The sequence below is a fragment of the Sciurus carolinensis genome, chromosome 3 (genome assembly GCF_902686445.1).
Source record: "Sciurus carolinensis chromosome 3, mSciCar1.2, whole genome shotgun sequence".
NCBI classification, from domain to species: domain Eukaryota; kingdom Metazoa; phylum Chordata; class Mammalia; order Rodentia; family Sciuridae; genus Sciurus; species Sciurus carolinensis.
In genome coordinates, this window is record NC_062215.1 from 68,517,929 (window position 1) to 68,590,017 (window position 72,089).

Sequence of the window (72,089 nt, forward strand, 5' to 3'; positions counted from 1 at the left end):
ACCCCCACAAGACTCAGCCTAAGAGGGCAAGATATAGGAGCCATGGGAGGCAAGGGGGCTGAAGGACTGGCTCCTCCATCACTTGAGTGGAACACAAGGGAAGTTCCAGTGGTACAGATGCCAAGCACAGATTGAAGCAGCCAGGCTTTGGAGTGAGTTAAAAACTTCACTGAATGTCATTCCACAAAGCATGGAGATTGTCATGCTCAGTCAAATAAGCCAATTCCAAAAATCAAAGGTCAAATATTCTCTCTGATATGGGGATGCTGGCTCACAATAGGTGGGGGTGGGGAGAGGAGTAGAGGTTCACCAAATTGGACAGAGGGGAATGGGGGAGGAACAGGGAGGATGGGAATGGGAAAAGCAGTAGAAGAAATCAGACATCACTTTCCTATGTTTACGTACGAATACACGACCATTGTAACTCCACATTTACAACCACAAGAATGGGAGGTTATATTCCATGTATGTATATGTCAAAATACATTCAACTGTCATGTATAACTAAAAATAACAAGTAAAAAAAGTAAAAACTGTTGATGCCTGGGTGCTAAAATCCCCTACACACACACACACACACACAAAAAAAAAAAAAAAAAAAAAAAAAAAAAAAAAAAAAAAACTCAATGGAGAGATAAGATGGTGGACTAGCTGGAAGCAGCTATTCTCACAGCTCCAAGACTCCTGATTCAAACAGTGAGAAAACTATTTCTCTGGGAGATGAGTGAAGGAAAACAAAAACACCCCACTGATAATCAATATTGAACATAGAGACTTGAAGACTCAGAAATCTGGGGTACATCAGACATGTTTAAGGAACAGAATTGGAGCTGAGCTCCTGGTGGGAGAGGGGGAAAACAAGGTCAGAAAAGATTTATAAGTGCTGGGAAAAGCTTGGCATGGAGAACCCCATTATCTAGGGGCAGCTGGTCCCAAGGTTAATCCAGATGCCCAATATACTGGTAACAAAAGACACAGTCTGGCAGTCATGTATGGGGGGAACCCAAGCTTGAAATACTTTAACACCTCCATGAGATGGTGGCAGGAACTCAGATGGGGAACTTACAGCATGAGTTCCAGTCTGAAACCAATACATGAATCCAGTAGATGCCAACTGGGAGATCTAAAGTGAGCCTAGAAAAGCAGGAGAATCTCTGGCATGGTGATTTCTGGCACAGAGACCGTTTTGCCTGGGGGTAATACAGATCAGAGAGGCCAGAGAGAGCCCACACACCCCGTCTCCTCCACTCCATTGAACCAGCTGCCAGCATCAATCAGGACCAGCAGTAAGGAGAAACTGGAAGGGCAGAGTAACTAAGCTCAGTGTCCTCAGAAACAGTCCTGGAGAAGCCAAAAAAAGCACAGTATCTTCAAACAATAGAGCCAGGGAAGGATTGACGCCCCTTTCCCACAAGTGGTCCCCTGGGGAAAGTAGTGGAGTACAGTCCTACAAGTGCATTGATTCATTCACACTCAAGAACCCCCACGTAATAAAACACCTGGGGCCATACCAGACCAAATCCCCACTCCTGGGAGCTTCACTTGCTGCCACTCATCACACAGAACCCAAAAACAATAACCAGGAAGTCAAGTTGTGAGTATCTTCCACAGGTCCCACTAAGAAGGGAAGCTGAGAAACAGAAAGGTAGTTTGGCACAGACAGTAAGGTAAAAACTCTCATTGACTATTTTGGTATTTGGGAAGTTTTTGTTGTGTTTTTGAATGTGTGCTGATTGATAAATGATGAACTTTACGCATTTGTACACATACGTATTTGTCTCTGAGGCTTTATGGGTTTTTTTTTTTTGTAGTTTTAGCATTTCTTGAAGGTAGCTATTACCTCATTCTTTGTGTTTTTTTGTTTTGTTTTTTCTTTTCTTTCTTTTTTTTTTTTTAGTTAGATCTTTTGATTAGTATATTTTGGATTGTCTATTGACTTTTCAAAACTGTTTTCCCTTGTTCTATTTCTCTCTTTTTTTCTTGCCAATAGCCAAACTCTATTGCGCTCACTCTCTCTCTCTCTCTCTCTCTCTCTCTCTCACTCTTCCTTTAATTTTTTACTTCTATTTTTTCTCCCCTTTTATAAATACATCCTACATGATCTCTGCATATTCTCCCACTCACCTCTTGAATCTACAAAGCTTTCTACTTCCCCATCTCTTCTTTTCTTCTTAAAGAACTCTAACTAGTTACTTATACATATTCATAAATCTCAACATTTTCTCATTTCTACCATTTTATTTGAAGGTAGTTACTTTCCATTGATCAATATTTTGAGGACTAAAATGTTTGATTAGTATATATTGGTTTTGTTCTTGTAAACGTTTATCTCTTTCCTTTATTTTTTATTTCCTTTTTTATTTTTTAATACTTTCTAATTTTTATTTTATTTTTATTTTTATTTTATATATTTTAACTCAATTAACATTTTCCCTCAACTTTCTCTCTTGTCCTCCACTAAAAACCAATCTCAATTATCCTTTCTTTCATTTTTCCTTTAATAATTTTCCTCCTCTGCCCTCATAATCATCACATTTTACATCACTTCTTTTCTATCCCTGGTCACCACATGAAAATTTAAACCTTGTGTAAACTTAGTGGTTTTACCAAGAGTAATAACTGATCATATCATTTCTTATTATTGTAGTAATCATAGCAGATTTAATTGCTAGATCTATTTTGTTTAATGCTGTAAATTGTTTGCATCAGTTATTGTTATTATCTGTCTCCCTCTAAACTGTGAGGTGCTGGAAACCTTCAGGGATACAGGGTAGAAACTCTACTGCCTCAAAACCAACTATTAGATGGGTAGACATACAAATAACATGAAAACATAAGGGAACAAATCACCTCAAACAAGCCAAAATATGTCAAAAGCAGAATCCATCAACAGGACAGTGGAAGAAATGTCAGAGAAGGAGTTTAGAATGTTCATAGTTAAATTGACCTGTGAAGTAAAGGATGACATAAGGGAGAAAATCTTATGCTACAAAGCAACTCTCAGCAAATATAGAAAGATAGAGATAATAACCTGCATCCTATCAGATCATAATGAAATTAAATTAGAAATTAATGATAAAATAAAAATAGAAGCTGTTCTATCACTTGGAGACTAAATAATACACTTTTGAATGACCAATAGTAGCTGAAGAAATCAGGAACAAAGTTTTTAAAAAATACTTAGAAGTAAATGAGAAGAGCAACACAACATATCAAAATCTCTGGGACACAGTTTTAAGAGGAAAGTTCATTTTTGCATTGAGCTCATTTATTTAAAAGAACAGAAAATCTGAAGGATATGGAATTAATAAACCCCTAAGACAGTGTGTGACCTGGGAGGGGGTAGAGAGAAGCCAAAACTTTGGCCCTCCTAATCAATTATCTCCCAATGACAAGAACAAGCCCTGGAAGGGAGATAACCATCAATCCAAGATAGCAGTTCCTAGGAGGAGGGATCCTTTCCCAAATAAATCCCTCCCCCCAAGTGACAATGAAACTAAACTGATCTTGTCCCAGTGGCAATACAATGACTTCTCATTTCTCAGTGACATGACAATGAATCTACACATTGATCTTGTCCCTGTGGCAATACATTGACCCCTGGAGGTCAAATGAGTACTGGACTCTGAACCCTGAACCCTCCATCTTTGTTCTGTAAAATTAATTAATTTGCTCAGAAGGAACAATTTCCAGATGCTTTCAATCTTTTGTCCACATCCTATTAAAATCACAAGGATTGAGACCCCAACAATGTAACCTATATAAACCCATACTTCCCCTGAAATCAGTGCCATTGGACTCTGGACCACACTGCTGAATAAAGCCTTTGCTGAATTCATGAGATCTGCACCTTTCTCAGTCACTTTTGTGCTTACAAAAATAACCTAAATAAATAACCTAATTTTACATCCCAAAGTCTTAGGAAAAGAAAACCAAACCAACTCCAAAATCAGTAGAAGACAGAAAATAATTAAAATCAGAGTTGAAATTAATAAAATGGAAACAAAAAAAATCAAAAAAACAAAAAGTTACTTCTTTGAAAAAAATAAACAAAATTGATAAGCCTTAGCCAAGCTAATGAAGAAAAATAGAAAAAACTCAAATTATTACAATTCATGATGAAAAAGAAACTATCACCAGAGATAACACTGAAATACATACAATAATCAGAAGATACTTTGAAAATCTATACTCCAATAAAATAGAAAATCTTGAAGACATCAACAAATTTCTAGAGACACATGACCTACCCAAATTGAATCAAGAGGACATAGAAAATTTTAACAAATCAATTTCAAGCAATGAAATCTAAGATGCCATCAGAAGACCACCAACAAGCCCAGGACTAGATGGATTCTCACCCAAGTTCTACAAGACCTTCCAAGAAGAACTTACACCAATACCTCTCAAATTATTCCATGAAATAGAAAAGTAGAGAACACTTCCAAATTTATTTTATGAAGTTAGTATCACCCTGACTCCAAAACCAAAGACCCATAAAGGAAAGAAATCATCAGACCAATATCCTTGATTAACACAGATGCAAAAATTCTTAATAAAATACTGGCAAAATGCACACAAAAATGCATTTTAAAAGGTAGTGCACCATGATCAAGTTGGGTTCATTCCAGGGATGCAAGGTTGGTTCAACATACAGAAATCAATAAATGTAATTCACCATGTTGGATGCCATGTATGAATTGTAGGTTTGTTTGAGCCATTACAAGGCAGAGGGGTTGCTTTTCTAGGAACTCCCAGTGAGAATATACTGGTTCAAGACTACCAAGATGAAGTTGACATGCTGACTTAGCTTGGACAGTCCTAGGTTCAAACACAGCTGCTCGGAAGTGGGTATAACCTTCTAAGTCCCTGCAGAGACATGTTTAAGCAGCTCTAAGATGGCGGCTGGTGTCGAGCCAAGAGGTGGCACATAATTAGTGTTAATATGGCGCAATCCTTATGAACTTTTGCCTAATTAGTTAATGTCTCCTTTGTGCTAGTGGTCAACAGATGTTCCTCATTCTTTTTTGATTGGTACCGTGGGGTGTGCTTAAATTGTGCTAATCCTAAGCTGATTGGCTGCCTTAGGTATATAAGACATTCTCTTCACCTGGGCGGGGGTTGCAGGATGCAGGCTGCAGGCTACAGGCCGAAGGCTGCAGGCCACAGGCAGTACGCCATTCGCTGCACCCCGCACCTCCAAGAAGCGACCCACCTTTAAGAAGCAGTAGACCTTTGATAAGCGTAGCCTCTCTGAAAGCATAGCACCTCTAAAATTAAGCAAAGCCTCTCTTCCTCTAAGCAAAACCTCTCTTCCTCTAAGCAAAGTCTCTCTTCCTCTAAGCAAAGCCTCTCTTCCTCTAAGCAAAGCCTCTCTTCCTCTATAAACTAGCAAATAAGCAAGCAAGGAAGTAGCCGAGATAAAGATAATAAAAGAAGTTCATTCCCAGTCCACCTCTGATAAATTCCCGCGGGATTGTTGCTGCGGGCGGCAACAAATGGTGGCCTGTACGGGGAAAGGGAAATCAGCATGGTGGGGAAACTGAGGAACCTCGCAGGAATAGGGCGAGGGAAAGTAGGAGCCTTACAGAAATCTCTGGCCAGAGTGGTTTAAGGGCGAGGGATAGTAAGAAAAAATGGGGTCAGAAATCTCAAAGACCCAAATGATTGAGGTTAAAAAAGATGTATTAAAAGGTAATGACACGACAGTGAAGGAAACTGTTCAACAAAGAGAACAAAGTGAGGAAGAATTAAGTGGTAGTGACTTAGAAAGCAATTACTTAAATAATTTAGGAAAAACAAAAGAAAAAGATAAGGGAGAGCCAAATCTTATTCAACCTTCTGCACCATCATGGGAGGATCCTCTGACTAAGGCTATTCCAGGACCTTTCTAAGAGCTTAGATGCCCTTGAATACAAAGAACCTCAAAATTCAAAGAACTTGCGTATTTGAGGACCAAAATAGACAGAGATACCATCAACCATTAGACTTTAAAACCATTAAAAACTTTAAAGAGGCAGTTATGATGTATGGACCTCAGGCGCCATTTACCTTAAGTATGCTTGAGTCTTTGAGTAATTTAAATTTAACTCCTAATGATTGGAAACAGTTGTGCAGAGCAGTGTTACCTGGAGGACAATATCTGATTTGGAGAGCTCAGTGGCAAGAAATATCTGTTGAAACTGCTCGCAGAAACGCAGCAGTGGGGTTTCCTGGTAGAAATGTTGATATGCTAACAGGAGAAGGCCAATACACTCCAATAGATATACAAAATCAATATGATCCTGGAGTCTATGCCCAGATATATACAGCAGCAAGCAAGGCCTGGAAAACTTTACAGGGAACCAGTGATCTCCAAGGCAGTCTGTCCAAGGTTATACAGGGACCCAATGAACCATACGCAGAATTTGTGGCTCAACTCTTACAGATGGCGAGTAGAGTTTTTGGAGAGGTAGAGACAGTTATGCCTTTGGTTATCCAGCTAGCCTATGAAAATGCTAACAAATTTTGCCAAGAGGCTATCAGGCCTTGGAAAAATAAAAGGGACTTTTCTATCTATATAAAACTTTGTAAAGATATCAATGAGGCAGTGATTACAGGAAATGTAATTGCTGCAGCTATGAGAGGTGCTTCTCCTTTAAACACCTCTGGAGGGGCTCACCCTAAAGGCTGCTTCCTATGTGGACAGCCAGGCCATATCAAAAGGCAACACCCTAATAACAGACAAGAGATGACTACACCTCATGTCCCAGGTCTTTGTTCAAAGTGCAGAAAAGGAAGCCATTGGGTTAATAAGTGTAGATCACGCACAGATTAAGGGGAATGCACTTCCTAGTAATTCAAAAAACGGGGCACGGGGCCCTTGGCCTCGGGGCCCAAAAATGTACGGGGCTTTAGAAGGGAACAATATCAGATCACAAATTCAGATGATTCCTCGACACAATCCTTCCTACCCGTTGACTCCCTTATCAGAGGAACAAAAGGAAGTGCAGGATTGGACCTCTGCTCCATCACCCGAATAGTATTAACACCTGAGATGGGGGTTCAATTGATTCCTACTGGAATCCGAGGACCCCTCTCACCTGGCATGGTGGGGCTTCTCTTAGGGCGGAGTTCAACTACTAGAGCAGGGCTTCAAGTACTCCCTGGAGTTATAGATTCTGATTTTCAGGGAGAAATTAAAATAATGCTTAGTTCCCCTCGTGGCATTATTGCTGTTAATCCTGGTGACAGAATCACTCAATTACTCCTCCTTCCTAGTCTTCATGAATCATTTAGATGTTTACCACAAGACCGAAACAAAAGAGGCTTTGGCTCCACTGGTACAGGACCTATGGTTTGCTGGGCTCAAGACTGTTCAAAGAGACCTATGTATAAACTCAAAGTACGGGGAATTGAATTAGAAGGACTACTTGATACAGGGGCTGATACTTCCATTATCAATTCTCAACATTGGCCAAAACAGTGGCCTTTACAAAGGGCATCGTGTACTCTAAAAGGTCTTGGATATTCTAATACCCAGAACAGAGCGCAAAAATTTTAAAATGGGAAGATGATGAAGGAGAACATCAGGGAATGTTTCAGCCTTATGTTTTGTCCTGTTTGCCAGTTACCTTATGGGGAAGGGATGTATTACAGCAATTGGGAGTACGTCTTACCACTGAGCCTATAGGCTCAAGTGATGAAGGTCAGATGTTAATGAAAAGCAAGGGTATATTCCAGGCAAAGGATTAGGCAAAAATTTACAAGGAAACCTTCCTTGAACACATTAAGGCCAGAAAAAAATCAGGCTCGGGAAGGGTTAGGATATTTTCCTTAGGGGCCACTGAGATTAATATCTTGAAAATACCATGGCTTTCTAATAAACCAGTTTGGGTCCCTCAGTGGCCCCTATCTAAAGAAAAATTACAGGCGGCCCAACAATTAGTACAAGAACAATTGGAAGCAGGACATATAGAGCTTTCCACTTCCCCCTGGAATTCACCGATATTTATCATTAAAAAGAAATCAGGAGAATGGAGACTTTTACATGACCTTAGAGAGATTAATAAAACTATGCAAATTATGGGTCCTACTCAGCCTGGACTTCCTAACCCTATAGCCATTCCCAAGAATTTTCACCTGATAGCTATTGACATAAAGGATTGCTTCTTCTCTATTCCTCTACATCCTGAAGATGCTCCCAGATTTGCTTTTACAGTTCCTTCTATTAATCATGAAGGACCAGATCAAAGATATCATTGGAAAGTTTTGCCTCAAGGCATGGCTGGCAAACAGCCCAACTATATGTCAGGTTTTTGTAGATCAAGTTTTACAACCCATAAGAAAAAAGTATCCAAAACTCATCTGTCTCCATTATATGGATGACATTCTATTAGCTCATCCTGATCATCAGAATCTCCTTGAGATATTTGGGGATATGGCTATCGGCCTAAGACAATATGGGTTAATCATAGCAGAAGAAAAAGTACAAACTAGATCCCCTATCTTGTATCTAGGATTTCAAATTATGGACACATTCATCAAACCTCAAAAAAATCCAGCTCAGTAAAGATCGGTTAACCACTTTAAGTGATTTCCAAAAACTATTGGGGGATATTAATTGGCTTCAGCCAACTTTGGGCCTCTCCACAGGAGAGTTAAAGCCTTTATTTGACATACTCCAAGGGGATCCTGATCCATCTTCTCCAAGATTTCTAACTAATGAAGTTAGAGAAGCTTTCAGTAGAGTAGAAAGGGCTATTGAGTGTGCCCACTGTGATAGAATTAATTTCTTAAAACCACTTCTGTTTGTAGTAATTCCTTCTCAATATACGCCCACAGGTGTTTTCTGGCAAGAGGGACCTTTGATGTGGATACATTTGTTTGTCTCTCCAAAAAATTTAATTGAACCCTATACTTCTATGGTAGCACAACTCATTCTTCAAGGACTTAAATCTGCAATTAGAGTATTTGGAATTCATCCTACTACTATTATCACTCCTTACTCAGTCCAACAAGTTGAATATTTATGCACTAATGATAATGATTGGGCTGTAGCTAAATGTTCTATTTTTGCAAATTTTGATAATCATATTCCTAAATCTCCCTTATTATCCTTTTGTTTAAACCATCCTGTTATATTTCCTCAGGTAGTTAAAAAAAACAGCCTATTCCTAGAGCATTAAATGTTTTTACTGATGGATCCTCTAATGGTACTGCTGCAGTAGTCACTTGCCAAAATACTATCACTCATATTACTTCTCATAAGTCTGCTTAACTGGTAGAAATGGAAGCTGTGGTCATAGCCCTTACAGAATTCAAGGAACAACCCATAAATCTTTTTACAGACAGTAATTATATTGCACAAGAAATTCCTAAATTAGAATTGGCTGGACCTATAGCTCCTCATACTCCAGCCTTTAGGTTATTTCTTCAAACACAAAAGCTCTTATGGGAACGTAAAGAACCCATGTTTGTTGGACATATAAGAGCTCATACTAATTTGCCTGGTCCGCTACATGAGGGTAATCATAAAGCTGATCTTACAACTCAAACTATTTTCATATTTTCTTCAGTAGAACAGGCCGCTCAATTTCATGCTCAATTTCATGTTAACAGTACGACATTACAAGGTAGATTTAAAATAACTAAAGAACAAGCTAGAACTATTGTTAAGGGATGCCAATCTTGTGTTATTCATTCTCCAGTTCCACATGTAGGCATCAATCCCAGAGGGCTTTTACCCAATCATTTGTGGCAGATGGATGTTACTCATGATCCCAGCTTTGGTAAACTAAAATTTATTCACGTGTCTATTGACACATGTTCAGGATTGATTTTTGCTTCTCTCCATTCTGGGGAAAAAGTTAAAGATGTTATCTCTCATTGCTTACAAGCTTTTGCAGCTATGGGCATTCCTAAAATGCTTAAGACAGATAATGGCCCTGCTTATACTTCATCATTTTTTACTCAGTTTTGTCTCAAGTTTCAAATTACTCATAAAACTGGAATTCCTTATAATCCTCAAGGCCAACGCATAGTGGAACATGCTAATCAAACGCTCAAGCTCATGCTTTTAAAACAAAAAGGGGGAGATTGGGTTACCCCCAAGATAGATTGGCTATAGCTCTTTTTACTTTAAATTTTTTAACTATGGATTCAGAGGGTTATTCTGCTGGAGACAAACATTGGAATCCTCACCAACAAAACAAACTGCTAGCCTGCTGGAAAAATGTTCTTATGGGGAGGTAGAAGGGTCTGGACCCGGCGTTAATAGGGGGCGAGGATCTGTTTGTATCTTTCCACAGGATGCAATCTCTCTGGTGTGGGTGCCAACAAGATTCGTCAGACAAGTTAATGATCACTCAGCCATTGATAAACACCAAGATGATGCGCACTTGCCGCCTTAGAAGCCAGAACTGCTTGGTTGTCTCAAATGGACGGCTGGTAGTCAAAGACGGGAAAGTCTCATGTGGCTGACATATCAACCTAAGACAGGAGCCAAGACAATAATATCAAGCTTCTTGGTAATCCACTGATGGGTAAGAATGTCAGTAGGACATGTGGACGCCTAAGACAGGCACAGTCGATCCAGATGTAGTGATAGCCATCACGCATCCATTAGAGTTTTCTTCACCTTTTTAAAACTAAAAAGGGGGAGATGCAGAGACATGTTTAAGCAGCTCTAAGATGGCGGCTGGTGTCGAGCCAAGAGGTGGCACATAATTAGTGTTAATATGGCACGATCTCTTATGACCTTTTGCCTAATTAGTTAATGTCTCCTTTGTGCTAGTGGTCAACAGATGTTCCTCATTCTTTTTTGGTTGGTTCCGTGGGGCATGCTTCAATTGTGCCAATCCTAAGCTGATAGGCTGCTTTAGGTATATAAGACATTCTCTTCACCTGGGTGAGGGTCACAGGTTGCAGGACACAGGCTCCAAGAAGCGACCCACCTTTAAGAAGCAGTAGACCTTTGATAAGCGTAGCCTTTCTGAAAGTGTAGCACTTCTAAAATTAAGCAAAGCCTCTCTTCCTCTAAGCAAAACCTCTCTTCCTCTAAGCAAAGTCTCTCTTCCTCTAAGCAAAGCCTCTCTTCCTCTAAGCAAAGCCTCTCTTCCTCTATAAACTAGTGAATAAGCAAGCAAGCAAGGAAGTAGCCGAGATAAAGATAATAAAAGTAGTTCATTCCCAGTCCACCTCTGATAAATTCCCACGGGATTGTTGCTGCAGGTGGCAACAAGTCCCAAACAACTTGCTTTCCCCATTTACATCTTGTTTTCCTGAAGAAGTTCCTCAATGAATCCCTTTGGTGTGCCTACTTATATAAATGACTGCTCAGGCTCCATTTTGTTGTCAGACCCAGTTCCTATCAGGGCTGGCCACCCACCTATCCCTGCTTTAAATAATAAATTAGTCTTTGACTTATTTCTACAATTTCTGATAAAGTTTTGCAATCCAGCTTACTGACTGCATCATTTAACCATACCATCTACTGACTGGTCATGACAGACAATATCACCACACCAATAGATTTAAAGACAAGAATCACATGATTATCTCAGTATATGCATAAAAACAATTTGACAAAATTTAGCATCCATTATTGCTCAAAAATATAGAAAAACTAGGGATAGTAGGAGCATACCTCAACATTATAAAAGCTATATACACTAAATCCAAGGCCAACATCATTCTAAATGGAGAATACTTGAAAGCATTCCCTCTAAAATCTGGAACAAGACAAGATTCCTTCTTTCAACATACCTATTCAATGTAGTCCTTGAAACCCTAACCAAAGTAATTAGACAAAAAAAAAAAAAAAAAAAAAAAAAGAGATTTTAGAAGATGGCAGACTAGAGGGTGGCTGCATTTCATGTTGCTCCAGGACTCAAGATTCAAAAGAGGAGATAGTGACTTGGGACCAACTCAAAGCCGCCGGGTGAGTTTCTCCCATAGGGGAGGCATCCTGGATGGGGCAGTAGCCCCGGAACGCAGAGAACTTTGTGAAGTAGAGTGACTCGGCGGGACGCCCCTCCCCCGCCACAGCGGTAAACACGGACAGCGAAAAATGGCGGATTGAAGTTTCCAGGACCGCGGGCAGATTCTCTAACCTAAGGAGACTCGTCTGCGAAGGGGTGAGGCTCCCAAGCCCAGGAGGGAGGTCCGGGCCCCTGGGAACGTTGCCTGCAAAGGCTGCCCTGCCCAGGCGGCAAGTCACACCTCCCCCGCTGGAGCAGTGAACTCAGAAAGCGGGGAACTTTGCAAAGGAGGTTGCGCGACACACCGCTTGGTTTTGGAGCGATCTGCCAGGGCTCCAGCGGCTGCCAGAGAAAGAGTGGGGCGGCGAGTTGTTTGGATCCAGCAACCGCCTGAGCAATGGGGAGGGGACTGCCCAGAGGAGGTGGAGGTACACAGTGAGTGGCTTGGTCTCCAAGCGTCCACACAGAGCACCGGGTGACTGCCTGGAGGAAGAGACGAGCGACGGGTCACTGGGGCTTGGAACATATGTACGAGGCTCCAAGTGACTGGTCAGAGGGCGGGTCGCATAGCCAGGCGATTAGGTGCATAGCAAGGTCCGGTCCAGGGACCTAGGCACCTTTTCTTGAATGAACTACACAGAGACAAGCTGAGGGGCGAAGTGAAGGTTCCAGGACTACGGGCAGCTTCTCTAAGAAGGGACAACCTAAGGAGACTCGTCTACGAAGGGTGAGGCTCACAGGCCCAGGAGAGCTACACAGAGACCAGCTGAGGGGTGGAGTGAAGGATCCAGGACTTCGGGCAGCTTCTCTGAGGAGGGGCCACCTAAGGAGACTCGTCTGCAAAGGGCAGGGCTCCCAAGCCCAGGAGGTAGGTCCAGGCCCCTGGAAACGTTGCTTGGGAAGGCTGCCCTGCCCAGGCGGTAGTTGTGGACTGAGGGGAACCTCTAGGAGGGGAACGGACTAGCGAGACCTCCCCACCGAGTAAGGTTTTCCCACAAAGACGGTAAAACCAGAGACACAGGCCCAAACAGGCATTGCCTCAGCCTGCAGTCTAGTTCCCCTTTGGATGACCATTGGTCAACAAGTAGAGGCACCTCTGCCCTCTAGCAGGGAATATACCCCACCTGAAGACCACCACCCCTAGAGAGGCAGCTACCTAGGGGAACACCGAAGTATCAACTTCCTCTAAGACTTCAGGCTACTGAAGGATAAGAGGGGATACACTAGCAATCTTCAGGGACATTATAAGTCAATAGAGGAAATCTGCAACATCTCTGCAGTCCACTGATACCTGAACAATATGAGAAAACAAGGGAAGAAAATGCCTCAAACAAATCTGGATGTTATATCAATAAAATCCAATGACAGCATGGCAGAAGAAATGTCAGAAAGGGAGTTCAGAATGTACATAATCAACATGATAAGGGAAGCAAACGATGAAAGAGCAAATGCAGGCATTGAATGAACGCACCAATAGACAGTTAAAAGAGCAAATACAGGAAGCAAAAGACCATTTCAATAAAGAGTTAGAGATATTGAAAAAAAACCAAACAGAAATCCTTGAAATGAAGGAAACAATAAACCAAATTAAGAACTCCATAGAAAGCACAACCAATAGGATAGAACACCTGGAAGACAGAACCTCAGATATTGAAGACAAAATATTTAACCTCGAAAACAAAGTCGAACAAACAGAGAAGATGGTAAGAAATCATGAACAGAATCTCCAAGAACTATGGGATATCATGAAAAGGCCAAATTTGAGAATTATTGGGATTGAGGAAGGCTTAGAGAAACAAACCAAAGGAATGAACAACCTATTCAATGAGATAATTTCAGAAAATTTCCCAAATCTGAAGAATGAAATGGAAAATCAAGTTCAAGAGGCTTACAGGACTCCAAATACACAAAATTACAACAGACCCACACCAAGGCACATTATAATGAAAATACCTAACATACAAAATAAAGACAGAATCTTAAAGGCTGTGAGAGAAAAGAACCAAATTACATTCAGGGGGAAGCCAATACGGATATCAGCAGATTTTTCAATCCAGACCCTAAAAGCTAGAAGGGCCTGGAATAACATTTTTCAAGCCCTAAAAGAAAATGGATGCCAACCAAGAATCTTATACCCAGCAAAACTTACCTTCAGATTTGACGACGAAATAAAATCCTTCCATGATAAACAAAAGCTAAAAGAATATACAAAAAGAAAGCCAGCATTACAGAACATTCTCAGCAAAATATTCCATGAAGAAGATATGAAAAACAAAGAAGCAAATCAGCAAAGGGAGGAGATATCCTAAAGGAACTCTCAAATAAAGAGGAACCAAGTTGTGTCAAAAATAAGCAAATAAATGAATAAAATGAGTCAAATGACCAGGAATACAAATCATATCTCAATAATAACCCTGAATATTAATGGCCTGAATTCATCAATCAAAAGACATAGACTGGCAGATTGGATAAAAAAGAAAGATCCAACAATATGTTGCCTGCAAGAGACTCATCTCTTAGAAAGAGATACCCATAGACTAAAGGTGAAAGGATGGGAAAAAACTTACCATGCACATGGACCCAGCAAAAAAGCTGGGGTATCCATCCTCATTTCAGATAAAGTGGACTTCAAGCCAAAGTTAATCAGAAGGGATAAAGAAGGACATTTCATAATGCTTAAGGGAACCATAAATCAGCAAGACATAACAATCATAAATATCTATGCCCCAAACAGTGGCTCACCCATGTATGTCAAACAAATCCTTCTCAATCTCAGAAACCAAATAGACCACAATACAATAATACTAGGTGATTTTAACACGCCTCTCTCACCACTGGACAGATCTTCCAAACAAAAATTGAACAAAGAAACCATAGATCTCAATAACACAATCATAATTTAGACTTAACAGACATTTATAGAATATACCATCCAACGAAGAGTGAATACACTTTCTTCTCAGCAGCACATGGATCCTTCTCTAAAATAGACCATATATTATGCCACAAAGCTAATGTTAGCAAATACAAGAAGATAGAGACACTTCCTTGTATTTTATCAGACCATAATGGATTGAAACTAGAAATAAATGAAAGAGCAAAAAACAGAAATTACTCCAACACCTGGAGATTAAACAATATGCTATTATATGAGGAATGGATAACAGAAGATATTAGGAAGGAAATTAAAAAATTCTTAGAGGTAAACGAGAACAAAGAAACATCGTATCAAAATCTCTGGGACACTATGAAAGCGGTACTTAGAGGAAGATTTATTTCATGGAGCGCATTTAATAAAAGAAGTCAAACTCAAAAAATAAATGACCTAACACTACAGCTCAAAGCCCTAGAAAAAGAAGAACAGACCAACACCAAAAGTAGTAGAAGACAGGAAATAGTTAAACTCAGAGCTGAAATCAACGAAATTGAAATGAAAGAAACAATACAAAAAATTGACAAAATAAATAGTTGGTTCTTCGAAAAAATAAACAAAATTGATAAACCTTTAGCCACACTAACAAAGAGAAGACGAGAGAAAACCCAAATCACCAAAATTCGGAATGAACAAGGAAATATCACAACAGACACGACTGAAATACAAAACATAATTAGAAGCTATTTTGAAAATCTATATTCCAACAAAATAGAAAATTTCGAAGATATCAACAAGTTTCTAGAGACCTATGAATTGCCTAAACTAAACAAGGAGGACATACACAATTTAAATAGACCAATTTCAAGTAATGAAATAGAAGAAGTCATCAAAAGCCTACCAACAAAGAAAAGTCCAGGACCTGATGGTTTCTCAGCCGAGTTCTACAAAACCTTTAAAGAAGAGCTCATTCCAATACTTTTCAAAGTATTCCATGAAATAGAAGAGGAGGGAACCCTTCCAAACTCATTCTACGAAGCCAATATCACCCTGATACCTAAACCAGACAGAGACACATAGAGGAAAGAAAATTTCAGACCAATATCCTTAATGAATATCGACGCAAAAATTCTCAACAAAATTTTAGCAAATCGCATACAAAAATGTATTAAAAAGATAGTGCATCATGATCAAGTGGGTTTCATCCCAGGGATGCAAGGTTGGTTCAACATCCGGAAATCAATAAATGTAATTCACCATATCAACAGACTTAAAGTCAAGAATCACATGATTATTTCAATAGATGCCAAAAAAGCATTTGATAAAATATAGCACCCCTTCATGCTCAAAACACTAGAAAAAATAGGGATAGTGGGAACGTTCCTTAACATTGTAAAGGCCATCTATGCTAAGCCCATGGCTAATATTATTCTTAATGGTGAAAAACTGAAAGCATTCCCCCTAAAATCTGGAACAAGGCAGGGATGCCCTCTCTCACCACTCCTATTCAATATCGTCCTTGAAACTCTAGCCAGAGCAATTAGACAGACCAAAGAAATTAAAGGGATACGAATTGGAAAAGAAGAACTCAAACTATCCCTATTTGCTGATGATATGATTATATACTTAGAGGAACCAGGAAATTCCACCAGAAAACTCTTAGAACTCATAAGTGAATTCAGTAAAGTAGCAGGATACAAGATCAATGCTCATAAATCCAATGCATTTTTATACATAAGTGATGAATCTTCAGAAAGAGAAGTTAGGAAAACTACTCCATTCACAATAGCCTCGAAAAAAACAAAATACTTGGGAATCAATCTCACAAAAGAGGTGAAAGACCTCTACAATGAGAACTACAGAACACTAAAGAAAGAAATTAAGGAACACCTTAGAAGATGGAAAGATCTCCCATGTTCCTGGATAGGCAGAATTAATATTGTCAAAATGGCCATACTACCAAAAGTGCTATACAGATTCAATGCAATTCCAATTAAAATCCCAACGATGTACCTTACAGAAGTAGAACAAGCAATCATGAAATTCATCTGGAAGAATAAGAAACCCAGAATTGCTAAAGCAATCCTTCGTAGGAAAAATGAAGCAGGGGGTATTGCAATACCTGAACTTCAACTGTACTACAAAGCAATAGTAACAAAATGGCATGGTATTGGTACCAAAATAGACAGGTAGATCAATGGTACAGAATAGAGGACACGGACACAAACCCAAACAAATATAATTTCCTCATACTAGACAAAGGGGCCAAAAATATGCAATGGAGAAAAGATAGCCTCTTCAATAAATGGTGCTGGGAAAATTGGAAATCCATATGCAACAAAATGAAAATAAACCCATATCTCTCACCGTGCACAAAACTAAACTCAAAATGGATTAAGGACCTCGGAATCAGACCAGAGACCCTGCATCTTATAGAAGAAAAAGTAGGTCCAGAGCTTCAACATGTCGGCTTAGGACCAGACTTTCTCAACAGGACTCCCATAGCACAAGAAATAAAAGCAGGAATCAACAACTGGGATAGATTCAAACTAAAAAGCTTTCTCTCAGCAAAGGAAACTATCAGCAATGTGAAGAAAGAGCCTACAGAGTGGGAGAAAATCTTTGCCAATCATACTTCAGATAGAGCACTAATCTCCAGAATCTATAAAGAACTCAAAAAACTCAACACCAAGACTACAAATAATCCAATTGACAAATGGTCTAAGGAAATGAACAGACACTTCACAGAAGAAGATATACAAGCAATCAACAAACATATGGAAAAATGTTCACCATCTCTAGTAATAAGAGAAATGCAAATCAAAACCACCCTAAGATTCCATCTCACCCCAATCAGAATGGCGATTATCAAGAACACAAGCAACAACAGGTGTTGGCGAGGATGTGGGGAAAAAGGTACACTCATACATTGCTGGTGGGGTTGCAAATTAGTGCAACCACTCTGGAAGGCAGTATGGAGATTCCTTAAAAAACTTGGAATGGAACTACCATTTGACCCAGCTATCCCACTCCTTGGCCTATACCCAAAGGACTTAAAATCAGCATACTACAGAGATACGGCCACATCAATGTTCATTGCTTCTCAATTCACCATAGCCAGATTGTGGAACCAACCTAGATGCCCTTCAGTTGATGAATGGATAAAGAAACTGTGGCATATATATATACAATGGAATATTACTCAGCCATAAAGAATGATAAAATTATGGCATTTGCAAGCAAATGGACGAAATTGGAGAATATCATGCTAAGTGAGATAAGCCAATCTCAAAAAACCAAAGGAAGAATGATCTCGCTGATAAGTGGATGATGATACATAATGGGGTGTGGGAGGGGTTAGTTTTAGGGTTAGAGTGAGGGTTAGGGAGGGAGGCAAGAATGGGGGAAGGAAGGACTGTATAGAGGGAAAAGAGGGATGGGAGGGGTCGGGGGAAGTGGAAAAAATAACAGAATGAATCAACCAACATCACCCTATGTAAACGTATGATTACACAAATGGTATGCCTTTACTCTATGTACAAACAGAGAAAGAACATGTATCCCATTTGTTCACAATAATAAAAAAAAAAGAGTAAAAAAAAAAAAAAAAGAAATTAAAGGAATACAAATAGGAAAAGAAGAGCTCAAACTATCCCTATTTGCTAATAACATGATCATATATTTAGAAGTCCCAACAAATTTTACTAGAAAACTTCTAGAACTCACAAAGGAATTCAGCAATATAGCAGGATATAAAATCAACACCAATAAATCAATTGCATTCCTATATACCAATGATGAATCACCAACGAGAAATCAGGAAAACTATCCCATTCACAATAGTCTCAAAAAAATAAAATAAAATACTTGGGAATCAATCTAACGAAAGAGGTGAAAGACCTGTACAATGAAAACTACAGAACATTAAAGAAAGAAATTAAAGAAGATCTCAGAAAATGAAAAGATCTCACACGCTCTTGGATAGACAAAATTAATATTGTCAAAATGGCCATCCTACTGAAAGTGCTATACAGATTTAATGCAATTTGTATTAGAATTCCAGTGATCTTCTTCACAGAAATAGAAAACCAGTTGTGGAAGAACCCAATATGGCAGCAGTTGTAGCAGTGGCAATGGTAGCAGGAGGATCCGCTGTCCTGTAAACTGTCCCCCTGCCCCCCACTCCCCGCCACTTCCTCTGCTAGGTGCTCCTCCAGCCTGACTTCCCCTATCTCCCACCTTTCCTGGCACCACAGAAAAAGCAGCTCAGGGAAGAGAAGGGAGGGAGGGTGGTGGGAGCTAGGACACAGGAGCCTCCCAGTCAGATCAAGACCCAACATGAGGGAAAAGGGTCGTAGGAAGAAAGGTGGGACCTGGGTGGAGCCTGCCAAGACGGTCTTAGAAAAATACCCCAATGCACCCGAGAGTCATAAAGAAATTCTTCAAGTTATGAAGGACTAAAAGAAATCAGAAGTGGGACTTCCCCTCTTGCCTACCTGAATGCAATGCTACACACAAACTCCCGAGGTGAAGAGGGCATCTTCTATAAAATTCCAGGTAAAATGGGAGTATACACTTTAAAGACAGATGTACCAGATGGGGTGAAAGTTATCAGAAGGTTCAGAAGAAAGCAGTGGACAGTCAGATTCCCAGAGTTCTGAGAACAGCAGCATCAGCCAGCAGTGATGGTGGCAGTGACAAAGAGGGAAAAAAAGACCAGGTGGAAAAGGAAAGTATCATCTAGACTGTCACAGCCGTGCTCCCCACATTCAGGCTGCCTATCACCCAGCATTCCAGCAGGTAAAGTGATTTCTCCATCACAGAAGCACAGCAAGAAGGCACTAAAGCAGTCTTCAAAGCAGCAACAGCAAAAGAAGCAGCAACAGCAATGCAGGCCAAGCATGTCCATCTCCTCCAACCAACACCTTTCTCTCAAGTCTGTCAGAGCAACCAGTGATTCTCCCACTGCCAAACCTGCAATAAGGGAAGGAAAGCAATCTGATGGACAGTCAAGTAGCCCCCAGAACTCAAACTCCAGTTTTTCTTCCTCAGTTAAAGTGGAAAGTCCCTTACTAAACTTGGGAAAGAAGTCTTTCCAGAGGTCTGACAGACTCCACATAAGGCAAATGAAAAGGACTAAATGTGCTGATATTGATGTTGAGACACCAGGCTCCATTCTAGTTCACACAAATCTGCTAGCACCGATCAATAAACACACCTTTTCATTCCTTCCTGGAGATTGCCAACAACTTTTACTAGTTCCAGAGGTGGATCGACAGGTTGGTCCAGATGTTTTGATGAAGTTGAATGGTTCAACCCTTAATAATGAGTTCTTCACTTCAGCAGCCCAAGGCTAGAAGGAAAGACTGTCAGAAAGTGAGTTTACACCTGAGATGCAGGTGAGAATTTGACAAGAGATTGAGAAGGAGAAAAAAGTGGAGCCATGGAAGGAACAACTCTTCAAAAGCTGCTATGATCAGAATTCTGGGTTGACCCTTGAAGATTCAAAGAAATTGACAGCTTCCCCCAGTGATCCCAAAGTAAAGAAAATCCCAGGTGAGCAACCAAAATCTATGCTTCCTTCAGAGGCCTCTTCTGTCAGAAGAGTCCCGGTCATTTCCCAATCAGAGTGTAAAGAAGACGCAGTACAAAGGCCATCACCAATCAGAAAAGAAGAACACAGAAGCCAAGATGAGGCACAGCTAAGTGCCAAATTCACAGAGCCGCTTCATGTCTCGGCCACCAATACAAATGAACTTAGTGGCATTTTTCCCATCAAGTGCCTAAAGGATGAAGATCTCTTGAAGCAGAAACCAACTGCCTCTGCTGAACAGGAACCTGAGAGAGAGAATTATCTCACCACAACTTCTAATTATAATAAAAGTGAAAGCCAAGAAGCTTTAGTTACATCCCTAACCAAACCCAAGAGTTCTGGGCTAGAAAAATCAATAATGAAGCCCACAGCAGATGCAGGACCTCAGGAGACCAGTATCAAAGAACCTCCCACAACTCATGTTGATCAGAGCCCAGAAAGCCTCAAGAGAAAACCTCTCACTCAAGAAGAGGTCCCTGGAAGCAAGAAAAGGCCATGTGTCACTGAGAATTGCCAGCAACCATTTCAGGTCTCGCCACAGCCCTTTCTCAGTAGAGGAGACAGAGGTCAGGTGCGAAAAGTACCACCTCTCAAGATCCCGGTCTCCAGAATCTCCCCCATGCTGTTTTCCAATCTCCATCAGAACAGGAGCCAGAACTCTTGCAGACATCAAAGCAAAAGCCCAGCTGGTCAACACACAGAGGGCAGCTGCTGCAGCTGCCTCAGTTGCAGGGACCATTCCAAGACCTGGTCCTGGGGGTGGACAAGGTCCAGGAGAAGGTGGTGAAAGAAAAACTGCTAGAGGAGGGGGTTCAGGCTCAGACGGAGTCAGTGCAACTGGAAAGAGCCTCACACCGGAACCTACAGGAACTGGAAGCAGGGGAGGTACGAGATCGCTTTTACCCTGTGGTCCAGAGACTCAGCCCCAACCTGAGACCAAGACCCCAGGCCAGGCACAGCCTCATAGTGTCTCTGGAGCACAAGTACAGCAAACCCCCTGAGCACCTCCAGCACCTGCCATCAGTGGAGCATGCACAGGTGTCCCATCACCAGCCCACAAAGAGAAATTGAACAATGAAAAACTGAACCTGCCAGGGCATCAGTCACAGTGGCTTCCCCTAGCCACTCTCTCAGGAGCTTTGCCCATTTATTTTGTAGCTGATGGCACAGTTGAGCCCAAAGCTGGTTGTAGTAAGAATTCAACAAACCCTTCAACCTCAGCAAAGACAACTTCTAGTGCTGCAGTGGATACATCCCCCACCCCTTTAACATCTTTATTGACAACAGTCACTTTAGAAAAGCTTCCTTTACCCCAGGTCAGTGTAACTGTAGCATCTGTTGGGTCAGCTCTGTCCTCAAGCATTTTGTCAGCAGCTTCTAGCCTTAAAACTCCAGGAACTTCAAGTGTGAATGGGCCCATTTCAAGATCAAGCTCTAGTAACCCAGCTAATAATCCTTTAGTTACTCAGCTGCTCCAAGGCAAAGATGTTCTCACGGAGCAAATTCTGCCTAAACCTCTCACCAACGTTGAAATGAAAACTGTTCCATTGACTACTAAGAGGATAAAGGGATGAGAGCACTCACAGGTACCAATATAACAGAAAATAGGGCCAGAGAGGAAGTTAATGAGAGACAATCCCATCCAACTATCCAGCAGCTGGGGAAAACCTTGCTGAGTAAGCAGCTCCCCCAGGTTCCAAGGCCCCTGCAGCTCTTTTCAGCTAAGGATCTAAATAACTCTAGCATCAACACACACCAGTACTAAGAAGGACTGAGTAAAACAAAATGAGATCAGATCCTTCAACTCTCACCCAGAGGGTTGGGAGGTGGAGTGTTCTCTCACTTGTGCCGCCTTGGCAGTTTAACTGGCTCACTCAGGTTTCCAGTTAGAAGACATCTCCACAAGCCAGAGGTTCAGGCTGGGATTTGCTGGCAGAAGGACATCCAAACCTGCAATGGCAGGTCACTCTTTACTTAACACTTCCACCCATGCCAGGGGTTCAGAGAGCTTTAGGAGGACCCATTCTGTAAATCCTGAAGACCACTTTTGTCTTAGTAGCCCCACTACTAGTGTGAAAATGATTGTAAAAATACAACACGAGACAGTAGCAGCAGCAAAGAAGATGAAACTGATGAGGAGAGTACAGGCGATGAATAGCAATCTGTCTTGGTGAAGGAGGAGCCCCAGGCTTCCCAGAGTTCTGGCAAGTTCAGGACCCCACAGTAGGGAAACCCAAACCAACAACAATTGCTTAGCTAACAAGAATGTGAAGGCCAAGAAACCAGTGAATGAGCAAACCACTTTAAGCAAAGGGAATTACCTATTTGCTAGAGGTCAAACATTTGATGAGAAGACCTAGTCAGAGATTTTATTCAGGGAGTACAGAAACAAATGGCTCAGCAGTAAGAGGTAAGACAACGCGAAGCAGCCCTGAGCTGCTCAATTCTACTGCTCTTTCTCTGCCTGCAGACCGTCCCACCCATCAGCCTCTACTCCTTTCACCACTGCAAACCCCCAAATTATATGGAAGGCCCACACAGATAGGGACAAGTTACGAGGCATAATCAGTGTCTCCACTTCATCAGACATGGACCATAACTCTGCTGTACCAGTAGCCAGGTATCTAGCAATGTAGGTGATGTCATGTCCTTTTCAGTGACTGTCACTGCCATCCCTGCTAGCCAAGCTAGGAATCCCAGCAGCCATGGCCAGACAATGCCTATTCCAGCCTTTCCTGAAGAGAATACATTGAGGACTTGCCTTCAAAATGTTACTGCCAGTTCAAAGCCATGAATGAAACTGCAGAAACTGTTAAACCAAACATAAAGGACTTTGGAAAATGATTTTCACACTAGAAACAAGGTAGCCTCTTTTCCTCTTCCAGCCCTTGACCTAATGTTACATAGTCAGCTGTTGTCAGAGGTGGTAGACAGGCTCTTCCATGGCACATTGGCTCCTTCTCTGCAACCTGTTTTGCCTTTCAGGCATCTAAGGAGATTGGAGTGATTTTAATAAATCTTACCTTAAACACACATGTGCACACACAGTACAAGACATTTTTGTTGTTTTAGAGAATGTGCCTCCTGATTTGGAATTAATTGCTGTCTGTCCTCTAAGGATGCCTAATGTAAAGGGGCTTTGGTGAATACCCAAGGAATGTCTGGAAAGGAAGAACAGCTCCAAGTTTTTGTTCTTTCTTTCTTTCTTTTCTTTCTTTTTTTTTTTGGGGGGGGGGTTGTTATTGGTCTTTGAATCTTTTTCTAGTGACTGAAAAGTTTTGAGTATGTACTATTTATATCATGGTTAAAAAACATTAAAGAAAAAAACGAGTTTACCAGAATTTGGTATGGAATAGGAGATTGTCAATTTGTATTATTTGCATATCAATTTCAAGTCTCCTAATTAGAAGGGTGTAAAGTAAAAACATTAGTGCAACCTAGTACAGTTGTATTTGTACTTAATATTCAAGATGTGATACTTAATAATATTCAGAATAATTTAAACCTATTAAATAAGTTACATTCCAGATTAGGAGAAAGGAGGCAGTAACCTCTTTTGCCCATTGTGCTATCCACCCTGCCCACTCCACCCCCTGCATCATAATCTCTTAAATACGGAAATTAACTTAGGGAGTTTTTCATTTTTCTTTTCTGGTTCTTTTGTTGAGGCCCAAGACCAATATAGGATTAATATTTGTGTTCCACTCTCAGGCAAGACAATTTAATATCCTTTATCTCCCCCTTTTCTCCTTTTCCTCTAGCACACACATAACTAAACTATAAGAAAGGGTTCAAGGGATCCAGGGATAAGAAGTTCTCATGTGAAGGACCAGTAGGAAACAAAAACCAGGGTTCTGCTCCCAGACTTTGAGTAACATGATTAATCCTAGTGAATTTAGAAAGACTTGCTGGTTACAGCCTATTTACTCCCTTGCCTTACTAGTAGCACTGAGGCCTGGTCTGAGTGCTAGAGTTTTTGCAGAATTGAACTTGTGCTAAAAAATGTCAGTTACCAGTTTGAACTGATGAAGGTGATTTTCCCACTCTGTTCCTTTCTTGCCAGAAAGCTTTTCCTCCATGGGACTCTTAATCTAAGAATGGAAGGACTATAGTCAGGACAGGAGGAAGGCAGCAGGGATTTTCAGGTCCTTTCTAGAGGAAAATACATCCTGCTTCTTACCCTGGACCCAGGCTCCTGCACAGAGAAATCCAAGCATTGCTATTTACCAGATTCTCCTAAACAATAATATCCAGCTCAATGTTTGCATTTAAGAATGCTCCAAAACCAAATTGCCAACAAGGTACATTGCTTCAGACTCAACTAGATGAGAGTCTAGATTCTCTTATATTGGTAGTAAATTAAACATGAATCAGTTTATTAATTGTTTCAAACAATGGTTTTAAGGAGAAAGTCATTCATTTTATAAGCTGAGCAGAAAAAAAATACATTACAGTCTGACCCTTCCAAAAGAGTGTGGTACTCCAGTACCTTTAAATCAATGTTTATCTTAGCTTTTGATTTGTTTTGCCTTTAAATTCTTTCTGAAATGTTTTAATAAGTGTAAAGCTCCCTCCTTGGCTTATCAGGTGTCACTGCTCCCATGACTAGTCAGACAGGCCTGAGCACTTGCTTTCTTTGTGCCCTCTCTAGCCTTCAGGTAACCTCCACTGCAGGTCATCTCAGTCTGATTTTTAAATGTTCTAAGTTGTCCAATAGAATGTTCCCTGAATCTTAGAGATTTTTGATTAATCAAAATTCTTCATCCTGTTAAATGGAAAATAAAGCCAAATAACCTGGAGTTGTTTCCCCTGCTTCAGTTCCTTAGCCCCTGTGCACAGGATACTGAAGCTATCTGGGGTAATCTATGTAACATTTTAAAGAGTAAGAGCTGGCCAGCGGGACATTTTTCTTGGGTCAGGGAAAAGCGTGCTCAGATGGGTTGGGAAGGCAACTGAATATAGATGGTTCAGAACTTATCTCAGATTTAAATAGCCAAAGGAAGAACTTGTTGCCTTCCAGGTGAAGGTGTAATGTCATTCATATTAATGACCTGCCAGTCATCATCCTAACTGTTTATTATTGCCTTCCTCCACCTTAAAGATCCTTAAAGAACCCTTTGTTTAAATGATTTGTTATAATGGGAGTGGGGAGGGGGGTCCTTTGGTCATTATACTGCTATTTATTTCTGAAATTCCCTGTCAATAAACAGGGGCATTTTTTCTTTGACAAAAGATCACATCATAGCAAGGAGGGAAAGTCTCCGCACTACATTACAATAGTGTGCTAAGTGAAAAACTTGGCAAAGAACAGTTTTCAGCTCAATTTATGGAATAGTCCAAAGAGACTGAGAAACGTGATGATAGGCAGGTACCTTTCCTACATGTTTCAATACCTACATACCTATTGATAGAAAACAGTAGGTAAGACATTTCCTAAAGTTGAAGCAATAGCTTCACAGAGTCTTGGTTACTTTATTTTTTTTAATGCTTTACATTTGATACAAATATTAAAGCTTTTAAAAACATTAAATATTAAATTAAAGGTAAAACAAATCAAAAGCTAAGATAAACATTGATTTAAAGGTACTGGAGTATCAAACTCTATTGGAAGGGTCAGACTATAATTAAATATTTTTAAAATAGCTTTTCAGTAATATATTTTAAGTAATATATATTTTGATATCTATGTAAAAAGTGACAGTCGAAGACTGAATTTCTTATATATGGTATGTTTAATGTAGGCCCTCACTGTTTAAGGTACAAATTATTCTAATGGAAGTTACTCTAAAGACACTCAGATTATTTCCAAAAGAACAAAAACAGAAAACAAAAATGCAATAAGGGGAAATTTTATTTATAAGAAAATTGACTTACTTTCCACAAGCTATTTTTCCCCCCACTGGCTATAAGGTTTATACAGACTGGTTTGGTAAATGCTAAACTTTTGTGTCTTTTGCCTTTTTAAAGGAATTGTTAACATTGGAATTGAGGGTATATACAGAGAAGTTGGTGTCAACACCATTTAATAAGTCATATTTCTTCACAAACAGAGAAAAATCATTTCACTTAAGAATTTCAAGTATTTGCAATAAATATCTGTATATAGATTGTATGTATTCATATATTCTTATTTTTCATTTTATTATTAAGTAAAAGATAATTTAAAATGAAATTGAAAAAAAAAAAAGAAAGAAAAGAAAAGCGGTTGTGAAGTTCATTTGGAAAATAATAGGCCCAGAATAGCCAAAGCAATTCAAAGTGAGAAAAGTGGTGCAGGAGGCATCACACTACCAGACCTTAAATTAATTTACAGAGCTGTAGCAACCAAAATGACATGGTATTGGCACCAACACAGACGTGGAGACCAATGGTACAGAATAGAAGGCACAGAGACAAATCCACATAAATAGAGTTATCTCATGGTCGGCAAAGGCACCATAAACGTACACTGGGGGAAAGATAGCTTCTTCAACAATTTGTGCTGGGAAACTGGAAATCCATATATCCATATATATTAAATTAAACTCTATCCTCCAACCTGCACAAAACTCAACTCATTGTGGATCGAGGACCTAGGTATTGGAACAAAGATCTTGCACTTCCTGAAGAAAAAGTAGACCCAACTCTCCATCATGTTGGCTTAGCAACTGACTTACTCACTAGGAAGATTCCTAAAGCACAAGAAGTAAAATCAAGAATCAATAAATTCAATGGTATCAAACTAAAAAGCCTCTTTACAGCAAAGGAAACAGTGAAGAGTGTGAAGAGAGAACCTACAGAATGTGAGAAAACCCTTGCTACCTGTACCTCAGATACAGGGTTAACTTCTAGGATATACAAAGAACTCAAGAAACTTAACACCAAAAACAAACAAAAGAAAACCACAAATAACCCAATCAAAAAATTGGTCCAGGATCTGAACAGACCCTTCTCAAAAGAAGAAATATGAATGATCAATAAATATATGAAAAACTGTTCAACATGTCTAACAATTAGAGAAATGCAAATTAAAAAAACACAGATTTCATCACACTCCAGTCAGAATGGCCACTAACAAGAATATAAGTGACAGTGAATGTTAGTGAGGATGTAGGGAAAAATAATATGCTCATACATTGTTGGTGGGACAGAAAACGGGTACAACCACACTGAAAAGCAGTATAGAGATCTCTCAAAAAATTAGGAACCACCATTCATATCCCACTCCCTGGTACATAGCCAAAGGATTTAAAATCAGCATACTACAGTGACACAGTCACATTAATGTTTATAGCAGCCCAATTCACAATAGCCAAGCTATGGAGTCATCGTAGGTGCCCTTCAGCAGTTGAATGCATTTACAAAAATGTGGTATATATACACAATGGAGTATTACTAAGCCATTAAGAAGAATGACTTTATGACATTTGCCTATAAATGGGTGAATCTGGAGAGTAGCATGCTAAGTGAAATAAGCCAGTCCCAAAACGTCAAAGGTCAAATGTTTTCACTGATATGTGGAAGCTAACCACAATAAGGGATTGGGGGTTGGGGGAATCCAGCAGATTAGACAAAGGACAATAAAGGCAAGAAAGGGGGAATAGGAAAAGATTTTGAATACGTCACAGTTAATGCTGCCATTGTAGACATCCACATGAATGGGATTCTAATTAGAATAAGACATAATCCATGCTTTTACAATTATATCAAAATGGATTCTACTGTTATGTATAACTAGAAAGAACCAGTAAACAAAAAAAAAGGAAAGAGACTTTTTAAAATGTTACTTGAGATGTACGCTTGTGCCAGACCTACCAAAAATTAGTAAAGCTGGATAGGTTCTTATGTGGAAGTGCCTAATAATAACTGTCCCCAAAAAATCTAGAGTCACATGTTGTCCTGAGTTTTAAAGACCGGCTGAAATGCTTTTCTACTGATTGTTTCCACAATAGGCTTTTTGGGGTTTTTTGTTTGGTTGGTTGTTTTGTTTTGTTTTGTTTTTTATTTTTGTTTTGTTTTGTTTTTTTGGTACAAGGGATTGAACTCGGGTACTCAACTGCGGAGCCACATCCCCAGCCCTATTTTATATTTTATTTAGAGACAGGGTCTCACGAGTTGCTTAGTGCCCAGCTTTTGCTGAGCCTGGCTTTGAACTTGAAAACCTCCTGCCTTAGCCTCCCAAACCACTGAAATTACAGCCATGCCTCACCCGCACCTGGCAATAGTAATGCTTTGCTCTCTTGTTGTTGCCCGAGCATGATTCCTGCCCTCTATATGCCTTCCTCCCCAACTGCCACCATTGACCTGTGGACTGCCCTTAACTGTCCATGTCCCACTTGATTTTAAAAAAGGACTTCAGGTCACTTCTGCACCAACTTTTTCCTCTCTCAGCAGGAAGTAGCTTAGAGTTGTCTTCACCCATTTTTCCATAGAAATGGAACATAGACATTGACAGGAAATGTAAGAGTTTTTCACTTTATGCTTTTAATATTGCCCTTGCTACTCTGCCACTGAGACTTATCTTAAAACAAACTCTTTTCCCTTCTTCTCTTTCTCCCAAATTAACAAGTACATCACAATTACCTTACAGGAAACATCTGGAATGTAGCATTTAAATATCTTTAAAAAAAAAAAAAAAAAAAAAAAACCAACTCTGTTCTCCCTAGTGGGATGTGAAAAGTAGAAAGTTTGGAGGTTCATTTTCAGAATTTAGTATTTAGCCTTAATTGGGATGTAAATCCAATTGTGGTCATTTTAATTATAGCCCTTCCCTTTATCCACCCCAATTTTAAAATTAGCTAATCACTTAAATTGTAATACTGATCTCCTCCTATCAGAGCAGGGGGCAGGGGTGCATTAGACATAAAAGCAGATGCACTCCCTACCCAGGTATGCTTGCTTGCCAGATTTTCTTTCGTAGCACATCATTTTGCAAAAATAAAGTTTGCCTTGTTGAGTTACTTTCAAGCACATATTTGAGTCCTTGTGGCATCCTGGTATTTCAAAAAGAGAGAATCATAGCCTCTGGGACAGGAGTCCCCTGTGCTTCTCCTTTGCTAGAAAATCGTTAAAACTTCTTTTTCTCCAAAGCATGTCCTCCTTATTGTATTGGCATTGGAGCAAGGACCAAGCTTTCAGGAGAACAATTGCCTGGCATGTGAGAACCTGGGTTCAATCCCCAACACACACACAAACACAGAGAGAGAGAGAGAGAGAGAGGAGAGAGAGAGAGAGAGAGAGAGAGAGGGGGGAGAGAGAGAGAGAGAAATCTTGTATGATTTTATTCACATGAACTATCTAGCAAAGGAAAATTTAGAGAGACAGAAAATCCAGTTAAAGCACCCAGGAGGATGGAGAAAAGACATTTTACTCCCCCACCCAGTGAGCAGCCCATGAAGACAGCCTCACCTTTAAAGTCATTCTCACAGAGTTCTTCACACCTGATTTGTTACAGAGCACTTTCCTCTGTGAATGTTCGATGTACTAGATCATGACAAGGGACAGTGCCCAATCTTGGCATGGGAGTCCCAGTTCCCACACAACTAATAGTAGAGCATCCACTGGAGATTGGATTGGTGGCTCCCATCTTATCTATTTACAGCTGATAACAAGAAAGAGGACCTCCCCAGGGCAGAGGACCTGCCTTCCCCCACTCCAGTCCTTCCCAGGCAACCCCTACCAGCTGGGCTTTGTTAATCACAAACATGGCTGCTCCTCTGCACTGAAATGCAAAACTCTTTTTATAAAACCTTTGAGCAAATGAGACAAGAGGGGACCACAAAGCTCTGAGTGCAGAGTGACAGTGTGGTGAAAAATAGTTTATCAGCAGCTTTATCATCCCAGGTTCGTACCCCTGCCCCTCCTCAGAGATGACTAGATGTTAAGTAAACAGAGATGGGACCTTCTGTTGCCCTGCTTTCTATATGTTTATTTTTTGCCAGGTCCTTTTGATACCAGTGTTGAGAATCATGTTCAGGGCCTGTTTCCCTGTTGAAGATTGAACACCCAAGAAATGCTGAGGCAAGAGCAAAAAGTTTTATTTAAAAGATCTAATAGAGGGAGAGGGACATAGTCTCCTCTGTAGAGAAGGGGCTCCAAGTTATGCCTGAGGAAGCAGAGTGTCCTGCCCCTTTTATAGATTTTATATTTCCTTTGTTCTTATGCTCCTTCTGCCTCTTATTTTGCCTTTGTGACCAAAAGGTGGGCCAAACAGTGAAAAAGGAAACTTCCTGGGGTAAAGGCAGGAAGGGAGTGGCCCAGGGGTCATTTGTTAACAACTCCTTGTGGGGAGGAACAATTTCCTGGAGGCAGGTAGCCTTGGCAACAGTTTGGGGAAGGAGGCAGTGCTCTGGAGGTATTAGCATTTATTTCCTCTTGAATCAGCCCCCATCTTCCTGACACAATCATTCATTATCTACAGGAACTGTCTGTCCCCCCACACTTTCACAAACTAAGTAAGACTAGACAAGTACTCTACCACTGAGCTACACCCAGCCTTTATTTCTTACCTCTTAAACCTGTCTTGCAAGCAAAATATTCCTTTCCTTTTTGTCAAGGCTAGCACAACATTTGTTCAGTTTCCTGAATGGGATAGTGAGAGGATTGGAAAAAAGACAAACAGAAACAAATATGGAAAAGGCGGAACCCAGTCAAACTAGTGATAGGAGCAAACTGACAATGAGCAGGTTCTACAAGTTTATTATATAGATTTAAAAATCAGAAGGATTTACTGTGAGGAAACTTCTTCAAGATAAATAAAACAAAGTTGTGAGCAAAACAGCCCAATTAAAGCTTATCAGCTTGCACCTGTATCTCTTCTACTTGTGGGAAGCTGGCATTTAAACTCAAGGCTATTGAGCTGATAAATTCTGTGGCAAGCACAGAATCCTCCCTCTTAACCATCAAATGAGCAGTTTTCAATTGACACCTTTCCACTGAGAAATTCCCAGGAAAGGTGTCACCTCCATCCAGGGCGGTTTAAAGCAATGACTCATTCACTGCTCCCAACATCTCCCCCTTTTTTGTTTTTTAAGCACAAGTGATGGGCTGTTATTTGAAGTTCTTGGATGACTTGTCTAAGGATTCGGCAATGCATTATTACAACACAAAAGAGAATGAGTAGCAAACATATTAATTACAAAAATGCACTATACAAAATGTTTTAATGTATTTCCATGATTAAAACCATTTAAATCATTAAGTATTTGTTCAGCAAAAGATGTAGGATCCACGAGATTATTCCTGCTTTCCTGAATATCCTAAATGTGATGATATAACTTCATAAGGTCTAGACTTTCATTATTTCTGTGCCAAATGGCCATAATTTTTAACCTTTTCCCAATCGCATTTGGAAGCATTATACTTAGCAGCTGAAACACAAATAAATCTGTAGCCAGCACAGCATCAGTCTCTTTTTAAATTTGGGTGTGGCAACCTCATTTTCTATATTTATGACAGTAGCTTCCAAAGTATTTAATTTAGTCTCAATCAATATTTACCTCATTGTCTAGGGCTCTGGAAGTATTTTGAGCTGAATTATTAGGAAAATGAGCATTTTGAATATCTTGGGACAAAGCTACAACAGACATCACTGTAGAAACCAAAATAGATATCAAGTACAATAAGACCAATAGCATGCTAGGGTCTATTTAGCTGGGCATTGCATATGTTGCAGGACTTGAACTCCAGCATGGGAATATCAGGGCTCTGAAATGTTAGCTGGGATTAAAACAAAGACAGTACTCCCTTTCTTCTATTATACCTAGTGATGCATTTGGACAGATTACATCTTTGGCAAGTTACATGATATCTTTCTTCAATTTTTTTTTTTTTTTACTCTTACCTTTCCAGAAATTAAAACATAAGGAGTTTGGACACAGGTCTGTACACGATAGCAGGAAGTTGCTTTACATTACTTGTGTGCAAAATCAAGTAGGAGGCTGTCTGCATCACTGATGAAATCTGAAGCAACTATCAAACACCATAGAACTTTTTGCATGCCACCACTACTATAAGTCAGGATATGACTAACAGATCCTCCAGGAGTCATGTAATCCTGATGTGAGTGTTTCTTATCAATTATAGGAGACCAATCCAAAATATATTTTCTTCTGCCAGGGGCTTTATGTCATACTGGCAGAATACTAGCACTTTCCATCCATTTAGGAAAAGGACCCAATCCTGATGTAATATGATTAGAGCAATAAGGTATTGGTGGATGCTCCATGTTAAACTGTGTTGTCATGGGGGAGTCCCATTTTAGAAACTTTCCAGACGTAAAATTTTGAATCTAAGGTGCCAGTGAAATTGACTACCCTGGCTCTCCCAGATGCTGACTTTTCCTCTAAGTCTTTTCTTAAACAGCCAGCATGTTGATCATGGGACAAACATATAAGTAAATTCCCACTATATGCAGTATAATTAAATCCAATTGAATGAACAGGTGTAATATGTTTATCTGAAAAACCTCCCATCATATGAGTATCATTAGTAAGTACTGGAATGAATTCTCTAATCCACATAGCTGGGTGTACTAAAGGTGGATCTGGGAAATAGGTCCAATAAGTTTCTCCATGAACTCCACTTACCTGACAGTTCAATAAAGCCAGCATAGCCACAAACACAGTGGTGGAAACTCAGTATCTCTCTGTTGTTTGACTGTCTGATCAGTCTGATGCATCAGATTCTTCAGTTGCCTGTACCGTGACTCAAAGTCTTCCATAGTGATGGTGAACAGCACATCAGATACCCAGATAGTATGAGCTGTGCCTTCTGGAAAAACACAAGAATGGCCTCTGCCCCATATTATTACAGAATCTGGTCCATTCCTTTGACCCATTTTTAAGTTTCTCTACCAGACTAGACCTGACAGGCCTACTGTAGTAGGAGCCATGTGTCACTCAGCAGTAGTGGGACCTTTAACATCATAATTTTAAAAATTTAAAACAAAGAGAGCATGATTTCAAAAAGTTTTGTGGGTTTCTATCTCCCCCTTTTTGTTTTTGTAATTTAATTTAAGTGACAAGTAAGCCCACTCCACAATAGCATGGCCTTGGGGATTATAAGGGCTACCTATTCAGTGATTAATATGATATTGGTCAAAGAACAGCTGAAAAAGGAACAAGTATAAGATGGGGAATTATCAGTTTTATTTTGTAGAGGGCAGCCCAGCACTGCAAAATCAGCTAAGCAATGAGAAATGACTTGATGGGTATTTTCTCCTGCCAAGAAGTAGCAAAAATGAAATGAAAACAAGTGTCAATAATAACATGAACATAACACTCTTAACCAAACTGAGGGATGTGAGTTACATCCATCTATCACAATTGGTTTGGCGAAAAAAAAAAAACATGGAGATTAACCCCAGTTGGTGAAGCTGGAGTGTAAACTACAAAATAAGGACATTGACAAAAAATTTGGAGAGCATGTTCTTGAGTAGTATTAATTTTTTGTGCAAAATGGAAGCATTCTGATGACGTCAAGTATCAGAGACTTGAGCAGTCATTTGGAGACAACTGTTGACAGGCTGCAACAAGATGATCAGCCATAGTGTCACCCGATGTTAAAGAACCTGGAAGTTTCAAATGAGTTCTAATGTGACCAATAAAACAAGGATACTAATGCCCTTTAATTGTTTTTTGATGCACTCAAATAAATGAAATAACTCTTTTGACTGTGTATGTCTAATGGTAACTGTTTCAATGTGCATAGTGACTCCTATTGTATAGGCACTATCACTATAAATATTAACTGATTCATTAGCAAAATGAAGTAAGGCATAAATGAGAGCTTGAAGCTCTGCTTGCTATGTAAAGGTGTAGGGAGTCTGCACCACCTTAGTATGAGCATGGCTACAGAAACCAGCTTTTCCTAAACTGGAGTCATCGGTAAACATTGTGACTGCCCCAGCTATTGACTGAGAATGTACAGTCTTTGGGAAAAAATGAGATTATTGTAGAAAATTAATTAAGCTTATCATGAGGATAATAATTTTCTACTTGGCCAGAAAAATTATCAAACCTACTTGCCAAACATTTGAAGATTGCCAAATCCAATTCTGTTGTGGAACTGAAAGTGATACTACAATAAAAGGAAGGCTCAGCTCCCACTTAACTGTTGTATTTAATAATAATCTGAGCTACCATATTATGAAATGGAGCCAGTATAAATAAAAGTCAGTCTTATATCTTGTTTGTCATATAGGTAATGGTCTTATTATCTTAAACTAACTTAGGTTGTTTTATTAGAAATTGTACTTACGTAAGGCATTAACCGGCAGCAATTATAAACTTCATAAGAAAAATACAAAATGAAATTAACAAGAGTAAAAACATATTTAATTTGTACAATAACTATGAAAAAAAACATAATTTTTTTGGTAATTTCAAATTTTACTTAGTTATATATAGTATTTTTGTTTACTTTAAGATTACAATAATACTTATAACAAAAATTAATCTTTTGAACTTAACTTTAAATGATTTAAATGGTTCTCTTAACATGGAATAAGGTGAGAGTCTAAACTTAGGTGAGATGTTTTATTTTTGAAACTAATCTTTTAACTTTCTTGAGTATTACTTTATAGTTTCTATATATCATTTTTTGAATCAATATGAATTAGTTAACATAATTTAACATTATATCAGAAACATGAATCAAACAAGTTAAGAAAGGTTTTAACCTCTTTTTTTGTGGGAAAGTAGCAACATATCTTTATATCCTATATTGTAAAACTTTAAATAAACCAGGTTTTCTATTGTCTTTTAAAATTGTGTTTAAGTTTACCTCTCAGCATAGAGTAACACAAAATTTTATAACTTATGACATTATTTTTATCTAATTTAAAGTATTAAGTGACATTAATAGATTTTTAACTATATTTGTTATTTATTTTATTTAAGTCTGTACCACCATTACATAGAACTTCAGTTTGGAGAGCACCAACTTGGGAAAATGTTCCTTTAAATCTTATACTTTAGGACTTGTATACTTGGGAGATAAGTATACATTTAGAATATAAGGAAGGCAGGTCAGCATCACAATTACACTGATGTTCTTATATTAACAAAATTTAGATTTCAAAAAAAATTTAGAATCTGGAATGTAGTGTAATACTTTAAAATAACCGTTGTCGTTTAACCTGAATTGTACAAACCTTAGTATCTTTAAGACTAGTTTCTCTAAGTAATAAAACTTAACAGACACAAGAAATTATTTTCTTGAAATAAGAGTAGATTGATGTTTTAAGAAATCCTTATTATTTTGGGGGGTTCATCCCTGGAATGCAAGGATGGTTTAACATCCGTAAATCAATAAATGTAATCCATCATGTCAATAGATTTAAGCATAAGAATCACACGGTTATTTCAGTTGATGCAGAAAAAGCATTTGACAAAATACAACACCCCTTCATGCTCAAAACACTAGAAAAAATAGTGCTAGTAGGAACATACCTGAACATCGTAAAGGCTATTTATGCTAAGCCCATGGCCAACATCATTCTTAATGGAGAAAAACTGAAACCATTCCCTTTAAAAATGGGAACAAGACAGGGATGTCCTCTTTCACCACTTCTATTCAACATTGTCCTTGAAACTCTAGCAGAGCAATTAGGCAGACCAAAGAAATTAAAGGGATACGAATAGGAAAAGAGGAACTTAAGCTGTCACTATTTGCTGATGACATGATTGTATATTTAGAGGATCCAAAAATCTCCTCCAGAAAACTTCTAGACCTCATCAATGAATTCAGCAAAATAGCAGGCTATAAAAATCAACACGCATAAATCTAAAGCATTTTTATATGCAAGCGATGAAACAGTTGAAAGGGAAATGAGAAAAACAACTCCATTTGCAATAGCCTCAAAAAAAATAAAATATTTGGGAATCAATCTAACCAAAGAGGTAAAAGATCTCTACAATGAAAACTACAAACCATTGAAGAAAGAAATTGAGGAAGACCTTAGAAGATGGAAAGATCTCCCATGTTCTTGGATAGGCAGAATTAATATTGTCAAAATGGCCATACTACCAAAAGTGCTATACAGATTCAATGCAATTCCAATTAAAATCCCAATGACATACTTCACAGAAATAGAGCAAGCAATCATGAAATTCATCTGGAAGAATAAGAAACCCAGAATAGCTAAAGCAATCCTTCGCAGGAAAAATGAAGCTAGGGGTATCACAATACCAGAACTTCAACTATACTACAAAGCAATAGTAACAAAAACGGCATGGTATTGGCACCCACATAGACAGGTAAATCAATGGTACAGAATAGAGGACATGGACACAAACTCAAATAAATACAATTTTCTCATACTAGACAAAGGTGCCAAAAATATGCAATGGAGAAAAGATAGCCTCTTCAACAAATGGTGCAGGGAAAACTGGAAATCCACATGCAAAAGAATGAAACTAAACCCCTATCTCTCACCCTGCACAAAAATCAACTCAAAATGGATCAAGGACCTTGAAATCAGACCAGAGACCCTGCATCTTATAGAAGAAAAAGTAGGTACAGTCTTCAACATGTCAGCTTACAATCAGACTTCCTTAACAGGACTCCCATAGCACAAGAAATAAAAGCAAGAATCAATAACTGGGATAGATTCAAACAAAAAGCTTTCTCTCAGCAAAGGAAACTATCAGCAATGTGAAGGGAGAGCCTACAGAGTGGGGGGAAATCTTTGCCAATCATACTTCAGATAGGGCACTAATCTCCAGAATCTATAAAGAACTCAAAAAACTCTACACCAAGAATACAAATAACCCAATCAACAAATGGGCTAAGGAAATGAACAGACACTTCACAGAAGAAGATCTACAAGCAATCAACAAACATATGAAAAAATGTTCACCATCTCTAGTAATAAGAGAAATGCAAATCAAAACTACACTAAGATTCCATCTCACCCCCATTAGAATGGTGATTATCAAGAATACAAGCAACAACAGGTGTTGGAGAGGATGTGGGGAAAAGGTACACTCATACATTGCTGGTGGGGATGCAAATTAGTGCGGCCACTCTGGAAAGCAGTGTGGAGATTCCTTAGAAAACTTGGAATGACCCACCATTTGACCCAGCTATCCCACTCCTTGGCCTATACCCAAAGGACTTAAAATCAGCATACTACAGAGATACAGTCACATCAGTGTTCATTGCTGCTCAATTCACCATAGCCAGATTGTGGAACTAACCTAGATGTCCTTCAATTGGTGAATGGATAAAGAAACTGTGGTGTATATATATATATACAATGCAATATTACTCAGCTATAAAGAAGAATAAAATTATGGCATTTGCAGGCAAATGGATGAAATTGGAGAATATCGTGCTAAGTGAGATGAGCCAATCTCAAAAATCCAAAAGACGAATGATATCGCTGATAAGCAGATGATGACACATAATGGGGGGTGGGAGAGGGGCAAGAATGGAGGAAGGAGGGACTGTATAGAGGGAAAAGAGGGGTGGGAAGGATGGGGGGAAGGAAAAAATAACAGAATGAATCAAACCTCATTACCCTATGTGAATGTATGATTACACAAATGGTATGCTGTTACTCCAGGTACAAACAGAAACAACATGTATCCCATTTGTTTACAATAAAAATAAATTTAAAAAAAGAAATAAATTCTTATTATTTTAACATATAGATGGTTAAACTTTTGTTTTATATCAGTACATTAATATTTGACTTGTGTCTGGGGAAGAGCAATTTTTCTTTTCTCTCTCAGTCTTTATTTAGGAAGTCCAATTAGCATCCTGAATTGTGGCAGAAGTCTGTAAAGAGACCTTATCTATATTTGTAAACAGACCACATGCCAGAAGCTCAGCACAAAGCCATCCTCATAGATTAGAGACTTCTTTCTTTTAAAGCGGAAAAGCCTTAAATAACGTTAGCTGATTGTGTTAATTTTATATAACCGATTTAATTACATTCAAACTTTTTGAAATTTATCCTCTACAAATCTTCTTTACTTTACTTAGACATTTACAACTTTTTACTTTACCAGACAAAAAAACCTTTTAGACCCTTTATATATAAATCATATCTGACAGAATCTTAACTCCTGGCAACTCTATTGTCACTGAAGACTCAGAAACAAAGGACTCTCAATCCTTTTCCATTAACCAATTTATGAAAACACATCTAATGTTTAAATACATTTTAGTTAAGAGTGTTTGGCTTTAAATTTAGAAGTCAATGTTTTAGCATTTTAACTTTATAAATTAATTAGATGTATCCTTTAACAAATACATTTATGAAGATTCATCCTATTTATAATAAATCTAATTTACTTATTTTTTAACTGTAAAAGCAAAGATATCAAACAATTGCAGTTAAGAGTATTAACCAGTCCCCAAGCCGAGGTAGGATGCCATCGGGCGGAGCTGACCTGCTAGCCTGTCCCCCAAGCCAAGGTCAGATACCACCTGGAGTAGCTAGCCAGCCCACCTGATGCCCAAGTTGAAGTCAGACACCATCCGGCAGAGCTAGCTGGCCCACGGTCAGACACCTTCGCTGAGCCTGCCTGCCTGGCCCCCTACTGCAGAGGGACACTGCACTTGCCTCTGTGCTGTCTCAGCGCACCCTAGCTGGGGCTCCCCAGCTTCTTTGGAGGCTGGTGCAGGCATTTTGAATTATTCCTGAGGGCATGGCCTTTGGAAGGGCAGCTCCCTTCCTGAGACACCTACAGGAGACTGGAGGCCCTTTGACAGGACTCAGGATTCAAGAGGAGGTATTGAGAGATTCAGGGCTAACTCAGAGCAGCTGGGTGAGTCTCTTCCACTGGGATAGGCTCCCTGGATGGGTCCGTAGTCTCGGAATGCTGTGAACTTCATAGAGTAGAATTGCCCAGTGAGACTCCACCGCTGGAGCCGTGAATCCAGACAACCAGGAGCATTGTAGAGGAGGACCACCTTGCAAGAGGCTTTGGGGCAGAGCGAGGATCCCAGACCTGGGCAGTAGGTCCAGTCCCCAGAGAACATCATAGAGGAGGGTCGCTCAGAGAGAGTCCCTTGCAGGGCCAGGACTACAGACGAGGTGGTAGTTCCATGCCCCAGGGAACATGGTAGAGGAGGGCAGCCCATCGAGAGTCTCAATCTCAGGGCGAGTCTCCCTGTCCCAGGAGGTAGGTCAGACCCCCGGGAATGTCACAGAGGTGGGCTGCCCAGCCCAGGTGGTAGTTCTGGACTGAAGGGAACTTCTCGGAGGAGAATTGCCCAGCGAGATGTCCCCACCAGGTGAGACTTTCCTACTGGGCAAGGCTTTCCCAACATGGTGGTAGAACCAGAGACACAGGCCCAGACCAGCCATGCCCCAGCTCACAGTTTAGTCCCCCTTTTGACTGACCATCAGTCAACAAGTGGAGGTGCCTCTTCCCACCAGCAGGAAATATACCTCACCTGAAGGCCAACACCCCCAGGGGGGCAGCTTCCTTGTGTATCACTGCAAGTTCCTCCAAGACTTCAGGCTACTGAAGACTAGGAGGCGAGTTATTAGAAATCTACAGGGACTCTATAAGTCAATAGAGTTTTACTACTAGAGGGGTAGATACCTGACCAATATGAGAAAACAAGGGAAGAAAATGTCCCAAACAAACCTAGAGGCTACATCAATAAAATCCAATGACAGCATGGCAGAAGAAATGTCAGAAAGGGAGTTCAGAATGCACATAATTAAAATGATCAGAGAAGCAAACGATGACATGAAAGAGCAAATGCAGGCTTTGAATGATCACACCAATTGACAATTAAAAGAGCAAATGCAGGAAGCAAAAGATCATTTCAATAACGAGTTAGAGATATTGAAAAAAAAACAGACAGAAATCCTTGAAATGAAGGAAACAATAAACCGAATTAAAAACTCCATAGAAAGTATAACCAATAGGATACAACACCTGGAAGACAGAACCTCAGACACTGAAGACAAAATATTTAATCTTGAAAACAAAGTTGAACAAACAGAGAAGATGGTAAGAAATCATGAACAGAATCTACAAGAATTAGGGGATATCATGAAAAGGCCAAATTTAAGAATTATTGGGATTGAGGAAGGCTTAGAGAAACAAATCAAAGGAAGGAATAATCTATTCAATGAAATAATATCAGAAATTTTCCCACATCTAAAGAATGAAATGAAAAATCAAGTACAAGAGGCTTATAGGACTCCAAATATACAAAATTACAATAGACCCACACTAAGACAATACCCAACATACAAAATACAGACAGAATTTTAAAGGCTGTGAGAGAAAAGAATCAAATTACTTTCAGGGGGAAACCAAAACAGACATCAGCAGATTTTTCAACCCAGACCCTAAAAGCTAGAAGGGCCTGGAACATTTTTCAAGCTCTAAAAGAAAATGGATGCCAACCAAGAATCTTATACCCAACAAAACTTACTTTCAGATTTGACAATGGAATTAAATTTTTCCATGATAAACAAAAGCTAAAAGAATTTACAAAAAGAAAGCCAGCACTACAGAATATTCTCAGCAAAATATACCATGCGGAAGTGATGAAAAACAATGATGTAAATCAGCAAAGGGAGGAACTAACCTAAAGGAATAGCCAAATAAAGGAGAAACCAAGTCGTGTCAAAAAACAAAAATGAGTCAAATGACCAGGAATACAAATCATATCTCAATAATAACCCTGAATTTTAATGGCCTGAACTCATCAATCAAAAGACATAGACTGGCATACTGGATTAAAAAGAAAGATCCAACTATGTGCTTCCTGCAAGAGACTCATCTCATAGAAAGAGATATCCACAGACTAAAGGTGAAAGGATGGGAAAAAAACATACCATGCACATGCACTCAGCAAAACAGCCAGAGTACCCATCCTCACATCAGATAATGTGCACTTCAAGCCAAAGTTAGTCAGAAGGGATAAAGAAGGACATTACATACTGCTTAAGGGAAGCATAAATCAGCAAGATATAACAATCATAAATATCTATGCCCCAAACATTGGCTCATCCATGTACGTCAAACAAATTCTTCTCAATTCCAGAAATCAAATAGACCACAACACAATAATACTAGGTGATTTTAACACACCTCTCTCACCACTGTACAGATCTTCCAAACAAAAATTGAACAAAGAAACCATAGATCTCAATAACACAATCAATAATTTAGAATTAACAGACATTTATAGAATATACCATCCAACAAAGAACAAATATACTTTCTTCTCAGCAGCACATGGATCCTTCTCTAAAATAGACCATATTCTATGGCACAAAGCTACTGTTAGCAAATAAAAGAAGATAGAGATACTACCTTGTATTCTATCAGATCATAATGGATTGAAATTAGAAATAAATGACAGAATAAAAAACAGAAACTTCTCCAATACCTGGAGATTAAATAATATGCTATTATATGATGAATGGATAACAGAAGACATCAGGAGGGATATAAAAAAATTCTTAGAGGTAAATGAGAACAAAGAAACATCATATCAAAATCTCTGGGACACTATGAAAGCAGTACTTAGAGGAAAATTTATTTCATGGAGCGCATTCAATAAAAGAAGAAAAAATCAACAAATAAACGACCTAACACTACAGCTCAAAGCCCTAGAAAAAGAAGAACAGAGCAACACCAAAAGTAGGAGAAGACAGGAAATAGTTAAAACCAGAGCCGAAATCAACAAAATTGAAACAAAAGAAACAATCGAAAAAACTGACAAAATAAAGAGTTGGTTCTTTGAAAAAATAAACAAAATTGATCAACCCTTAGCCACACTAACAAAGAGAAAGAAAGAGAAAACTCAAATTACTAAAATTCGGAATGAACAAGGAAATATCACTACAGACATGAATGAAATACAAAACATAATTAGAAGCTATTTTGAAAATCTATATTCCAACAAAACAAAACCTCAAAGACATCAACAAGTTTATAGAGACATATGAATTGCCTAAACTGAATGAGGAGGACATACACAACTTAAATAAATCAATTTCAAGTAATGAAATAGAAGAGGTCATCAAAAGCCTACCAACAAAGAAAAGACCAGGACCAGACGGGTTCTCAGCCGAGTTCTACAAAACCTTTAAAGAAGAGCTCATTCCAATACTCCTCAAAGTGTTCCATGAAATGGAAGAGGAGGGAACCCTCCCAAATTCGTTCTATGAAGCCAATATCACCCTGATACCTAAACCAGATAGAGACACATCGAGGAAAGAAAATTTCAGACCAATATCCTTAATGAACATCGATGCAAAAATTCTCAACAAAATTTTAGCAAATCACATACAAAAATATATTAAAAAGAGAGTGCACCACGATCAAGTGGGTTTTATCCCAGGGATGCAAGGTTGGTTCAACATCAGGAAATCAATAAATGTCATTCACCATATCAACAGACTTAAAGTAAAGAATCACATGATTATTGCAATAGATGCAGAAAAAGCATTCGATAAAATACAGCATCACTTCATGCTCAAAACACTAGAAAAAATTGGGGCAGTGGGAACATTCCTTAACATTGCAAAGGCCAGCTACGCTAAGCCCATGGCCAATATCATTCTAAATGGTGAAAAACTGAAAGAATTCTTCCTAAAAACTGGAACAAGGCAGGGATGCCCTCTTTCACCACTTCTATTCATCATTGTCTTTGAAACTCTAGTCAGAGCAATTAGACAGACCAAAGAAATTAAAGGGATATGAATAGGAAAAGAAGAACTCAAACTATCCCTATTTGCTGATGACATGATTATATATTTAGAGGAACTGGGAAATTCCATCAGAAAACTTTTAGAACTCATAAGTGAATTCAGTAATGTAGCAGGATATAAAATCAATGCTCATAAACCTGATGCTTTTTTATTCATAAGTGATGAATCCTCAGAAAGAGAATTTAGGAAAATCACCCCATTCACAGTAGCCTCGAAAAAAATAAAATACTTGAGAAATTAATCTAACAAAGAGGTGAAAGATCTCTACAATGAGAACTACAGAACACTAAAGGAAGAAATTAAAGAAAACCTTAGAGGATGGAAAGATCTCCCATGTTCTTAGATAGGAAGAATTAATATTGTCAAAATGGCCATACTACCAAAAGTGCTATACAGATTCAATGCAATTCCAATTAAAATCCCAATGACGTACCTTACAGAAATAGAGCAAGCAATCATGAAATTCATCTGGAAAAATAAGAAATCCAGAATAACTAAAGCAGTTTTTAGCAGGAAGAGTGAAGCAGGAGGTATTGCAATACCAGAACTTCAACTATACTACAAAGCGATAGTAACAAAAACAGCATGGTATTGGTACCAAAACATACAGGTAGATCAATGGTACAGAATAGAGGACATGGACACAAACTCAAATAAATACAATTTTCTCATACTAGACAAAGGTGCCAAAAATATGCAATGGAGAAAAGATAGCCTCTTCAACAAATGGTGCTGGGAAAACTGGAAATCCATATGCAACAGAATGAAACTAAACCCCTATCTCTCACCCTGCACAAAAATCAACTCAAAATGGATCAAGGACCTTGAAATCAGACCAGAGACCCTGCATCTTATAGAAGAAAAAGTAGGTCCAGTCTTCAACATATCGGCTTCAGACAAGACTTCCTCAACAGGACTCCCATAGCACAAGAAATAAAAGCAAGAATCAACAACTGGGATAGATTCAAACTTAAAAGCTTTCTCTCAGCAAAGGAAACTATCAGCAATGTGAAGAGAGAGCCTACAGAGTGGGGGAAAATCTTTGCCTCTCATACTTCAGATAGAGCACTAATTTCCAGAATCTATAAAGAACTCAAAAAACTCTACACCAAGAATACAAATAATCCAATCAACAAATGGGCTAAGGAAATGAACAGACACTTCACAGAAGAAGATCTACAAGCAATCAACAGATATAAGAAAAAATGTTCACCATCTTTAGTAATAAGAGAAATGCAAATCAAAACTACACTAAGATTCCATCTCACCCCCATTAGACAGGCGATTATCAAGAATACAAGCAACAATAGGTGTTGGAGAGGATGTGGGGAAAAAGGTACACTCATACATTGCTGGTGGGGATGCAAATTAGTGCGGCCACTCTGGAAAGCAGTGTGGAAATTCCTTAGAAAACTTGGAATGGAACCACCATTTGTCCCAGCTCCTTGGCCTATACCCAAAAGACTTAAAATCAGCATACTATAGAGATACAGCCACATCAATGTTCATAGCTGCTCAATTCACAATAGCCGATTGTGGAACCAACCTAGATGCCCCTCAATTTACGAATGGATAAAGAAACTGTGATATATATATATATAAAATGGAATATTACTCAGCCGTAAGAAGAATAAAATTACGGCATTTGCAGGCAAATGGATGAAATTGGAGAATATCATGCTTAGTGAGATATGTCAATCTCAAAAAACCAAAGGACGAATGATCTCGCTGATAAGCAGATGATGATACATAATGGGGGTTGGGAGGGGGGCAGGAATGGAGGAAGGAGAGTCTGTATAGAGGGAAAAGAGGGGTGGGAGGGGTGGGGGAGAAGGGAAAAAAATAACAGAATGAGTCAAAAACTATTACCCTATGTAAATATATGATTACACAAATGTTATGCCTCTACTTCATGTACAGAGAAACAAGATATATCCCATTTGTTTTCACTTTAAAGAAAAAGAGTATTAACCATCTCTTTTCTGTTTAAGAAATTTGCTAGAACAATGATTATTACATTTTAGATATTTTGTAGAAACCAACACTTTATTGTCTTACCACCTGGAAAAACTTATGTGTTAGTAATGTTAAAGACATCATTATTTTTATCTTTTTACTCAATTTAAACTAAACTTCTTTTTAAGTCACTTAAATTGAAAAATATTTGGATCTTTTTTTATTTTAATTTTAATTTATGAGCACTCATTTGTCTATATGCCATTTTAATACCACATACATGATATATGGACACAGACACAACAATACAAGTCACCAGTGTGTGCACAAACACAAAACAGATGAGAAACAAAGCTTTTATAACTTTGTAGGTGGAGCTCCACAGCTAAGAGGCAATGTTACAGATGTTTTTAAAGCCTTTGTTAGATTTAATCTGTTAGAAATTAAAATAGAACCAATCAACTTTTACATTACGACCTAAATATAGAGGAGTCCTGTGTAGATTTAAATGTCAGGTCTAAGATCTAACAACAATAAGGACACTGAAATAAAAGATTTCAGATTGCTAGTTTTTGTCCTGATGATTATCAGAAATACCCCCAACACCACTATCCCTAGAAAAATTGACCTTTGAACAGAATGTAAAACCTCGATTGTTAGATAAAATAAAACTGATTAGAAAAACATTAATTTAGGCACACAAGATCAAATGTGAATTCACCATGAACTCATGAGCTCAAAAGTATTATTATTATTATTATTATTATTATTATTATTAGAAAAAGAAGCCAGATCTACTCTGGTAAAGGGGTATGTATAGCATCTTTATCAACTCAGAGTTTACTTTCAACTTAGATTAGAGTCAGTTCAGATTTTATGTAAAGAATGTAAGAGCCTATAAAATCCCCAGAAACGATTTTTAAGATAGGAAAACTTATACATTCAGAATCTTTCCATTTTTCTCTCCCAGTGCTATAGGATTAGAGAGGAGCTGGTTAACAAAACAGTGTAGTAAAGACATCCAGTTCCTTTAGCCAGTCGTCAGAAACAGCTTGAATTTTAAAAGGGACACTTTTTTCCTGTGGTCTTAAATCTTGCAGGACTCTGAAAGCAAGGTGTTATTGTTTATATTTTTTCTGGAAATCCTACCCCAGTGAGGTTGTAACTCAGAAGGTAAATTTTCTGTCTACATTTGTCTGTGATTAACACTCATTAACCCAATGTTACCACAGCAGTGACAGGGACACAGCCCTGGTTTTTTTTTTATGACCAGGAAGCAGCTGACAATTTCTGGTCTAGTGTCCAGGCTTGCCACAGTTAAAATACCTCCTAAGGGACTTTTATTTTTCCAGGGAGGCTGCAAAGTTTCTTTTAAAGTGGTGGCCAGAGTTTCCTCCCCCAACCCCACCTGCTCTCAGAAGAAGAAGACTGCTGCAGAGCAAGGGGAGGGGCTGTAGGAGATGTAGCAGGCTGAAGACATTTTGTTAGCTGTTTGCAGTCTTTAACACCATTTTTTAAGCCAGAAATCAGATCAGAAGCAAAATATTACATACTAGCTCTGCTGCAGAGCTAGCATGCTGCTGTTTACCAAGCTCCCTCCACATCTTTATAGCGTCTCTAACTGTGATGCCTCACAACTCACAGTACAAAGAGTATGAATAGAAAACTCCATTTTTTTGTTCCTGTTGGGGTTTTAATTTTTTAATTTTGTTGTTTGGTGAAGGGAAGGTTTGTTGCCTTGATTGCCAATGTTTCACCTCCAGGGTTTGAACACCACTGCCGCTGTCAACACTGCAAATACTGCTGGGGAGGGAATCCACCCCCTCCTGTTACCAAAAGCTTGGTCCTTGTCCCTGAAGCCAATCCAATAAGGAGGACACGGTTTTAAGCAAAAAGGGGAAAAAGTTTTATTGCTTTGTTAGCAAAGAAGAAACACAGGGGTTTTTAAAGAGGTGTCTCAAGGGCTACATTCCAGGTGTGCCCTGACACAGGATGGAGGGTGAGGGAGGTTATAATTTACTTGCTAATTTGGAAAAAGAAGAAAAGTATAAAACATGTCCTTTTAAAAACAATCCTCAGAGCAGTAAGGACTATATAGTGTGGTGGACCACTATTATATTTTCCCCATTGTCAATTTCTTGTTTACTTTTCTGTGGAAAAATGGGCAACAACATCTCCATTCTTCTTCCTGCTGAGTGTGGGTGAAGTCAGGGAAGGTTACCTAAAGTACTTGTTCTCTCAGGTGGGGCATGGACAATTAAGGGTATTTAGCATCAGAGGTCAATGGTGGCAGTTGGTGGGTGACCGAACAAGGCATATGTATGGCAGGGATATTGTTATGACAACAATAAACAAGAGAGCAAAGCATTACTTTTTGTAAACAATGAGTTAAAAAATAAAAAAGGAAATTAGTATTTGAACCAGTCTCTGAAAATCATGAAGTCAATAACTCATTAAAGCTTAAGATGGAATCCAACATGCCATTGATTTGCTAATGAAGAAAATTTAATGCTTTAGAAACATTAATAGAATTGCTAGAAACATATATAACATTTAGGTTTTTTATAATAGCACAGGTGCCCACTCAAGCTGTAGTTAGGAAATCTGGCTCTTTCTGCTTCCTGAGGGTGTGAGCTGCTTCCCTCTGCCACACCTCTGCCATGCTGTTCTGCCTCACCTCGAGCCCCAAGGAATGAAACCAGCCTTCTGTGGATTAAGATCTCTGAAACTGACCCACCAACATGTTCGCACTAAAACTGTTAAGAAGGCCGCCAGGGTTATCATCGAGAAGTACTACACACGCCTGGGCAACGACTTCCATACCAACAAGCGCGTGTGCGAGGAGATCGCCATTATTCCCAGCAAGAAGCTCCGCAACAAGATCGCAGCGTATGTCACACATCTGATGAAGGGGATTCAGAGAGGCCCTGTGAGAGGCATCTCCATTAAGCTGCAGGAAAAGGAGAGAGAAAGTGGAGATAATTATGTTCCTGAGGTGTCTGCCTTGGATCAGGAGATCATTGAAGTAGATCCTGACACTAAGGAAATGCTGAAGCTTTGGGACTTCAGCAGTCTCTCCAACTTGCAGGTCACTCAGCCTACTGTGGAGATGAATTTCAAAACGCCACGTGGAGCTGTCTGAATCTTTCTGCTAGGCTGTAATATTTTCAATAAACCTGGGACAACAACAACAACAACAAAAAGACATTACTGCCACTAGAGGAATGCTAAAGACTTTACCCAGAGACGCTGAGAAAGATGGCTGGAGGGCATCTCAGGAGCTGGCAAGACCACACCCATCTCAAGCCTCAGGGACAAAAGGTGAAAATTCTCTTGAGAAGAGACCAGTGAGGCACCCTTCTTGCACGAGGGGGCCTAGGAAGTTTTTTCAACGTGCTCAGCCACCCAGACCCTCTGAGGCTGCAGCAGCAAGGGTTCCCGGAGGCTTGGCTACTATTCCAAGATGGCGGCAGACCTTGGTTTGAACCACGTAGGGCTGGTTCTGCAGGAATGCAGAATGCTGGAGTTAAGGGATCATAGAGGCTTCCACCAAGATTTCCAATGAAGGCCTGGGAGGCCAGGCAAAGTGCAGCAGGGTCAGGGTCCCTGCGGGCACCCCCTGAGAAGTCAAAGTGTGGAGAGGTGAGGAGGAAGTCGAAGCTGCCGTGGAAACCCCCCAAATTAAGAAATGCCAGTAATGTGGGACATCATCCTAGGAAAGCCGCAGGAAAGGAGCAAGTCAACAGAAAGGCCACTTGGGCTGCAAGGAACAAGGTCACAGGGGCGGAGCTACACACGCCATTTGGAGAGAGGAAGTGCAAAAGGACGGGAAGCAGACCTCAACAGATTCAGAGAAGCCTTTCTTCCTTCACCGACTCGGGCACCCTTGGGGTCAATTTTCCAGATGGGAAAATAGCCCTCAGAGGGGATTTTTGGTTTTATAGGGTGCAATGATATAATCGTTGGAAGCTGTGTACTGCAGTTTTGACCGTCAGGGGCTAGTCGTACAAGTTAAAATTTTAATTTTAGGAGGGTTCATTTAGGAGGGAGATAAGAGTCTGGATCCTGAGGGATAGTACTCAAATCTCGTCCATTGTCATTTAGGACTAATTCACCAGGGGGAAGGTCAAGGTTTAAGACCCAGCATTGGATGTCGCCCCTTTCCCCCAGGGCCCATTGTTATCAGGAAAGAATGCTCTGGAAGAGGTTTGCAGTTTGGCCAATTTCTCCTCCCTCCTTCCAAGCCTCACCATCCCTCCCTTTTCTTGGGGAGCTGTGTTATAGAACATTATTTTCCATAATCCTTCAGAGAGAAAATCAAGATGCCATGTGCTGCAGGTATGGGTCATGGAGCTACATGTCTTGTTTGCCCAAGTGGATTTCGGTCTTGCTTTGGTTCCATCCCTTCCTTCTATGCCCCTATTTTTGTAAATGGAAATGTTTGCTCAGTACCTTTATATGTTGGATATTTGTAAATTGTTTTTAATTTTGTAGAAGCGCACAATGTGAAACTGCCTTGAGCCTCAAAGACTTTGGACTTGAACTTTGAGCAATCTCAGAACTGTTGAGACTATGGGAACTCATGGACTAAATGTATTTGCATTGTCAGATGGTTGTGAGCTTTTGGGAGACAGGGGCAGAATGTTATGGTTTGGATGTGAGATGTGCCCCAAAAGCTCACATGAGAGACAATGCAGGAAGGTTCTGAGCAGAAATGATTAGGTCGTATGAGACTTAACCCAATCACTGAATGAATCCCTGGTGGGATTAATTGAAAAGGTAGGGTGTGGCTGGAGGAGATTGGAATTTGGGCGTGACTTTGGGTATATATATTTGTATCTATTGAGTGGAGACTCCCTGCTTCCTGAGGGTGTGAGCTGCTTCCCTGTGCCACACCTCTGCCATGATATTCTGCCTCACCTCCAGCCCCAAGGAATGGAGTCAGTCTTCTGTGGACTAAGACCTCTGAAACCCTAAGCCCTCAAATAAACTTTTTCTCCTTTAAAAAAAAAAAAAAAAAAAAAAAGAAATCTGATGTCATCTGATTTCTGTAAAATAGCTTTCTCTTTAGCATTACCTCTGTTTTGCAGCTGGATTCCTTTAACAGTGTCATTTAGGCCCCTCTTGGTAAAGTTAGTCAGGAGTTTTGTGTGCCATATTGCATCTTTTAGACAAAACCGAGGGATATATAAAGGGGCTAGATAATTATACTAGTGAAAAACAGATTTAGTTTGTCTAAGTAGGAGAATAGGAAAATTTTAAGTCTCATATTGACTCAGAACACACTTGTGACTCTGGCAGCATTTTGATAGTTATCAGGACACCTATATAGGAACCCTTCCTTTATAACCTCGCAATTTTATTTACTTTTGAGAGAACTGACATAAGTGTGCATCTCAAGATATATTACAAGTGCCATTGTCTTTCCTTTTAAGTATGATTATGCTTTGGTTATACTCTCCGACAAGTGTTTAAGAACAAGTCAGTTGAAATTGACCTTGTTCTTATCTATTCTTAGGGTCAGCTGAGATTTCTCAGAGGTCACTCTTGGGAACCTGTGAGAAGCTTCCTGACTTCTTTAGTCTTATTTTATCAGTTGTGCCATCTAAGGTCACTGTCTTGCTGGCCATATGTGGCTTCCCTTTGAAGCATCAGGGACATTTCCCTCTCCAACGACACTCCTCTTTTCAGAATGTGCACTCGTTGGCTTCCTACTCTCTAGAGTCCTTTTTATCCCTCTGATCGGGAGGTAAGAAAATTCACCAGAGTTCCATGGTCCTTGGAGGGTTCCCATCCTTCCCTGGATCCTAGCTAAACTTCCAGGGCAAAGGCCAAAATGTTGGCAGCTTTTTCCTTGGACTTTTAACTTCCTTGAATTTGTTCTCCAAGTTTTGTGTTTTAAGCATTCAGTAGACCAGTTTCATCAGTCTTAAAATTGAACTAATCAGTTATAATTTCAATTTTTAAAATTTTACAGTTATAACTGTAAAATTTAATGACCCTTTCATTTGATTGGGGTCAGTATTAGTACTAGAAGTTAGCCTTATATCCTGTTTGTCCTATAGGATTGTCTTAAATTAACTCAAATTGTTCTTTTAGAAGCAGTACTTCTGCAAAATTCTAACAGGCAACAGTTACAAAGTTATATGAGGAGAATATAAAATATATAAAAATTTATCTTTGGTATCGATTTACCCTCTACAAAGACCCTAACCCTAACCCCCGAGCTTACAGAAAGGATCAATGGTAGCATCAAAGGTATTGCCACATCTTAAAGGCCCAGTAACAGATACAAACAAAAACACAGAGGCAGACAAACAGAGAATTTCTGAAGGGTAATGGAAAATAATATCCCTGCAACAGAACCCCCAAAGAAAAATGGAGAGAGGTGCGGCTCTGGAGGAGGGAGGGGAAACTAGCCAAGGAACAATGGGCCCTGGGGGAAAGGGGCAGATACCGAATGCTGGGCCCTAAACCATGACCATCCCCCAAGGTTAATTAGTCCTAAATGGAAGCACAGCAAATAAATACCAATGGGCAAGATTTGAGTACTCATCCCTGGTATCTGGACTTTTATCTCCCCAGACAACACTGAGTTTCAACCTTTTTCACAGCTACCTTCCTAAATTAGAGTTTTAACCTGTTCAACTAGCCCCTAATGGTCAAAACTGCATGTACACAACTCCCAATGATTACATCATTGTACCCAAAATCCCCTCTGTAACTGGGGCCATTTTCCCATCTGGAAAGTGGACCCCAACGGCATTCGAGTCCGCGAAGGAATAAAGCCTTCTCTGAATCCATGAAGATCTGCATCCCATCCTTTTGCACTTACAATTTCTAAAACCATGGCCAACAGATGGGAACTTTCACAACAAAAAGACCAGATGGGGGTAAATTCCCCCAAGTTCTCAACTCTTGTTTACTGTGATTTCTACCCTAGTAGCACCACAGATGTCCCCAAAAAGAGGGACCAGATGTCCCCACAAAGAGGAACAAAATGTGTAGAGCCAAGGGTTTTGGTGTGCACACCAAGGGAGCTTACCAGATGGCCAAGGTGTCATAACTTTGTGAGTTCAGTTTTCTTTTTCTCAAAGTAGACCAAGATTGAGCAATGCATACAGTTCAGGGAGACAAGGTGGGTGTTCCCTGAAGCAAAAGTGGCTTAGGAAGCTGCTGGGACAGTCCCTCAGTCCCTCCCTTTACTCACACAAATAGCTACTCTTGTTTGACCCAAGGTGAACTCACCCCTCCTAACTCTACAGCAACTGGAGCTCAGCAAGTTCACCTGCAACTTCACATCCTCAGCATGAATGTGAGGTTTCTTGGAGTGCCAATGCTGCCTAAGAAAACCAGAGCAGGGATAGTTCTTGGGTCCCATGTGAGTGAGTTACCAATTTGTTAGCAAAAGCTTTATCTTTGCTCCCTGTGCCAATCCAATAAGGAGAACACTATTTTTAGAAAAACGGGAAAAAAGTTTTATTGCTTTGTAAGCAAAGGAGAAGCACAGGGGACTCCTATCCCAGAGGCTGCCTACCCCAGAGAACCCAGGGTTTTTACAGAAGTGATTAATTCTAGGTGTTCCCTGTGAGGGACTTATGATTCACTTGTTAGTTTGGGAGACAGCCATTCCTTAGATCTTCTGGCACCATCCCTGAAGTCTGAATTACTTGGTTCCTGTGGTGGTGTGTGCTCAAAGACAAATAACTCTCAGACTAGGATGAGAAAAAGGGAATTTTGTTATTTTTCCCTCTAGGTTAGGGATGGGGGGACAAAGGGGAGGTGAAGAAAAAAATGTCCATTTTAAAATAAGCCTCGGTGGCAGAGCAGCAAGGGTTATATTCAGAGCATGAGGTGACCACAGAGAAGCTATTCCTGTGAGTAAAGGGAGTGACTGAGGAACTGATACCAGTCTTCAAAATCAGGATCAGGTTCCTGTTCCCCTAGTATTGGAGATTAAACACATGAGAAGTGCTAAAGTAAGTATAGAAAGCAAGTTTTATTTAAGGAAAAGAAAGTACAGAGATAGCAAACTTCTCCTGAGAGAAATGTGTGTGTGGAAGGGCCCAGGGCAGGGTGCTGGTGAGAGGAGGTGTGTCTTGCCCTTTTATTGATCTCAGATTTCCTCTCCCCCTCTCCACCTCCTCTTTCTACCCTGCATCTGTGCCCAGAGGCACAAAAGAGCAGCCCCAGGGGGTAATCTCTTGAGTTGGAAAGTGGAGGTGTTAGCAGCAGTTTGAGTGGGGGAGTGTAAGATGGAGCAGGTAGAAACCCATTTCCTTTTCTCTGATAATTAGCCCTCATCTTTCTGACCAGTTTATTATCTGGGCTGACACCCTGTCATTTTTCCTTGTCAGAATCATTCCAGCAGCAACTGAAGCTCCTTTTGCTTTGGAGAATTCCTGCCATTTCCTCTGAATGTATGAGTTACTCCATCAATTATTCTACTTTGAGATAAAGGAAATTGAACAAAATAAAGTCACAACACCTTGGCCATCTGGTAAGCTCCCCTGTGTGCATGCCAAGACACTTGATTTCACACATTTAGTTCCCTTTTGTGGTAACATCTGGTATCTCTTAATGGGAACATTTGTGCTACTGCTGGTGTAGAAGTCATGGTTAAGTGGGAGTAGGGACCTTAAGGGATTCCCCCCCTTATCTATCTATCTGTTTTAACCCATTTGTAGGCCATGGTTTTGGGAATCCTCTCTGGTTGTCTGTCTGTTTTCGTTTGCATATGTTACTGGCCTTTAAGACAAGTGCAGTGTGAGAAATAGAAAGTCTGATGTTCCATTTTCAGAAGATAATGTTTAGCCTTAAACATAAAATTAGGATGTAAGAAAGGCAGCCAGAGGCAAAATAGAGCAGAATGGAACACAATAGCCTATGAATGTGGCAGAACTGAAGTTCATACACCTGATAGCCTCTTGACAAACAGGAGGTGGGGGAAGGTGTCAACCTAACCAACAAAGATAGAAATCTTTCTGTTAAGAAATAGCAACTCAGGGCCTGGGATGTAGCTCAGTGGCAAAGCAGTCAAGGGTCTGAGCTGCCTTGGGACCCGAACTGAGCTGCATTTTTCTTACACTGTGTACACAACCGCCCTTGTTGGAGATTTCTGGCACACTCTGAATTCTCACTTTGTGAATCCTTGCATTCACAAAGCCCTGGGTTCAACCCTCAGTTCCGAAAGAAAGAAAAAAGGAAAAGAAAGAAAGAAAGAAAGAAAGAAAGAAAGAAAGAAAGAAAGAAAGAAAGAAAGAAAGAGAGAGAGAGAGAGAAAAAAAAAAGAAAGAAGAGAGAGAGAGAGAAAGGAAGAAAGAAAGAAAGAAAGAAACAAACAAACAAACAAACAAACAAACAAACAAACTTAGGTAAAAAATTAAGAGCTGCATATGCGTCAGAATGCATTCACCCTAAGAAGGCTTTCCCACTACAAGAGAAAAAGAGGTGGGAACGAATAAAGTTATATTTCTTTAAATAACTCAGTAGGAGACAATAAAACCTAGGTAATGTTCAGGAAGACTGTACACCTCACAGTGGTCAATCAATGAGGAACCAGAGGAGGGACCTTGCACTCTAGGGAATAAAATGCTGGTTGTACCTAATCTGTATGTCTCTGCCCTCCCCCAACCCCCAGACACCCAGTTTTGCAAGACCATCGTTAATGTAAAGCTTCACTTTTTGCTACACCTTGTGTCTCTCAGCGCATTCTTTAGGTTTGGACAGGTGAGTATGTTTCTGACAACCTGAGGGCACCTCTGGGATCTCTGTATTTGTGAAGTTGAACTCTGGTGGGGAGGGGAGACACCTCTCATCCCACTTTGAGTGGCCTGCTCTGCCCAGGTGTGCCATCCCCCGCAGAGACCATGGAAAGACCTGAGGCTATTTTGGATGGCAGTGAAAGCAACACTGTGAGTGGGGGAGACAAAATAAACCAAACCAACCAAACCAAATCAAACCAACAAACAGGCACTAGCAACCCAGCGAACTCATTCAAGCCAGGATAGGAAGAACAGGACCAGGAATACTGCCTTGGCAATCGGAAATTTTTGGAGGATGAGTATTTGTGACTGAGATGTGTCTTTGGATGTGAAGTTGGTGCTAAGTCCTGATCCACAGTTCCATTCTTTTGCAAGGGAAGTGGCTGGAGACTATAAAATGATAACTCGGAGTGTGCCAGAAACCTCCATCAAAGGCGGTTGTGTACACAGTGTAAGAAAAATGCAGCTCAGTTCGGGTCCCAAGGCAGCTCAGACCCTTGAATCCAGGGGAGCAAGCACTCTGGAGTGCCCAGTCTGAGTCCAGCGACAGCACCCAGAAAGCCACTCCGGACAGGGGAACTCACACCTGAGATTTTATTAGGTGGACAACCAAAGCGTCCACTCGGGGCTGGGAGGGAGAGAGAGAGAAATGGCGCAGGAGCTTCCCCTAAGTAGTGGAATTTCGGGGCTAACAACGGACCAATGACTGAGAAGGGGACTCTCATGCTGACTAGCGGACCAATAACTGTCTAGGATGTTCACAGATTGACAATCTAGGTTGTAAAATGGGAGGGGGCGAAATGGCTGCAGCATAAAGGGCAGGGAAGCAGCTTTATATTATACACAGGAAGCTCAAAGTATGCAAGAAATTCCTAGTAAAGGGGACTGAGCAGGCAGGGAGCCCAGGGTGTACAAGAAATCTCCAAGAAGATGGGTTGAGTACCCGGGGCAGAGGTACTCAGTTATAGGAACCTACAAATAATGGGGAAATGGAATAAAAATTCTAGGCCTAGGGACAAGGAAGGAAAATGGAAAGATCCTACATGTAAAAGTCTTTCCTTGAAGAGCTTTTTCCTGAGAAAATTTTGAATTTCCACATTCTCTCTTTTTTTTTTTTTTTTTTTTTTTTTCTTTAATTCGGTCTTTTTAACGGACAGAAGAGTCCATTTTGGACTTCCACATTCTTTAACATTTTGTTCTCATTAGTCTTGTTTTGTCTAACAAGTTTCTAGCTCACAATTTTTCTTTCTGCTGTTTTTACCCCAGAGACCAGTTATTCAAGGGTCAATTCTAAAATACACTAGGAAAGGAAAGAGAACTTCCTTCTCCTTTGAGGAGCTGTAAGCAGGGAAAATAAATGATTGTGATGATGGAACTAACTACGCCCCCTTGGGGGATGAATGGCCACCTGAATCTTTGATTTCAGCATCCACTGGGCTTACAGACTCTATTCCTAAAGTCCCCATTTGCATAGGCTCTTTCCATGTCTGAGTCATTCTGTAAAATCTGTGACAGCCTCTATTTTAATTTCTAAAGGGTCAATTTACATTGGTAAGAACAAATATATCTTTAAATTACTAGCCTACATGTTTTTCTAGGTGGTCAGCCAATCAAGAAAACATTAGTTTCTATAAAATTTTTAAAATACAATGTCCTTTGCTTCTGTGGGTTTTTCTTTGACAGGAATAACTGAAATAAAGTGTGAATTATTGTTGTCTGATACTTTGGTTTTCATGGGTAGCCTAAGTTAAAAATGGGTAATTAGATTTAACATAAAAGGGATGCAAATTTATAAATGTGCCTCTTAGAATAGATTCTTGATTAATTTTCAAATTAAATTCTGAAACATTAACTGCTAAATTTAAATTTAAGTACTCTTGACTTTCTAAATTCCATGAGGTAACATATCTTTGGGTCTACTAAATGTGTTTTTTTAAGTTAGTGTATGGAAAGAACAGTTTTAAGGTTACTTTTCTTCTGGGCCTAAAGTAAAAGCAAAGTTATTAAGAGTTAAAATTCTAATAGGTATAATTCTATATGCAAGAAATACGAAAAATTTCAACTGAGTTTTGATTGATGTACTCTAAAAAAGGTAAACTATTTCATCTTATTAAAAAGTTAATTTGTCTAAATTCAGAAATTTTATAACAATTGTTTCAGAATATAAATTTAAGAGAATTAGCACAAAGTTATTTAAGGGTTTTTTAAGGTCAAATTTTTATGTATTGACATGAGTAAAGTCTAAAACATTGATCTGCTCTTATAAACATATCTGATTCAAAATAAGTCTCAATGGCAGAGCAGCAAGTGCAATATTCAAAGCATGAGGTTGATCATTGTTGTATGCTTACGTCCCAATTAAATATATTTAAATATATGCATCTCCTAAAGCATTTATCATTTCATTATGGTAAAACCACCAAATTGTTTTCTCTTTTAGGTTACTAGGGATTGAACCCAAGGACACTTTACCACTGAACTACAGTCCCAGCCCTTTTAACTTTTTATTTTTGAGAGAGGGTCTCACTGTTGCCCAGGATGGTTTCAAACTGTGATCCTCCTGCCTCAGTTCCCTGAGTCTGTAGGATTACAGGTGCACAGCACCATACCAGGCTAATTTTTTATGAAATTTGTTTTCTGGAATTTCTAGAGAGAAATATGATTTATGTAATTTTTCTAACTTTACCCGGTCTTCTCTCCTGTGAAACACAACAGTTTTTTCTGGCGACTTCCTGGCTCTGTCCTTCTCCCCACTTCTGTAGGGTCACCTCTCTCATGACCCCTACTGTGACTGTGTCCTGCATTGAGTCTGTCCATCAGCAGAGGCAGAACTTTATGACAGCTCAGAGGAAAGCACTGCCACTGTCCCACCAAAATCTAGTTATGCCCTTTAAATGGTATGTACTTTCTGATTTGTTTAGCTTTAAAGTTATTTTTATTATATGCACATTTTTAAATTATTTAATCTCTGAATTTATTTTTACTGATTTTTTACATCAACTTATTTTATTCTGATAATTAAATTTTAGATTATAAATTATTTACATGGGCTGTCTTTGGTTTTGAGTCATTTATTTTCCTTTCATTGATATTTATTTATAGTACTTAGAATAGAACCCAGGAGAGCTTTATACTTGAGCTATATTCCCAACCCCCTACATCTCTTTTCCTCTTCTATTTATTTATTTATTTGTTTGTTTTATTTTTTAAGACAGGCTTTTGCTAAGTGACTGACTTTGGTTTGAATCAACCTCCCAAGTCAGTAGGATTACAGATGAACACCACCACGCCTGTCTATCTTTGCAACTCTTGCACTTTCTCTCCACTGCTCTCCCTTCTGTTGTCCCCAGGGGTGGCAAAAAACTCTGTTGCTGCTGCTTAATTCACAATAGCTAGATTGTGGAACCAACACATTCAAATGATGAATAAAGAAACTTGGTATATATACACAATGGAATATTAGTCATAAAGAAGGATAAAATTATGGCATTTGCTGGGAAATGGATGAAATTGGAAAATACCATGCTAAGTGAAAGAGGCCAAGCCCAAAAGACCAAAGGCAGAATGTTTTCTCTGATAAGTGGATGATGATTCATAAGGGGGAGGTGGTGGTGGGGGAAGAGAAGAATGAAGGAATCTTGGATCGTGTAGAGCAAAATGGGGCAGCGGGGTGGGGAAGGAAAGATAGTATAATGAGACAGAAAGTATTACCCTATGGGCTACAAGTGAAAGAGGCATAAGGCCCCGAGTTCAATCTCTACCACCAAAATTAAATGAATAAAAATGAATTAATTAAAATTCCTTTTTTCAGATGGGTGAGATGGTGCATGCCTGTAATCCCAGCTACTTGGGGAGACTCAGACAGGAAGATCCCAAGTTTGAGTCCATTCAGGGCAACTAAGTGAGAAACTATCACAAAATTAAAAGAGCTAGGGGTGTAGCTCAGGGGTAGAGTACCTGTGGGCTCTATTCCCAGTAATGGAAGAAAAAAAAATCCCCTTTTTCTTTCATCTATTGTGACATGAATAACATTAAGAAAAAAAAAAAAAAAAAAAAGCTTCTGTTGCTCATAACAGGCTACTGCTCTGGGTTTTCTCATACCCGTCCATACCCTGATAATTGGTTCTTTCTCTCTCCTTCCTTCCTTCCTTCCTTCCTTCCTTCCCTTTCCCTTGTTGTGCCCAAAGGCTTGAGACCCCACAAGGACCACCAGAGACCACGATCAATGCAAGCAGCAAAGAGTCATTTATTAGCGAGTTCGAACCCGGTCCTCTGCGTCCTTAATCAACGACACTAGGAGAGAGGCCCCGAGCCCTCGTCAGCAGGGTTTTTATAAGGAAAAGCAAGCAGTTTTACAGTGTTCTTCTAATTGGCTAACATTCGAACAGCTAAACCTCCCCTGGTTGGGTCCGGTCAATCTATTTGATTTTCATTGGGTCCGGCCAGAACTGGACGGTCCTAGAGGAAGAAAGGGGGAGGGAACAGGTGAACTATTCAGGAGCTGAGTCGGGGCTAGGCCCTGCTCTCGTCCTTGACGGATAAGGTCTCCAGGCAACTGCACATTCCTCGGACAAATATCTCTTAACAACCTTGGTAAGCACAGGGGCCCAGCAGTCCTGTTTGTCCTTGAGACAGTTAGCAGCACAGATACCACCCTGCTCTCAACATCCCCCCTTTCCAAGAACATTTAGAGAGCCAATCTTGGGTCTCTACTGTTCTAATTCTTGCTGCTTAATGGGCTGATATTGGGCCTTTAGCACCATTAGCTGTACTGTATTTATTTTATCTTTAACAAAAGCAATTAACTTATTGATGATACAAGGTCCTATAGTTAAAGCTAGTAACAACAATATTAGGGGTCCCACTGTAGTGGACACCAGAGTAGTTAACCAAGGGGAAAAATTGAACCAGGATTCAAACCAGTTCTGACTAGCTTCCCATTTTTTTCTTTCTGTTTGTTAGTCCTTCTCTGACTTTTGCCATGGATTCCCTCACTACTCCAGAATGATTAGCGTAAAACCAACATTTTTCTCCCAGAGCTGCACATAGACCTCCTTGCTTACAGTCTTTAAAGTCAGGTAAATTTGGTAATTAATGAGCTCCGGAGATTCTTGACATTTTATTCTTCCAGGGGCAGTCTCCAACTTCCAAAGGCAGATGGCTTCATGGCTTCATTTCCTCAAATTGACCCGATTCCCTATTTCTACACAACTACCTGTCCTTATTCTGACTTCATTTACCCCTCTAATACTAGGAACTCCTTCACTGCTGTAGGGAAAATGGGCGATGACCAATCTGACTTCTTCGAGCTGGAAGTGGGCAGCGTGGGGCAAGCAGTTTGGAGTTCCCTTTTTAAAATCGGGTCAATCGAGGGGTCCAAGGTAGAAGTCTGGTTGGGGAAGAGCAGGTTGTAAAGTCATCTGGGGGTGGGTGCTTCTATGATAGAAGAACAAAAAGACATGAGTACTGAAATGAAATTAGTACAAAGTAAATGTTGCAGCATCTGGAGCATGCCACTGAGTATCATGAAAATGACAGAAGTCAATCTCTCACCAGGAGGTGGAAGAACTGAGAAATTGTTCCCATAACTAGACCTAGCAAAGGCTGGAAAGGACAAGGCCTTTATTTGAGAACTTTAACATTGTCCAGGTTATCAGGAATGTAAACACAACATGTAACTTTTAATGTCATAGATATCCCCAAAAATATAGTTAAGCTACTTAATGTCATCTGATTTTTGTAAAATATTTCTTTATTGGTATAACCTGTGTTTAGTAGAGAGCTCTATACTTCTGTTACTTAGGGCTAGGTAATCATACGAGCAAACATAGATCAAGTCTACCTGTGTAGCTTAGGAAGGTCTGTAGGCCTTAAACTGACTAAAAACTTCTGACTCTGGCAGTTTCTCTTGATAGTTATCAGGCACATTTGCTGAAGAATCTTTCTTTCATTTGTAGCTTCCAGTTTTTATTCTAGTGGACTAACACAAGTGTACATCTTAAGTTACATTTAACTGTTATTTCTCTTAAATGCCCAAGAATGGTTATATTTTGGTTTTAACTGTTTTGCTGGGTGTCTAACATCAGGTTGGTCAAATTGACCTGGTTCCTGTCTTGTTAAAGAGTCAGCTGAGTTCCCACAGGGGCCACTCGTAGAGAACTTAAGAGCAGCTTCTTAGCTCCACCAGTGCCATTGGTTAGGCAGGGTCTCCTTGATGAGGTGACTTCCTTTGGAAGCATTAGGGGTGTCTCTTTTTTTTTCCATGACCCTCCTCTGCAGCAGATGCACTGAGCGATTTTCATCCTCTAGTCTCAACAATCTCCTTGATCAGGAGGTTGTGTGACACAGAGTTGCAAAGCTCCTTAGAGAAGTTCTCTTGTTCGTGGGTTCAGGCTGACTGAGGACAAAAGATCCAAATACTGGCCTATCTTGCCTTCTGTATTTAATTCCAATCTCTAAGTTTGATCTTAATCATCCAGCAAGCCAGTTTCACCAGTCATAAAGTAAGAGTACTGGGCTTTAACTTTAATGTCCATAACTTTACAGTTATTTACCCTTTTATCTAACTGGAGTCTGCATTAGTTCTGGAAATTACCACTATCTGTTCTGATATCTGTTACCACTATCTGTTAGGTGATGGCTTATTATCACAAGTTACCTAGGTTGCGTGTTCTTGAAGCAGCTACTTCTGCAAAACATTAACAGGTAACAGTTTTACAAAATGAAATTAGCAAGAGTAAAAATATATTCTGCTTGTATAATAGCTATCTTGAATTTTGACTGAGAACCACATTATATTTTCTATTTGAGATCATAGTAATTTTACAACAAAAAACCAATCTTTTGATTATAACTTTAAATAAGCTGAAGTCTGATTTATTTTGGAGTCACTCTAACATGCAGTAAGGTGGGAGGCAGAGCCTTATCTCAGGTAAGGCGTGACTCTTTATAGATCTTAAGTGTTCTAATCCTACAACTAATTTTTGCCCCTTTTGCCATGACCAGCATGACCAAATTTTTAAGTTCAGTGAGGGTCAAAGGAGTATTAGAAAATAAAGGTTTATAAACACAGATTTTGAAGATTAAGCTGAGATCAGATGGAGCTCTATTCTCTGATGGAAATGCAGATCTAAAGAGTTATGTTAGCAACATTTATACATGTCTTATTATTAAGTTAAAGACTATGTAAGCATTATTCTTTGTTTTCAGGAGAGTTACAGAGAATAGACCATCTACATAACTTTTTCCCACAACTGCAAAGTGCAATGTTAGGAACTCTGTGTAGCTCTCAAAGAAGTCCACTGTCCAAAGTTACTGTAAGGTGGGCAGGAACTAGAGAAGGGAACTGATGAAACACTGGTTATCTAGCAAAACAATTTCTTTCTGCCCAAGAGCTGTGTGCCTGATATCAATGTAAGAGCTGATAGGACTCCTGTACAGAGCCTCCCCAGGGAGGCTACTGCCACAGCAGTTAGGCATCTTGTGCTCCTACACAGGAACACTCCCAGGCACCAGGCATGCTACAGTCATGAAGTCAGGGACCCCAATCTCAGTCATTGTTGTCCCATTTTTGCTATTGAGCATTATACTCTTTCTTAAATGTCATTTTAAGAAGTTTACATATATTGATTTCTGAGTCCCTATGAATATTACTTAACACAGTCTAACATTATATCCAGAGCAGGAATCAATCAAAGAAAGGCTGGGAGAGCTTTTAACTTTTCTTTTGTGTAGCAAAGTGCTTTCACCTTCTACAATATGAATCTTTAAACAAATCAGGCTGTCACTAACTCTTAGATATACATTTACATTTAAATTTTTATCTCAGTGAAATAAGTAACCAATTTTACATATACCTTACTGATAATATGTCCCATAATAGAACATTAAATGATAGAAATAAATCCCCAATAAAATTTACTCTTTAAGTTTAATATTACCAGTACAGACAAGTTTATTCTGGAGAATAGCAGCTTGACAAATTTCCTGCTTTAAAAACTTGTATACCTGGAAAATATGAATACATTTAATATACAAGGAGTGACCATTTCACAGTTACCTTGACACTTTAATCTTACTAAATTTAGTTTTTAAAGAAAAATTTAGACTCTGTAACATAGTACAATACTCTTAACAGTTGTTTAACCATAATTGTATAAACCCCAATTTTTAAGACTAATTGTTTTAAAAAATAAAACTTAATAGACACAAAGTTAAGAGTAAATTAGTGTTTCTAAGAAATCCTTGTTATTTTACCATATATTTTAAACTTTGGCTTATATCAGAACATTAGTATTTCACCTTAGGAAAAATCTTAAATAGCTTTAGCTGTCTCACATACACACAACCAACTTAGTTACACACAGACTTGTTGAAACTTGCCCTTTACTTACACACAGACTTTCTTAGCACTTACTTAGACCCTCATGTATTCCATCACACAGGCACTTTCTTACCCAGAAACATTTTTTTTAATTAAATATATTTCCAAACTCAGAACCTTTTATTCTCTCTTCCCTACCTGTTGACCCCTTTCTGTTCACATTCTGAAACAACTCTAACTGAAACACAATGAAAGGGGAGATGGTAGCTCTAAATCCAAGTCTAAGAGCTCCTTGGAGCTTTGCAGAACTGGAGGGGGAGCAGGGGGAAGTGGTAAGGGAGCAGATGGAACACTCACTCTCCGAGTTGAGGTTTTATCTGTTAGAACATAACTCTTAATAACCTTGTTTTTAGTAATGACACAAAGCAATTTTAAACTCTTTTTAATTTACCAACCTATGAAAACACCAATAATGTTTAAGTATGATGCCCCATGGAATTTGAGGAGTTAAGAGTACCTGATGTTATTTAACAATTAGCATTTTAATTTTGCAAATTAATCAAATGTCACCAACAAACACATTTGATTAATCCCATACATGTTAACTCTAATTTACTTATTCTGTAAAAACCAAGAAAGCAGGCAGGTGTCCTGAACAGTATTTGCTGTCTTTTTCCTGTTGAAGAAAAGTCCTAGAAACAATTGATATTAGACATTGTTTAACATCAACATTCCATTAGTTTGACCACCTAGAGACTTATGAGTTATTTTCAAAGACATTTTACTTTTATTAGTTTACCCAATTTGAATTGAACCTTTAAATCACGTGAATAAAAGTATTTGGATTCATTTTTAAATTTTAATTTTAGGAGCGCTCAGTTTTGATAAGACCTTGTAACTTTATCTCCATTGCAATGTAACAGATGTTCAAAAACTCTAGTTGAATAAAAAATAGAACTGATCAAAAAAAAATCATTAACCTAGGTATGCAAGATCAAAATTATGAGCTCAAAAATACAGCATTAAAGAAAAACAAAACAAACAAAGAATCCTAGAAAATAAGTTAGTTCTGGGTACCAGCCCAGAAGTTTAAAACAGACACTTTTTTTCTTTTCTTCAGGTTACCCGCCCCTTCCCGCTGAGACTGCTGCAGCTTACATTCCAATGCACGTTTTGGCAAGGCCAGGCAGAGGGGAGGGAGGATTACCCAGGACTTTTTAACCCTTTTTCTTCCTGGTTGAGAAATCAGGTTAGGTTTGAATGCAGAAGATTACAAAACATCATTTCTCACTACTTTTGAGGAATGGAGCTGCTGAGCTCTCTGCCTAGAGGGATTGGAGTAAACAAATCTCTCAGGAACAAGGAGAAGGACTGTAAAAGTACCCTGCAATGAGTATCCCTAAGCCTAAGATCGGATTAACACAATGAAGAATTTAATAGAAGGCAAGAGTAAAGACCATATAGTACAATACACAAACAGACAGACACATAGCATGCTAAATCAAAAATTGGCTAGCTGGTATTTTGTAGTTTCCCAGGTGCCACACAAAGCCCAAATGGGACAAAGAGTTAACCAGATGCAGCCAGTCGTCCGAATGCAATACTGAAGCTGCTCAGAAGCAGCGCAGACGCTGTTCAGAAGTGACAAATTCACCCAGAATGCAGCACAAACTGCTCAGAGTGCAGCACAAGCTGCTCAGAAGTGACAAATTCACCCAGAATGCAGCACAAACTGCTCAGAGTGCAGCACAAGCTGCTCAGAAGTGACAAATGTCACCAGATGGGTCGAGGGGACGTCTCCCGAGACCCTGCTGGGGTCCTATAGCGCGTCCGCCAGGACTGTGCCAGCCCAGAACCAGAGCCTGCAGGCAATTCAGACCAGAAAACACACGGCAATGCCTTACTCACCGGTGGAAGATGTCACTTATGACTCTATGATCAGGTGTCTGGGTGGGCTTGGGGATCCCGGACGAGCCCCCATATGTTGTGCCCAAAGGCTTGAGACCCCACAAGGACCACCAGAGACCACGATCAATGCAAGCAGCAAAGAGTCATTTATTAGCGAGTTCGAACCCGGTCCTCTGCGTCCTTAATCAACGACACTAGGAGAGAGGCCCCGAGCCCTCGTCAGCAGGGTTTTTATAAGGAAAAGCAAGCAGTTTTACAGTGTTCTTCTAATTGGCTAACATTCGAACAGCTAAACCTCCCCTGGTTGGGTCCGGTCAATCTATTTGATTTTCATTGGGTCCGGCCAGAACTGGACGGTCCTAGAGGAAGAAGGGGGGAGGGAACAGGTGAACTATTCAGGAGCTGAGTCGGGGCTAGGCCCTGCTCTCGTCCTTGACGGATAAGGTCTCCAGGCAACTGCACATTCCTCGGACAAATATCTCTTAACAACCTTGGTAAGCACAGGGGCCCAGCAGTCCTGTTTGTCCTTGAGACAGTTAGCAGCACAGATACCACCCTGCTCTCAACACCCTTTCTTTCTTTTTCCCAATGCCGTAGATTAAAACCAAGAGCACTATACAACTAAGCAACATCTTCAGCTCTTATTTTTTATTTTGAGACAGAATCTCCATAAATTGCCAAGTGTATCCTCAACTTGTGATCCTCCTGCCTCAACTCCCAAGTTGCTGGGATTACAAGTGTGTATCACTGTATCTAGCTGAATATTGGTTCATTTGTAAATAGGAACTCTGAAAATATACCAACTTAAGTGTACAAGTTCAAAAGTCTTACCTTATAATATTCATACAAAGTAATGAATGCATTCCTCTTTCATCTGTATTAATCCTACTATTCTCCCAATCTACTGCACTCATTAATTTAACAATTATATTTTTCATATGTAATATTTTGACTTCTGCTTTTTCTTGTGTGTGTTCTTTTTTTGTCTTATGTCTTCTTGCTATTTATATCCATAAGGATACATATTGAGCTTATTAAAACTGTGTTGTCTGTCTTTGCCAGCATGATAGAGTTTCTGCTATATTTCCCATGTGCAATCCTACCTCTGAGGTGGGTACTGACTGTGGTATATGTGTACGTGTTCACCGAATTAACAGATGCTCTTTTCTCAGTCTGCTAACATGCCCCTCGAAAGATTAAAGTCCTGAGGAGCTGAAGGGGAGGGCCCCAGGCACCACAGCACTTCTCTTTCATTCTCCTGCACCCTGTTACCTGCTGGGCAACTCCAATAGCCAGGGCTTCAACTCAAAGCCTTGTAAGAGAGGCTGGGATGCAGGTCAGTGGTAGGATAATTGCCTAGTTTATGTGAGCCCTTGGGTTCCATCCCTAACAATGCACTCGAGCACATACACACACACACACACACACACACACACACACACACAATATACATGCACAGCCTGGAAGAAATCATAGTGGGAAGTAAGAGTGGAGCAGGAGAACAGTCTTCTTCAGGCCCATCCTCCACTGCCCTACCCTCACCCCCAGCTACAGCCACCTCCAGGTTCTGATTTTGGTTACTTTCTGAAGTCCACATTTTCTTCTCTCCTCCACGGCTCATCCAGGTTTGATTTTTGAGAGAGGGCCAGCAGCATACAGGGAGACCTGAGAGCCCCAGTGTTGAGTTTGGTGAAAGTCATGCAAGGGCCACCCTGACCCCCTGGCTCACCAGTCCTGCAGATCTGTTCTCAACCCTGACCTCCATTTTATTATTTGGGAACCTCCCTTGCTACCAACCAGAGGGATTCCTACACTGCACTTGGGGCAAGGAGGCAATGTCTCTAAACTGTGGTCTCCAAGGGAAAGTTAGACAGGGCCTGTGGCATCTGGAAATGACCTGCACGAGTGGGAAGAACAAACTCTTGTGATCTCTGTCCAGATCTCAGTGTGAAACCCTCCTCTACAGGTTACTATCTATGTGACCTCAGACAAGTAACTGAGCCATGCTAGGCTTTGGGTTCTAGATCTGTAAAAGTAGATTGAACCTGGATAATAGGAGTGCTGAGGTGGGTCCCAGGTAGAGGAGAGTTGGGCTGAAGCTGTGATCCTGTAGGTCTACAGAAGTTGTCATATGAGTGAACACCAGGTCAGGCGGCATGAACCACCCTGCGTGGAAGGAAAGTGGCAACAGGAACCGTGGGTGGCCAGTGCTCCAGGGGCCAGCTGAGGACTAGGCCAGCAAGTCCTGGGCCTTCCAAGCCTCAACCACACAAGCTGAAGCAAGCCCACAGGCACTGGGGCCCACGCTTACAGAGTCATGGGAAGGGTGGGTACAGGGGCACCAGGGCTCCAAAGACTGCTGACCCAAGACCACAGACCTCAGGGCCCTTTGCCCTTCACTTGAAACTTCTCCAGAATCGCCTCTGTGATCTGTGGGCCTGGAAGACACTTGCTCATGCTCATCTGCAGTGAATCATCCTGCTCCAGGAGCGTGAACTTCTTCCTCCACACACCGAGGTTCCAGCCTCACTGTGGCTCCTTCTTCTAGAAGACTGCATACCTGAGGACAGTGACTGAACCCCCGGATGACCAGCCTGGTCTCCTGGATGTCCCTTCAGCTGGCCCTGCCCAGGGAGGAGGGAGGCCTTCTGCTACTGAGCAGCTTGAAGCCCAGTGGGGCATGAGGTGTGGCACTGACAGGTCCAAAGCAGGAACCAAAAGCTTCTTGGGTTGTTTTTATTTCATCAGGCCTGGGCCTTAGATGGACAGCACAGCCCAGAGATGGAAGCATGGAAGGACAGTGCAGAGCTCAGCAAAGGCCTTTGTGGAGGAAAGCTGGGCATTGAGGTGCTGTGAGCCTGTCACCGAGCATTGAATGAAATCAGCCATAGCAGGAGGAACTGAGAAGACAGCAGTGCAGTCATCCAGGGCTTCAGAACAGGGCCTCTAGATAAATCAGGGTTCAGAGAAGGTGGCTTTTCTGCAGGAGGAGCCTGGCCAGGATCAGGTGCAGGATTCTCCTGCTTATGCTTCTTAATCCATTTGACAAAGTGGCTGACATTGGTGAAGACACTGGGACCAACAGGAGAACGACATTCTTCACTCCAGCTGGTCAGTCCAATCAGGTACCAAATACCTTCCACAGGGCAGACAAGGGGACCCCCAGAATCTCCCTAAGGAAAGAGACAAAAGACATGAATAGTGGGACCAAGACATGCATTTTCCCATATGTAGAGTACAAGGTGGACGTGAGGGGTCTCCATGTCTGAGCAGTGCTCATCAGAATCATGGGGGTAATTTTTAAAATCCATGTACAGAGGAAACCCCTGGCTCAACATCTCCAGAGCAGGACCCTAGAGCCCCATTCCACAGCTGGCAGTCTCAGACCTACGAGAAAGCACCATGCATCCAATGATGGACTCCCATCCACAAGTATGCCCTCCACCGTTCCATCCACATGGGAGAGATGCCCTTGAGGTCCATGGGGTGGGTGGCTGGCTGGCCCGGAGGCCTGGCCCATGGACTTTGACTAAATCCTCTGCCCAGCATGGCATCTATGCCTTTGTCTTTGATTTAATAAGGTCTCTAGTGTTTCTTTAATTCCTTGATTGAGCTTCTTTAGCAAATGCCAAGCTGTTGAATGTGCTAAGGGTAAAAAGGTGCTGCTGGGCCCAGCCTGGGGGTCAGCTGGCACCACAGGGAGCTGCCGGATCTCCGGAAGAAGACTGGGTACTGTTAAGAATGGCAGGGCCCCCAGAAGGGAAGGTCCCTGGTGTCACAGGTGAAATGCTTTTATCTCACAGGCCAAAAAAATGGAACTCTAAGAAACATGTTGCCCTCCAGCCATCTGTCGAATCACACCCCTGAGCAGCCTCTGCACAAGCAGTGCTCCACGAGTCACCAGTGTGGCAGGTCCACATGTCCCCACCCCTGCACACGTGAAATGTGAAAAGGGGGCCACACAGGCAACAGGAGGAGGCCCAGGAGGACTGCACCAACTGGACCATCGGAAGCTTCTCTAGGAGACTGCGGGGAGCAGAGGCCTGAGTGTGGTCAGACACAGGGGGAGACATGGAAGTGCTCAGCAGGGAGGTGAGGGGACCCAGTGCAGATTCTGAAAGGATGGATGTTCTGGGACTGCTGGGGCCAGGCCGGCAGCAGGGTTCTGGGACGAGTGAAGATGCAGCTGTAGGAGAGGGGTGGCAGTGTCTGATGGGAAATGGTCAGCACACAGGGGTGCCATGCCTGACCTCCTCTTCAATAGGTTCAAAATGCAAGGCAAGAACAGCAGACTGAGCTTGGAGTGGTGGTTGGGTCTCAGTGTCAGGAGAGGTGAAGAGTGCAGGGGAGGTAGGAGGGACCTCCTGCAGCATCTGACAGACAGGTAAGGATGGAAAGCAAGAAAGAGCGCACGCAAACACCCCAGAGGCGAGTCCTGCTGGGGAGTGAGGACGGAGTAACCGGAGGAGGTTGTGGGGGCAGGAAGTGAACGTGTGAGGTGTTTCCTGACGTGTCAGAGTAGTATACTTCTGAGCTGCAGGGACAGCCAAGGCAAGAGCAGGAGCAAGAGGGAAAGTGCAAAAGAGGAAGGGGAGGCTGCAAGAGGACACCTGGGGGCCACAGCTCTCAAGGAGGTCAGAGCCTCTCCAAGCTTGGCTAGGGCCATGTATCCTTAGAGTGTTGTCCACTTCCTCTCTGGGCTTTAGTTTCCCCACCATGGAATGGAAAGTTTACACAGCGAACATTCATAATCATGCATCCCATGATGGACTCATATCCACAATATATAAAGAACTCCTATGATCCAATACAAAAGACAGATGACCCCATAGTTGGGGGTGGGGGGACTTATACACACTTCACAAAAAAAGGGCAATAACGTATGAAAAAAGTTTGCAGTAAACATGAAAAATATTTATCTTCATTAGGCTCCAGAGAAATGCAGATTAAAAATCACATACAGGGTCGGCAGTGGTTAGAGTAATTGCCTACCATGAAACACTGGGTTTGATCCTAAGCACCACATAGAACTAAATGAATAAAATAAAAGGTATTGTGTCCATCTACAACTAAAAAAAATTTTTAAATAAAATTATACAATGGCTGATGGACACAATGGATGATCCAAAATACTGGCAGCAATGTTCAGTAAACTGAACCCTCACTCTCTGCTGGTGGGAGTGTAAATGGATACAACCAGCTTGGAAAGCTGTTTGGGGTATCCACATGAGAGGAACACATGCATACCTCATGACATAACAATTCCACTGCCAGCGTGAGTCCCAATCAAAATGTGAACCTAAAGAGAAATGCAAATCAAAACTACCCTAAGATTCCATCTCACCCCAATTAGAATGGTGATTATCAAGAATACAAGCAACAACAGGTGTTGGCGAGGATGTGGGGAAAAGGTACACTCATACATTGCTGGTGGGGATGCAAATTAGTGCAGCCACTCTGGAAAGCAGTGTGGAAATTCCTTAGAAAACTTGGAATGGAACCACCATTTGACCCAGCTCTCCCACTCCTTGGCCTATACCCAAAGGACTTAAAATCAGCATACTACAGAGATACAGCCACATCAATGTTCATAGCTGCTCAATTCACAATAGACAGACTGTGAAACTAACCTAGATGTCCTTCAATTGATGAATGGATAAAGAAACTGTGGTATATATATACAATGGAATATTATTAAACTATAAAGAATAATAAAATTATGGCATTTGCAGGCAAATGGATGAAATTGGAGAATATCATGCTAAGTGAGATAAACCAATCTCAAAAAACCAAAGGATGAATGATCTCACTGATAAGTGGATGATGACACACAATGGAGGGTGGGAGGGAGGCAAGAATGGAGGAAGGAGGGACTGTATAGAGGGAAAAGAGGGGTGGGAGGGGTGGGGGAAAGAAAAAATAACAGAATAAATCAAACATCATTACCCTATGTAAATGTATGATTGCGCAAATGGTATGCTATTACTCCATGTACAAACAGAAACAACATGTATCCCATTTGTTTACAATAAAAATAAATTATAAAAAATGTGAAAGAACTATACAATGAGAACTACAGAACTAAAGGAAGAAATTAAAGAAAACCTTAGAAGATGGAAAGATCTCCCATGTTCTTGGATAGGAAGAATTAATATTGTCAAAATGGCCATACTACCAAAAGTGCTATACAGATTCAATGCAATTCCAATTAAAATCCCAATGACGTACCATACAGAAATAGAGCAAGCAATCATGAAATTCATCTGGAAGAATAAGAAACCCAGAATAGCTAAAGCAATCCTTTGCAGGAAAAATGAAGCTAGGGGTATCGCAATACCAGAACTTCAACTATACTACAAAGCATTAGTAACAAAAACAGCATGGTATTGGCACCAAAATAGACAGGTAGATCAAATGGTACAGAATAGAGGACACGGACACAAACCCAAATAAATACAATTTTCTCATACTAGACAAAGGGGCCAAAAATATGCAATGGAGAAAAGATAGTCTCTTCAACAAATGGTGCTGGGAAAATTGGAAATCCATGTGCAACAGAATGAAACTAAACCCATATCTCTCACCGTGCATGAAACTAAACTCAAAATGGATTAAGGACCTTGGAATCAGACCAGAGACCCTGCAGATTACAGAAGAAAAAGTAGGTCCAGATCTTCAACATGTCAGCTTAGGACCAGACTTCTTCAACAGGACTCCCATGGCACAAGAAATAAAAGCAAGAATCAATAACTGGGATAGATTCAAACTAAAAAGCTTTCTCTCAGCAAAGGAAACTATCAGCAATGGGAAGAGAGAGCCTACAGAGTGGGAGAAAATCTTTGCCAATCATACTTCAGATAGAGCACTAATCTCCAGAATCTATAAAGAACTCAAAAAACTCTACACCAAGAATACAAATAGTCCAATCAACAAATGGGCTAAGGAAATGAACAGATACTTCACCGAAGAAGATCTACAAGCAATCAACAAACATATGAAAAAATGTTCACCATCTTTAGTAATAAGAGAAATACA

At 40.2% G+C, this 72,089-nt stretch overlaps 2 protein-coding genes and 1 pseudogene across 2 annotated transcripts in view; 2 read left to right on the plus strand and 1 right to left on the minus strand.

Annotated features, from left to right (window-relative positions):
• Positions 1-19,170: 19,170 nt before the first annotated feature.
• Positions 19,171-23,269, plus strand: LOC124979422 (putative Polycomb group protein ASXL2; annotated as a pseudogene).
• A 23,950-nt stretch (positions 23,270-47,219) lies between these two features.
• On the plus strand, positions 47,220-48,233 carry LOC124979423 (40S ribosomal protein S17-like). Its single transcript, XM_047543845.1, has 2 exons — positions 47,220-47,260; positions 47,778-48,233. The coding sequence occupies exons 1-2, from the start codon at positions 47,220-47,222 to the stop codon at positions 48,199-48,201; spliced, it is 465 nt and encodes a 154-aa protein (XP_047399801.1). The 3' UTR covers positions 48,202-48,233.
• Positions 48,234-67,915: 19,682 nt separating this feature from the next.
• The window catches only part of LOC124979424 (serine protease 40-like), an 8,792-nt gene continuing 4,618 nt past the window's right edge, over positions 67,916-72,089 (minus strand). Inside the window, exon 4 of the mRNA XM_047543846.1 lies at positions 67,916-68,227. Within this exon, the coding sequence (XP_047399802.1) occupies positions 67,916-68,227 (312 nt within the window). The remainder of the gene's footprint in view (positions 68,228-72,089) is intronic.

What these genes read in the sequence shown, in the direction of transcription:
- LOC124979423 (XM_047543845.1), top strand. Translation starts at nt 47,220, where the DNA reads ATGGGCAACAACATCTCCATTCTTCTTCCTGCTGAGTGTGG. An exon ending in CTTCTTCCTGCTGAGTGTGG is followed by an intron (nt 47,261 to 47,777) that starts GTGAAGTCAGGG and finishes CTGTGGATTAAG; the next exon opens with ATCTCTGAAACTGACCCACC.